At 42.2% G+C, this 72,089-nt stretch overlaps 3 protein-coding genes across 5 annotated transcripts in view; 2 read left to right on the top strand and 1 right to left on the bottom strand.

Moving 5' to 3' along the window:
• Positions 1-3,342, top strand: part of LOC105046601 (vacuole membrane protein KMS1) — a 9,448-nt gene extending 6,106 nt beyond the window's left edge. Inside the window, 6 exon segments of the mRNA XM_073259886.1 lie at positions 499-804; positions 1,524-1,681; positions 2,154-2,270; positions 2,529-2,613; positions 2,616-2,707; positions 2,919-3,342. Of these exon segments, the coding sequence (XP_073115987.1) occupies positions 499-804; positions 1,524-1,681; positions 2,154-2,270; positions 2,529-2,613; positions 2,616-2,707; positions 2,919-3,092 (932 nt within the window). The 3' untranslated portion in view covers positions 3,093-3,342.
• A 28,480-nt stretch (positions 3,343-31,822) lies between these two features.
• On the top strand, positions 31,823-38,645 carry LOC105046508 (protein TIME FOR COFFEE). The gene is given in 14 exon segments (XM_010925099.4): positions 31,823-32,248; positions 32,361-32,762; positions 32,895-33,052; positions 33,148-33,451; positions 33,526-33,925; positions 34,024-34,075; positions 34,161-34,250; positions 34,340-34,598; positions 34,718-34,793; positions 34,877-34,952; positions 35,034-35,393; positions 35,490-35,790; positions 35,793-37,970; positions 38,118-38,645. Coding segments are annotated over 14 exon segments (4,800 nt in total). The 5' UTR covers positions 31,823-32,148; the 3' UTR covers positions 38,162-38,645.
• Positions 38,646-41,126: 2,481 nt separating this feature from the next.
• Positions 41,127-48,212, bottom strand: LOC105046509 (protein TIME FOR COFFEE-like). Of its 3 annotated transcripts, none has more exons than XM_073259883.1 (13): positions 47,824-48,212; positions 47,322-47,720; positions 47,035-47,192; positions 46,639-46,939; positions 46,148-46,556; positions 46,002-46,053; positions 45,836-45,910; positions 45,467-45,737; positions 45,314-45,380; positions 45,160-45,235; positions 44,692-45,075; positions 42,124-44,590; positions 41,127-41,973 (listed from the first exon to the last, which is right to left on the bottom strand). In XM_073259883.1, exons 1-13 carry the CDS (start codon positions 47,921-47,923, stop codon positions 41,930-41,932), a joined length of 4,803 nt encoding a protein of 1,600 aa, XP_073115984.1. In that variant the 5' UTR covers positions 47,924-48,212; the 3' UTR covers positions 41,127-41,929. The 3 variants fall into 3 exon arrangements, with proteins under 3 accessions (XP_073115984.1, XP_073115985.1, XP_073115986.1); XM_073259884.1 differs by having other exon boundaries at positions 41,704-41,973; positions 47,035-47,156; positions 47,824-48,189; XM_073259885.1 differs by having other exon boundaries at positions 41,737-41,944; positions 47,824-48,189.
• Between the last annotated feature and the right edge of the window lie 23,877 nt (positions 48,213-72,089).

The following is a 72,089-nucleotide window of genomic DNA, read 5'->3' as shown; positions in this document are numbered from 1 at the left end:
GCTTTGATCAAACCATGAGAGCTTAGTTTACCCTTTTTTAATCTTTTCTATAAATCTTTACATACCTTAATGTTAGAAATTATATTCTAAAGTTTCATTCTTGAGCTGACCTACATCAGTTTTGCCAATGTCTTTAACTAGATCGAGTGCTAAGAATAATTGTGATTTAGTTTTGTATAAGTTATATATTGGCATGTCATATTGGTATTTCATATATGTGTTGGGATTTCATCTTCGGACCTTGAGATAATTTTACTTGCTTTTCTCTTTGGAACATGATGAACTAATTTTTATTCTTCTTCATATCCATATTACCATGTGCATGAAACCGAATTCATATGAATATATTGTACGCGTGCATGTGCATGCATGAGCATGGGCATGTGAGAATATGTGCTTGCAGATATGTGCATTTCTGTTTCCTTGTATGTAAGTCAATATCCCTTTTTGTGGCAGAAAATCCAAGATACTGATCTGATTATATTGCTTTATATGCAGGATCCGGTTTACACACGTTTGTGCTGTACTTAGGCCCCCATATTGCCTTATTCACGATCAAAGCCATGCAATGTGGTAGAGTTGATCTGAAAACTGCTCCATATGATACCATACAGCTGAAAAAAGAACCCTCATGGCTTGAAAAGGATTGTTTAGAATTTGGGCCTCCACTTTATCCATCATCACCTAGTTCTCTAGTTAGGGTTTCAGTGAGTAGAATACTTCCTCAGGTTCAACTAGAAGTTGTTCTTTGGGGCATAGGTACTGCACTTGGGGAGCTTCCTCCTTACTTTATCTCAAGAGCAGGTAGCTTCCTAAACTATTATCTAGCATTTAGTTTATACAATGCAAATCCTGTAGCCAATTTAATTTGTCATCATACAGAGGTAGGGATCACCTTGATATATTGCAGTCTATGCACAAGTATTCTTGGTGTTTATGAGTTGCATTTAGCAGCATTGCGCATTATCTACTACAATTCTTGAGCAGATTGTCTTAGAAGTGAAGCAATTCTTTGCTGCTTGACTTTGGACTTCTGCAAGCTTCATGTAAAAAAAATTGTCGATGGCATTGTATCTTTTAGTTTAGCAATGTTTCTTTGAATTATATCAATATGCCCTTTAAAATAATGGTCTCGGTGTGCCTTACATAGAAATTCAGATAACATGTTGGATTTTTTTTTTCATGCATATAAACTGTACCGTACACAAACCATTAGGGCCCCCACAGATGCAAACATGAAGCATAATAGGCTAGAGAGTTAAACAGCAATGTGCATTCGTTTTTCTGCAGATCTTCCATTTAATGAAAGCATTTACAACTCGATTTGGTAGAGGACATGATTCTTTGTCTTATTGTTTTTTTGGACTTCTAATTAATTTTTCCTTAGTTACCATGGTCAGATAGATAAGTAAGCACTAGATCTATTTCACATGAATAGATTTTGAGTTGTGAATGTTCTATCTGTATGCAATCCAAAGTTTTCTTGGTGGAGGTAAATATGTTAACATAAGTATGTATTGCAGCACATTTGTCAGGAAGTAGATTGGAAGCCATAGAGGAACTGGATTCTGCTTCGTCAAATGAAGATGGATTTATATCTGCATCTCTAAAGAAAATTAAATGCTGGCTTGTTTCTCGCTCCCAAAATCTTAACTTTTTGACAATTTTAGTACTTGCTTCGGTTAGTTTGCTGACTTCCCTATTCTTTCTAAAGATTTTTCTTAGTTTGTTATCTTCCCTATTTATTGGAGTAATATGAGTATGTTGTTCTTGAATAGCAGTAGTTTTTAGTCTAAAAATTTTGGATTTTCCTTGAAACTATTGCTTAAAATATCTGGTTCTAAATCTGGCAAGCTGGGGGTTTTCCAGGATTCTGACAACTGGAAACATGTGGAAAAGGGGTGGGGTGCTCTATAATGTAGCTTCTTGGTGTCTTTCAGTAATCTCATTCGTTTAGTTTACAATTTCTTGAGTAACTTGAAAAAAAAGAAGGAATTCCATGTTTTGTTCGTCAACTAAAATGGTCGAATCTGCATAACAATATTGTAAAGGTCTCACTTCATTCATGTTGGGTTTAAGATAGATTCTGTTTGACGTATTTATTGCTTTAGTAGCTGAAAGAGGGTTTCTTGCAATGGCTTCTGCATGCTTAGGTGCCAAATCCACTTTTTGATCTTGCTGGTATCATGTGTGGACAATTTGGAATCTCATTCTGGAAGTTCTTTCTTGCAACTCTGACTGGAAAGGCAATCATTAAGGCTTACATACAGGTATGCTGTCAACCTGTTACTGAGCTCTCTACATTTTTTCTGAAGTTCTTAATATACTTTATCAAAGATGCATTCTGCAAGTGCTCTGGATCTTCCCTTGTCTCAAGTACAGCGGACCCTTTTGTGGTATATTTGCAAGCATGGTTTTGTACTTGAAATTGCTGAAACAGTTTTTAACTTGGGATTAATTCTTCTAGCCCTCCAGTTTTCTCAGTATTTCTGTGTTATCGAGTTATTGTTTTTTTATTGATACTGCAGACAGTTTTTATCATCTCTATATGCAATAACCAACTTTTAGAACTGGTGGAGGACAAGTTGATTTGTGTTTTCGGTCCTACAGTCTCTGTTTACTGCCTGACATTATTGCCAAGTTGCACATGGTGAAGGATAAATACTTAGCCGGCCCAGCTCCAACTCCAGACCCCTCAGCTCCAAAGGTCAGACATCTCACTTCAATGTTGTGCACCTTCTAGGACTGAGAACTTCATTTTTTTTTCTTTTTTTTTTTTTAAATCCTGACACCAAACTTGAGGAGTCATCAACCAGATCCGCTTTAACTTAATCCATGTTGTCTAAAAGTCTGGCCTCTTTTGCCTTGCCATGTTCCCTTTGATGATCATGAGTCTGAATATCTTGTCCTTTCTTCAGGGAAAGCAGTGGAATCTGACTTTTACGACGATCTGGAATACTTTCATATGGCTTATGCTACTGAACTTCACTGTTAAGATAGTGCAATCTACTGCTCAGAAACAGCTGAAGAGACAACAAGACTCAGAGTTGACTGACAAGTTATCTCGGTCAAGAGAATCCAGTGCTGATTAAAATTGTATATCCTGGCATCAGATTTGTGACTGCTGTTTTCTTCCAAACTGATCAGCTACAATGGAGGTGACCTGACAGTTGTGTGCACAGAGAACAAGGATGGGAATATTTAAATTCATTGAGGCAGTTTTAGTTTGCCTTTTTGGGGAGGGAAATTTTATTGTGCATTGCACTGGCACCCTTTATCAATTGTTCAAACAGAATTATTTTCCTACTCAAAATTCCACAGAAGTTATTTTCGTGTGCACAATGCTCGTTGCCCATGTTATACTTAATTTTTATGAGAAATGCTTTCTTTTCACTGCTACATGCACCCTACCATGCATCATAACTCTTCAAAGCCCATTGAATGCTTGATTAGTGGAGTTAGTTGTTAAGCATAAATTAGCTATCTTTTTTTTCTTTTTCCAATACTAAAGAAAAGGAAAGAATATCAGGTGCGTTGCTAAAATTGCCTACCAAACTAATGACTTTTTGGAGAAATGTTTTGCCTTCTGCCAAATTATAACTATCAAGAAGAAATCGCCAGAGGCAACGGGTTGGAGTGGGTTTAATCTATAGGCCTGTATCAGACTCCAGAATGATCTTATGCTGGCAAGTGGTCGAGGAAGTGAGTTTGGCTTTTGATGTCCCTGTGTGGTGACAAGCCCTAGTTCTGATAACTCCGTATATGAACCATAAAACCTATTGCATTAAGAAACATTCATGACAATTAAAGAATTGGTTAGTTTAATCTGTGGACCTCCTGAGGTGTTGCATGTTCTTTGTCCTGATCCCTTAATTGGGAAAAAGAAAAAGACCTCTCTCTATGTTTTTCCCTTGCTAGTCTAGAACCTTTATTAGTTTTCCTTATCATTCGTCTTCTTTTTTTTTTCCTGGCAATACCTTATCATTTCTTACTAGGGCTAAAACATCACATACACGCGGTCCATTGAGGCTACACATCATGAGAAATTCTTTGTACACAGCCTGCAATGCAGAAAATCCGATATAGAGTGCATCGCTCCGTACTATTGAATCGTGTAGTCATTATTTTTATTATATATTTAATATTCGCAGTTTTATTTTTTATTTGAAATTTTAAATGACAAAAATATCATCTTCCCTTCGAAAAAATTATGACATCCTGATATTATGGCATCCTACGTTTAAATTATGACTTTCTGCACAACATGTTATAATTTTTTCACAGGATGTCATAAAGAGGAAAAGACATTTTCATCATTAAAAAAAATTATGACATCCTGTGAAGAAATTATGACATCCTGTGCAGAAAGTCATAATTTCAAGATAGGATGCCATATATCGGCACAGGATGTCATAATTTTTTCAGAAGGCAGGAAGCATTTTTGTCATTCAAAATTTCAAACAAAAAAGTAAAACTACGGACATTAAATGTGCATTGAAAAACAGTAGCTACGTGGTCTAATAAGACGAAGCAGTGTACTCCACATCAGATTTTCTACACCGCAGTAGCGCACAAGGAATTTCTCTACACGTCATATGGAGCCAGCCCACTAACTTGGGCCAGCTAGCCCCGTGGATTCCTGTTCACTTACTCAGAAAAGGCCCAACTAACCATTAGAGGCTTCGGCCCAACTAGCTTCTTGACCGTTATACATGTGGGCAGAGGAGAGAGATGAAACATAGCTCCTTTATTTTCCCCACCCTCTTCCCCCTTCTCCCCTCTACGTCCACTCCACTGTTCCGGTAAGCCCATCAAAACCCTCATCAGAGCTCCGAAAGAGGCGGTTTACAGAGGGAGCAGCACTGAGGACGAGAAGCTCCGAGCAATCTGAGAGTCGTTCTCCAGACCTGGCATCAGGATCGATGCCTATATAATCCTCTATCAGGATGCCCATCAGGTTAGGGTTCTCTCTTCTTCGTAAAGATCTCCAACGTGCTTTATGATTCTTGATTCCGTTTAAATGAAAACTAGATGTTATTTAATTTATTGGAGTAAGTTAGCTGACCTCCGACTCCAACTCTACATTGGTCGCACAACCATGCTATGCTGACTCATAGTCAGTCAACCGACCGACAGTCGATTATTATCGACCAACAACACACGACTTGATCAACCTCCAATCGAAGACCATCGGTAAATCAGAATTATCAGTCGATGGTCATTTAGATCTTCTACCGACTTACTGCTACTGACCAACATACAGTCGGTTTATCTATCCAACATATCCTAACCATTGTAAATTATTATCAACTATGTGTCACGATAATTAGTGGGAATTAATGATCTACTAACTCTACAATAATGGCCCGATAATTTAGTGCTATAAAAAGTGGGACTACGTGCTTGACGGTTACATCAGAATTATCTATAAATGGAGGGTAAGTGAGCAGCACCGGTCAGATAATTTGGAGCCAAAGCTCTGATACTCTAAACATTCAAATTTACTATTCACCAATTTTCTCTCTGACTTAAGCATCGGAGGATCCCTGCCGGATATAACTCCGACCTGAGAGGACGTTGTTTTGCAGGTGCTCATCATCGGTGATAGGCGACAGGGAGTTGGCCACAACAGATTGGCACACCAGGAAGGGGCAAACCATAATCAACCATGCCGAAAATAAGAGCCCAGCACTCGACTGGATCGACGAGGCACTCTTTCCATCGAGAAGATGCTCCTCTCCTACCTCCAATAGCAGAGCCTAGCTCCTCATATCTTGTGGTCACCACAGACGTGCAGATCGCTGCACTCATGCAGCAAATGAACGTTTTGACAAAGGCAGTCAAAAGCCTCTAATAACAACAAACTCAGCAGCAGCAGCTGTTGCTAGTGGAGCAACCGATGGCATAGTCGGTGCCATCCAGGCACAGCCACCATCCTTTGTGGCGATTACTTTCCTCCTCTCCGAAGCGACCGTCTCGATGCTCCCATCAAGATGGATAACCGTATTTTTGACACTCTTATCATGCCACCCATCATTCACAGCATTGCCCTCTTCTTCCCATTTACACAGTGTTAGGAAAGGAAAACGGCTGCGGACATCTTCTGTCTCTCCTTCAAACTCATCAGGGAGTTTCACCCTCGGAGTTTTTCAACAATGGCGGTTAGACGACTACGAACGCAAGTTTTGAGAGATTGACCGCCGACTTGCCCGACTTCAAGTGGAAGATCGGAAGTCTTCTAATGACTATGACTTTCACACTATACAGCCTCTCTCTCAACACATCTTGGATGAGCCGATTTCGTCTCGGTTCAAGATGCCGCAAGTGGAGCCATACGATGGCTCCACCGATCCGATCAACCACCTAGACAGCTATAAAGTTCTCATGATGATCCAGGGAGCAATCGATGCCTTTTTATGCATTGGCTTCTCGACAACTCTTCGAAAAACTGCTCGAGCCTGATATTTCGAGCTCTAATCGGAAAGTATTAATTCTTTTGAACAGCTCGAACATTCCTTCGTGGGCTACTTCAACACAAGCCGAAGGCTGCTACGAACATCCGACAGTCTCTTCTCGATCAAGCAAGGTGAGACAAAGACACTGAGAGACTTCGTGGCCCACTTCAATACAGCCACACTTGAGGTCAGGGACCTCAACGAAGATATGGCTATATCAACAATGAAAAGGAGTCTGAGGAGATCCAGATTTACTTACCCTCTTGACAAAACTCTTCCTTGGACCTATGCTGAACTTCTAGAGCGCGCGTACAACTACATTCGCACGGATGAGGCTGCTTCTGACCCACGCCAAACAGATGAAAAAGGTCAGAAGAAGAAACAAAAGAAAAGTGAAGCTTTAGCCGAATCAAGTCAGCCACCTCTTAATAAGTGAGCTTCACCCCGACGACGGAGTCTGAAGCTGAGCTATGACAGATATGACTCCTACACTCATTTTTTTGCTTCTCGTGCGTAGATACTAATGGAGATCGAAGGAGCAGAATATTTACAACACCCCCCAGCGATAAAAGCACCATCAAGGAGCTGAGACAAAAAGAAATACTATCGATTCCATCGTGATCACAGTCACGATACCGAACAGTGCATCCAGCTCAGGGACGAGATAGAAGCCCTGATCTGACGAGACTATCTCGAAAAGTTTCGAAGGGATCAACCAACTCAACCTCCTGCCGACTGACGACCTCAGCCACAAACTGAGGAGACTATTAATAATCAGCCGACTGCAGGAGTGATCAACATGATCTCCGGACAACCAAATTGAGGGGCAACTTCCCAAGGAGAGTCGATGAAGAGGCGGCGACTCGATAATGTAATAACTTTTTTGGAAGAAGATGTTCGAGAAATTCAAACTCTCCATGATAATGCTGTTGTTGTTTCGGCAACAATAGCTAATTATGATGTAAAAAAATTTTTGTAGATAATGAAAGTTCAACTGATGTTTTATTTTATTCGATTTTCTCCTGAATACGACTACCGACCGATCGACTCAGAAGAGTCTCGATGCCATTGGTCGGTTTCATTGGAAATGCTGTTACTGTGGAAGGAGAAATCTCTCTCCTTAACTGAGGGAATCGAACCTCAACAAAGTACTATTCTTCTGACGTTCATGATTGTTCGAGTTCCCTTGACTTATAATGCCATACTTAGATGACCTAGTCTTAATGCTTTGAGAGCGGTGGTCTCGACATACTATCTACTAGTTTGATTTCCGACAAGAAATGGAATCGGACAGATGCGTGGAGATCAACAGCTCATCCAACACTGCTTCTTAGTCTCCATACAAAATAATAAACCTGAAGACTCTCTGCCCATCAATAAATTAGATCAAAGAGAATGAGAAAAGGGGTGAACCAACCGAACAATTGGTTTCCATCCTGTTAAAAGAAGAAGATCCTGAGAAGATGGTCCAAATTGGATTGCAGTTATCTGATCTAGAACGACAACAATTAATAAATCTATTGAGAGCAAACGCTAATATTTTTGCTTGATCAGTTACTGACATGTCCGATATTCCTCCGGAGGTAATAACTCATCGGTTCAATATCGATCCAAAGGTCAAGTCGGTGAGACAGAAGGAAAGATCTTTTATTTTTGAAAGATAGAAAGTCATCGACGAAGAAGTCAACAAACTTCTCGCAGCTGACTTCATTAGGGAAGCTACTTATCCAGATTGGCTCGCCAAATTATAATGGTAAGAAAAGCCAATGAAAAATGGAGAATTTGCATCGACTACACAAATCTAAACGAAGCTTGTCCGAAGGATAATTTTTCTTTATCGAAGATTGATTAACTAGTTGATGCGATTTTGGATCACCAACTCTTGAGTTTCATGGACACCTTCGCAGGCTACAATCAGATTCAGATGGCACCTGAAGATGAGGAGCATACAACCTTTGTAACCGATAAAGGCATATACTGTTATAAAGTGATGCCTTTCGGTTTGAAAAATACTGGAGCCACTTACCAACGGCTTGTTAACAAAATTTTTAAATCACAGATCAAGTAGAATATGGAAGTATATATGGATGACATGCTGGTGAAAAGTTCTCGAACAACTGACCATGTTCGGGATCTAGAAGAGCTTTCAACACACTTCGATGATATCAGATGAAGTTGAACCCAACAAAGTGTGCATTCAGAGTAACTTCTGAAAAGTTCCTCTATTTTCTTGTATCATAATGAAAAATTGAGGTCAATCCTGAGTAAATAAAAGCTATCATCAATATGAAGCATCCTACTTCCAAGAAAGAGATACAGCAGCTCAATGGAAGGATCGCTGCACTCAACCAATTTATATCAAGATCGGCAGAAAGATGCTTGCCTTTCTTCAAGACCTTGAGGCAATCAAACGACTTCATATAGTCAGACGAGTGCCGACAGTCCTTCGAGGACTTGAAAAAATACTTAGCATCTCCACCTCTGCTTACAAAATCAAAGATCGAAGAAACTTTCTATCTCTACTTGACGACATCAATGGAGGCAGTGAGTTCGGTACTCATCTAAGAAGATGAAAATTGAATTCAACGATCGATCTACTATACTAGCAAGGTATTTCACAATGTCAAAGTAAGGTATTCAAGAGTGAAAAAATGATCTACGCTCTAATCATATCATCACAACGGCTTCGCTCATACTTTCAAGCACATCCTATTGTCATCTTGATAGACTAACCGTTAAAGGCAATCTTGCATCGACCTGACATATCAGATCGAATGGCAAAGTGGGCGATAAAACTCAGTGAATTTGACATACAATACCACCCGCATCCATCAATGAAAGCACAAGTTCTGACCGACTTCATCATCGAATGTACAATACCAGACAATAAACATGAAGATGAAGCTAATGACACAATAAAGCAGGCCACGACTCCTGAACCCGACTTAACATCGACTTGGGTGCAGCATATTGATGGAGTATCTAATGCATAAGGTAGTGAAGCTGGTCTCATTCTTACAAATTTCAAAGGGGTGATTACTGAATATATCCTTCGATTCAACTTCAAAGCATCAAATAATCAAGCCGAATATGAAGCGCTCTTAGCTAGCTTAAAGATTATCAAAGAGCTTGATATCAATAGCCTGAAGGTTTTCACCAACTCGCAATTGATTACTGGACAGGTCAAGGGTGAATTTGAAGTCTGAGACCCTATTATAATGAAGTATTTTTAGAAGGTAAAGGATCTTACATCAATCCTAAAATACTTTGAGATCTTTCACATCCCAAGAACTGAAAATACTCGAGCCGACATACTTTTGCGACTCGCTACTACTTCTTTCAACTCGCTGGGCCGGACATTCATCGAATACCTTGAACAATCGAGTATTGATAAAGTCGAGAAAGTGTTACGACTCACTGTTGAATCAAGTTGGATGGATCCGATCATCCAGTACTTGACTGATGGAACTCTTCCTATGGATCCCTTAGAAGCCAAGCGACTCAGATGGACGGCCTCTCAATATATTTTAATGAATTATCATCTATACAAAAGATCGTTATCTCTTCCTTTACTCAAATGTCTGAGACCGACAGATGCTGACTACGTACTCAAAGAGGTTAACGAAGAAATTTGTGAAAATCACTTGGGGGGCAAATCTCTAGCCTTCAAGATCCTACGATAATGATACTATTGGCCTACCATGAAGAAAGATGTAGCTGAACTTGTCCGAAAGTGTGAACCATGTTAGAAATATACAAATATACAACACTAACTGATCAGCCAGCTAACATCGATTATTGCACCATGGCCTTTCGCATAGTGAAGAATTAAAATACTTGGTCCTTTCTCTCTGACATCTGGTCAGAGAAAGTTCATAGTGATCATTATCGATTACTTCATCAAATGGGTGGAAGCTGAACCTCTGGCATAAATTACTAAGAGTAAGATGGAAGACTTCATTCAAAAATCAATTATATGTAGATTCAATTTACCACACACCATCATCACTGACAATGATCAGTAATTCGATAATCAAAACTTCAAAGAGTTCTGTGCGAAATTTCATATAATGCACAAACTCATATCAGTCAGCCATCCATAATTAAATGAAGAGATGGAAGTAACTAACCGAATGATTCTGCATGGACTCAAAATCAGACTGAATGAAGCTAAAGGCTTTTGGATGGAAGAACTATATCCGATCTTATGGGCATACCGAACGACTCCTCGTATTCCGATAGGAGAATTGCCATTTAACTTGGCTTACGAAACAGAAGCAATGATCTCGCTCGAGATTGAATTGCCATCAACGAAGATTGAGTAATATAGTAAACTGAGTAATTCTGAATATTAGAAAGCCGATTTAGATCTACTTTCAGAAATCCGACAGCAAGCTCAAATTCGAATAGCTGTATATCGGCAAAGGATAGCTTGATATTATAATGCAAGAGTTAAGCCAAAGATCTTCTGGCCAAAAGACTTGGTCATAAAGAAAGCAGAAATCTTAAAACCTTTGGATTAAAGAAAACTATCTTCGAATTGGGAAGGATCTTACAGAATAGCTGAAACACTCAGACCGGACGCATATCGACTAGAAACCCTTGAAGGGTCGACTATTCTCCGAACATGAAATACTGACAATTTAAAGATGTATCATCAATAAAATTATCCATGTATACATTATTCGAAATGAAATACTGAATTTCAAAATTACAAGTCTCGATCGACTACGAAATGATTTGAATCGATAAGTAAACGATCGATTTCTATCAACCATCGATCATATTTTGACTTTCACTATAAAAGCCAAACTACCGATTATATCTCAGCACAGAATTTATCTTGATTTTCTACTGTAAGAACTGACACCAATCATACTGGCTTTCACTGTAAAAGTCGTAATATCGACTATGTTTCGATATCAAACATACTTCGACTTTCCACTATAAATATTGATCATAGTCGAAAGATTATTATGCCGACTTAGTCCTAACTAAGCAGAATGTTATGCCAATATGATTAAGATCAGATTGAAATCATACCGACTTGGCTACGGCTAGTCGAAGGATATTCGACTTACCATCGATTGTCAAATGACTTGACATACAAACTCGACTAAATATCGAACGCAGGATATTCAACTTATTATCGTTTATCCTAATTCTTATAAGTACATCAAAAGAATTATGTGACAAACGGATGATTCTACAAGTCCTATCGAACATTCATTTTGCCGATTGATGTTCGGTAGCTAAGTAATTACTCTACATTGCAGACATACAAAAGAAAGAGTTTTGTACTTAGAAAAAAGTTTTTTCATTCATTGCCAAAAAGAGATTACAAAATTGAACCCAAGTCTGATTACAAATGTTTGATTACAAAAAGCAAAACAAAAAGATTACACCGATCATGATTCATTATCGTCCTTATCTCTTTGCCATGATGTAGCGTCGGAGACTTGGACAACTTCTGGCACGGTCGGTGTTTCAGCTTGGGTCGGTGCGACTTCTTCAGCAGCTTCATCTTCTGGTACTGGAGGGACGACGCTGCTCAAGTCAAAGTCCGAATATAACTTTTCGACCGCATCTTGGCCGTCTTCATACCCGATACAATAGGAGGCGAACACACCTTCGAGGATCTCCTCTTTGAATTCTTTCAAATTCTTGATGTCCTCGATTGCCCAGCTCAAGGCCTCCCTTGCTGACTCCGCTTCCACCTTCGCCAATTTAACATCGGCCCGTGTGGAAGACAACTCCTCTTCGGCCAGTGCCAACCTTTCCAGGCTGGCCCGATGTCATCCACGTTCAGCTTCAAGTTCAGCAATACATCCGTCTCTTTTCCGTCGAAGTCGGTGGATGGAGTGTTTCTTGCTCTTGATCTTTGATTCAAGAGTCAAGATGTTTTGACGAACCGACTTAAGCTCGGCTCCAGAAGACTGAAGGTCGTTAGACAAGCGAGAGACTTCCTCCTGAAGCTTCACCTCTCGCTCGACCGCCATCTGAAGTTGTTCGAGGGCAGCCACCTTCTCAGCATCGGCGGCCGCCACCTTATTCATCCATACTTGACGAAAGTCGGTAACTTTTTCGTAGCCGGCCTCCAGATCGAACATGTCATTGATCAACTACAAATTGAAGATGAGTCGGATCAGACAAAAGAGAGAGAGTAAAAGAAACTTACCCCGAGTATCGTCAGGTAAAAGGATGAGAACATCTCAGCCACTATCTGGTTTCTTCTATTCTCTCGATCGGTTGGGAGAAGAGCGGTTTGGATGAGTTGCCGGGCCAATGTCGAATTGGCCAAAGCCGACTCATCTCCAGGCACTCTGATGTCGAAGTGGGCCATGTGACCCTCCGATGCTGCATCCTCTGCTGAAGCCGCCGGTGCCTTCCCTCGGTCCTCTGTCGGCAGCCCCGCATTGGAGAATGCGTGACAACTAGAGCTTGACTACGCCTGAGAAGGCCCCACTCGGGGACCAACTGGCATAGCTGTCGACTGTTCGGATTCAACCGTGATTTCCACCTCGGCCCGAACCTCATTCGGTGGAGTTGTTAATGGTGCCGTGGCAGCTCCATCTTCACTTATCGCCCCTTCAGCTGACGGTAAGTTGGGAAGCGCTGTTGGGACTGACAGCGCCAGAACCAGCTCAGGATCCGATGCAGATGGTACATCGGGTTCCCCAGTCGGCACAGAAGTAGAAGCCCAACCCTTCTTCGGTGGTTGGGATGAAGGGAAGCTGGTGGGTGATGTGCATACATTTTTAAAATTTTTTGCAGCAGAGTATATATAGATTAAATAATTTAATCTATAATACATGCATAGATCAAATCTAAATCATCATACAGAATCTATGACATGAACTAATATACATGTATGCACATCTGAAATCTAAAATTCAACAAGTACAGGATATATCTAATCTATATTTAGATCATATCTAAATATTAATTGAATATAAAACTTCATACCTGGGTGCGGGTAGCAGATCACCATATCCAAAATTTATAGTAGATGGTTATTCTTGATGCTTGACAGCCGCACATGCGTCCAATTTCTACGGATATTCATACGAAGTCCTGGTGCTGATCGATCTCTCTGAGAGTACTAGCTCGCGAAGATACCATCTATTGACTGATTTGAGAGAAACATGATAAAATTTAAGAATAAGGAGACCCTCTCCTTTTCTTTCTGGATCTATGCATCTGATCTCTACAATAGAGATCAAGAGAAGAATCTTTTCTTCTCAATTTTTCATGCACAAGAGAGAACCTTTCTCTCTTCCTTTCACACCCTTAAGAAAATTTTTTTTCTCTAATTTTTTATGATGAAAATCAGATCTAATCTGATTTCTTATACTAAAAATCACATAAAATCTTGAGATCTAAAAAAATCCAAAAGAGGGATCCAAGAGAAGAACCGTTCTTCTCTTTTCTTCTCCCTTTTTCTTCTTGATTTAGAACTCAAGAAAGTCCCAAACGCCCAACCAGATTTTTTTATTATTTTTTCTATAAATTTTCATGTTAAAAATTAGATCTAATTTAATTTTTATCTTAAAAAAAATAAAAAAAAATTTAGAAGAAAAACTCCTTCTTCAAGGCTGCGCACAAGAAAGAAGATCTATATTTTTTCTTGATCTAAAACTTCAAAAATCCCCAAACCTAAACCAAATTTTTTTTGATATTTTTTTTCTAAATTCATATGTTAAAAATTAGATCTAATTTAATTTTTATTTTAAAAAAAAATAAAGAAAAAATCTGGAAGAAGAACTCCTTCTTCAAGGCTGCATGCAAGAAAGAAGACCCTTCTTCTTTCTTGATCTTTCTCTCCTTGAGAAGAACTTTTCTTCTCCAATTTTTTGCTGTGTAACCAATAGAAAAAGCTCTCTTGGATGTAAAAAAAAATTAGTAAAAAAAGATCAAAAAAATATACCAAGAAGAAGAGGAGAAAGTGGATGTCGCGAGAGGGATCTTGGGGCGTCCAACGCTTGGACGCCCCCTCCTTGTTTTAGGCAACAAGAAAAGAATGGGAGACGGGATGCCTCTTTGTTTTCCACAGGAGGAAGAAAGGAGGCGCGGCATCTTATGGGGCATGAAAAATTCTCACGGTGAAAAGTGGGGCATGGAGAATAAATCACATGGGGTGTTTTAGTTGGTTAAGCCCTATTCCAAATAGTATTCAAGATCTTAGTCAATTCTAACTAATTAGTGAACCCAATCCTAACCAATTTAGGAATTAGTTATAACAAACAAACTAATTGGATCCTAGCTCAATTATGAATTCAATTAGGCCCCAATCCAATTAAAAATTAGTTAGATTAAAATCTCATTGATCCAGAGAATGATTCTTGATTGTGATAGAGAAGCTATTTGATTATAGGGCTTGATCCAATCAAGCCTATTATCAAATGACATTTGATCAAATCAAAGCCTATTATCCAATAAGATTAGATCCAATCCAAGCCTATATAAAAATAATTTCATATTTATGCATTCCTAAGATCAATTGAAATAAATCCTATTATTCAATAGGGCTGCATCTAATTAATCCAAATCCAATCTAATTGAATACAATTCAATTAGAATTAATCCAATCCCCATTGCTCAATCAAATTGAGTCAATTAACAATCATAATATTAATTAATTATTTTTTTAATTTACTAATCATTAGTAAATAATTATTACAACCTTTACATAGGATTAATCATCAATCAAATTGATAATTAAATCCTTCAATGATTTATAATCGTCGATCAGCCATTTGATCAGGCATATACTTCTATATGTGTGACCCCATAGGTTCGAACCTAAGCCAGTAGTACAAGAATAATTTTTGTACTAATCGATGTAATCATCTAGCAATGGAATCCGACGTCTGGATAGGCCGAATGTATGCCTAGCAACACTCTAAAACCCATGTAGATATAGTTACTGTATAATTTATCCTTTTGACACTTGATGCTCAAGGACGACTTTGGGTTAAACTGTCAACCTAAGAAAAGTGGTCCACATTATGTCTTAACCTTAAAAATTCTGTGACTCCTTACTAGGACTACTTTGTTTAAAATTTTGCTGAATTGAAACACAATGATGCATCATCTCTAATTTTACTTGAAGCGGTCAATCCTATCTTGACCCACACTCAGACTTCACAAGTACTTGACTGTATCCAAAAATCTTCCATCATCGAATTAAAAATTCGGATAGTCCGATATCAAAGCACAGTGAGTTGCCTGCAAGTCATCGAGACAGCCTCAGGTCTGAAAGACATATATATCCATATCCCATCAGAGCAACCCTTGACAGCAGAGTATTTTGAAAGTGGTCACGCTCAATGAAATATACTCCTACATATCATCCGTATGCCATATCCGCATCACCACACTTCTTGGTTAAGAGAACAATCAACTAATATGACATACAACGACCTATACTTGATACAATTATCGTCCTTATGACAATTGTATCATTTGGTCGCGAGCAAGATTTAAGAATCACATATGAGTTCTATTTTAGAAGATATATTCTTTATGATGAATCTACCAGATAATATTTATCATTTTATAATTCATATACTTATAGAGAGCACAATCATCTATAACCTCGATAATTGATTTTAGGACATATTTTCCAACAACTCTCACTTGGACTAAAGCCAATCAAATCGGTATCAAATATCCATCTTTCATTTTAGATCATTGAATTCATTAGATCTGATTGCTCTAGTCATTAGGTCGGTCAAGTTCTCTTTTCAGTCGATCTTTCTAAGGTCTGCTTTATTTCGATCTTATTGAACAAATTGATTGCAATACAGAAAGTGTTTGATTTACAGATGGAGCATCAATTCTTCAGCTTGAGCTATAGCTCCAGTACTGCTGTCAATACAGCAAAATTAGACTATCGATGGAGGGTGCCTCTTCAAATTCATTAATTAACTTTCATAACCAAATAACTTCTTTACCAATATCAAATGCTGTAAAGAACTCCGTATCGCAAATAAAATTTACTACTGACTATTACATGAAATCTTTCCAACATGTCGCTTCCCTTTTAGGATAAAAATACAATCTGACACAACTTTATCATTTCGATCTGACTAAAAATTAGAATTAATATTTCATAGATTTGAAGTCAGACTCTCCATAAACGAGTCATTGGTCCTTAGTATTTCATAAATACTTAAGGATGGTTCTCATAACCTTCCAAACTTTTATGGAGATCAGAGATGACAACCAAGCTTTTACTCTCTGTAATATAGGGATGTCATTCTCAATTAAGAGAATTTATCTCAAACAATACAAAGAATAATTTTACAGAACTAATAGTACATTTGTACATACAGGATTCTGCTTCATTCACAATGAAACTATACGTTCAAAACGTATATTTCAACTTTGAGAAGTTTGATTCAATCCGAATGAACTTGAGGATTGCCACAAGAAAAATATTTCATCATAGTCAAGACTATAACTTTGATGAAATTCTTTGACAACCAGATAGAATTAATAGGTTTCCACCTTTCTGTCTACGCCTTTGATCCATTTGAAATTCACTTACACCCTATGGGTCTTATCCTTTCAAGTGAATCAATGAATGTCCATACATCGTCGATCTTTATGGACTTCATTTCAGATTTAATGGCTCCAAGCCACTTTTCAATATTAGATCTCTGTATTGCATATGTATGGGAGATCAAATCTTCATCTCGAATTTAGAAACCAAAGTATCTATTCAGCTGATACGGTACTCTACTATATCTATTCAAGGATGCCTTTACAACGAATTTCGAATTTGATCTAATCCACTCCGATTTTGTTGGTTTGTGTCAGAGTTGGTTCCTCTACCTATCAAGCTTTATCAAGCTTGCTCTTAACAGCCTCAGTTCCATCACCAAGAAACTTCTTTTTTAAAAGGAATACCTTTAGATTCATGAACATCTCATGTCCATCAAGAAGGTAGAAGAAATACTTTTAAATAATATTTATCATATCAAGATCCAAGCTAATCGATTTGTGAATATTTCACACAAATTCGACATCCCAAACTCTAAGGTAAGAGAGTATCGAATTACCCAAGTCCATATCTCATATGGAGTTTTGGTGATCGATTTGCTCGGAATGTTCTCGAGCACATATCAAGTAGTCTCTAAAACATAACTTCAGGTAGACCAGCAAATCCTATAGTGGATCGAACCATATCTAATAAGATTCAATTCTTCTTTTCAGATATCTTTTTAAATAGTGATACCTCAGGAGAGGTTCATTAAGAGAGAATCTAATTTTCTCCAAGACATGTCAAAACTTACTGTAAAGGTATTTACTTCATCAGTCAAACTGATGAATTCTAATACTCTTTGTAGTTCATTTTTCTACCTCATTACAAAATCATGTGAACATTTCAATTGATTTGGATTTATGCTTCATAAGCAAGACACACCCATACCAAGATAGATTATCTGAGATTTAATGTAGTAAAGCCCTATTTTGGCACTAATATTCATGAGTGTAAATACATCAATATGTACTAAACTTAGAATATCGCTGGCTCATTCATCCTTTCCAATAAAAGGTGAATAAGTCAACTATGCCAAAAGTTGGCTTTAGTAACATTATCTAATCTAGGGTGCTAGTCAGATATGTACACTACACTAACAGGCTATGATACTGGATTTATGTCATTTTTAATTGTCTACTCATTATTGTAGTATCATTCACAATGATATTACAATAATCATATTTATTGATACTATCAATAAAATTAGACAAAAATGACAATCACTTAAAAATGACATCTTTAGGGTTGAAAATAAGCTCGATGATTCCTAATGTTAAGACTGGAACAGACTTCCATATCTTGCATTCAGGAGTCTCTTGCCATTTTCAAACCTTCTACTATCTTGAAGTCTTTTGCAACTATTTGCAAATATGACTTATACTGTCAGTATCCCATATCACGATAGTAGGATTATCAATAGAAAAACTTCAAAGAATTATCATATAACTATCTTGACCAGCAATCATTTGCTGATTTCTCTTTTAAGCCTATTTGGGTTAGCCTAAGATTTCTTGATTAATTTACTCAACTATATTCAACTTCTGATACTGACTATTAAAGTTAGGTTTGATAACATTTTCACTATCTAGCAGTGAAGAGAATGCTTATTTTCCAGCCATTTCTTAAAAAAAAGAATAATTGATCTATTAGTATATAAATTATTTTAAGCCTAAAGATTTGGACTTTAGTCTAAAGGTTCTCTCACTATTTTATACGAATTAGTAGCCTCTACCTCCAATCCAAGAAATTACTTTAATTCCTTAGTGGGTGCTAGAATCCACACAGACTGCATTCAGGCCTGAGTGTGGCTCGATCAATCCAAGTGCATCCATGGGTAGGTTCACAACTAATTATTTCTCTAAATAATTTCTAGCAATCAGATTTTGCCCCAGGCATCCCTTCAGCAGGCGTGTAGCGCCTCCACTGAAAATCCTGATTTGGTCCAACCATTAACATAACAACATCAAGTACATTCAATAAAATAGATATCCAGATCCGAGCATGGCTCGACCAATCTGAGTATTGGTCTGAAGGTACAATAAGATGGTCATATAATGAATGATAATTCTAATACGTAATAGACACTAGGCATGTGGCGCCTCCAATGCCTATTTAAAATATTGGACTCATTATCACGCACCTTAATGGGAGACTATGATCTAGTCATCCCCATAACTAGCTCATTTTATAGACCTAATAATTTAGAAGATTTGGTTAATATATTTTAGAGGATATCAATTGACCTACAAGTCATAATCCTCCCACTGACTTCATTAAGTTATGAGAAGGATTAGTGACTAGTGGATCCAACGGACATGTCGTAGATCCTCCCACTGACTTTATCAAGTCATGAGAAGGATTAGAGACAAGTCAGTCCAGGACACCTAAATCAGTCATACTGATAAACCCCAACAATATGGGTCAACTCGAGTCACCTAGCGATCTAATCATCCTAATGACTCGGGCTCAACCTTTGAGCCTAAATACAGGTCCATTTAGTTTGATCAAAAATATGGACTCGATCAATTACAACTATTATTTTTGATCTCGAGTATCCTTGATCTAATTTAAATCAACTATTGATTAGATTGGATCAACTACTCTTTTTAGTCCATTAAGTCTTTGATTCTAACCTTAGGTCTAAACCAATTAAAAGGACCTGATTTGAGTTATCCCAAGTCTGATATTTTATGCAATGTCATTAGATCTTTAATCTCAATTCTAGATCTAAAATATATTTCTTAATTATTAATTAAGTATAGCATCAACATGAGTTAAGATTATGAAATAATTACTTATGTAAATCTTTTACATTAAATCATAAAATCTTTTAGATCAAATCTAAATTTTCATGATTTTCAATCAAAATAATTCTGATTAATCAAGATTAGATGTAACTAATTTCTTCGCAACTTGTATCACATACAATAACACCTAAAGTTTCAAGATCTAGAATTTTGCAAGAAAGTAAGTTTTCTCTTTTCGTTTTCTTCTTCATGGGACCTCACAGTGGTACCCCTATACGTCATGAAGAGCGCCCCATTGAATGTGAAGAGAGGATCATGTAACCCTACTTGCTCCTATGATCGGACGGCCTGGTGATTACCCAATCCGAGTACTTTGCTACTCAGAATATCTAATCTTATTCACATATCATATATGCAAAAATTTAGATCAAATCTAAATTGTATAAGATCTGATTTTATATTAGATCATATCTAAAATCAGATCATAACGCATCTCATGCATTTCTAAATTTAGATTTTAACTCTACATGCATATATGTTTATGTCATAATGAACTTGGTTCCGATACTATTTGAAGGAAATCGTGGTGGGTGATGTGTATGCATTTTTAAAAATTTTTACAGTGGAGTATATATAGATTAAATAATTTAATATATAATGCATGTATAGATCAAATCTAAATCACCATACAAGATCTATGACATGAACTAATATACATGTATGCACATCTGAAATCTAAAATTCAGTAAGTACAGGACATATCTAATCTATATTTAGATCATATCTAAATATTAATTGAATACAAAACTTCATACCTGGGTGCGGGTAGCAGATCACCGCATCCAAAATTCATGATAGATGGTTCTTCTTGATGCTTAACAGCCACACATGCGTCCGATCTCTACGGATATCCACACGAAGTTCTGATACTGATCAATCTATCCGAAAGTGCTAGCTCACGAAAATACTATCCATTGGCTGATTTGAGAGAAATATGATAAAATTTAAGAATAAGAAGACCCTCTCCTTTTCTTCTTAGATCCATGCATCTGATCTCTATAATAGAGATCAAGAGAAGAACCCTTTCTTCTCAATTTTTCATGCACAAGAGAGAACCTTTCTCTCTTCCTTTCAGCCCTTAAAAAAAAATTTTCTTCTTTAATTTTTTATAATAAAAATTAGATCTAATCTAATTTCTCATACTGAAAATTATATAAAATTTTGAGATCTAAAAAAATCCAAAAGAGGGATCTAAGAGAAGAACCGTTCTTCTCTTTTCTTCTCTCTTTTTCTTCTTGATCTAGAACTCAAAGAAGCCCCAAACGCCCAACCAAATTTTTTTGATATTTCTTCTTCAAATTCACATATTGAAAATTATATCTAATCTAATTTTTATCTTGAAAAAAAATTAAAAAAAAATCTAGAAGAAGAACTCCTTCTTCAAGGCTGCGCATAAGAAACAAGATCCATCTTCTTTTTTGATCTAAAACTTTAAGAATCTCCAAACCCAAATCAGATTTTTTTTTGGTATTTCTCTTCTAAATCCACATGTTAAAAATTGGATTAGATCTGATTTTTATCTTAAAAAAAAATAAAAAATAAAAAAAAGAAAGGATGACTCAAGAAAGACAAAAGGACTTAACCTGAAATTCAAAGAAGAAGACAAGAAGAAAAGTAGTCTTCAGACACTGGGACGATCCTTCAACAGAGTTTCTGTAGCAGAGAAGACAAAATAAAAAGTAAAGGCTAGCCGAAAGTGACCCTATATATATAGGATTCCCCAACGGCTAGGATAAAAGTGATCAAATCAGAGTCTTATCAGATGATGACATGTGGTAACATCTAGACTGACTATTGATCGAGCGGTTCGACACATCTGCTCCTGATCATGCCACATCACCATCATCCGCATGAATAGTTTTGACTCAGTGACATTCGGACACCTGGCAAAGATCTACTAGTCAGAATCATATCGTCTGACGTCAAATTATCTTCTTGAAATGATATCCGATACTGACATCCGATATCAAATTGCTCTATCAATATGACAATCTAATGATGGTTCTATAGCCACCAAAACGACAAAACAACCGACTCTCATATCGCAAAGAAACTAGCAGCCGAATTGAAGTTCGATGTGATGCAAGACAACTCCCTTTGTCCAATGTGACAGGCCATATGATGAAATACACGTCAAGCCACCTTGGACTTGAGAGGGGGGCAACTGTTGGGGTAAGTCAGTCAACCTCCGACTCCAACTCTACATCGATCACACAAGCATGCTACGTCGACTCATAGTCAGTCAACCGACTGACAGTCGGCTATTATCGACCAACAACACATGACTTGATCAACCTCTAATCAAAGAGCATCGGCATATTAGAGTTACCAGCCGATGGTCATTCGGATCTTCTACCGACTTACTACTACCGACCGACATACAGTCGGCTTATCTGTCCAATATATTCTAACCGTTGTAAACGGTTATCAACTATGTGTCAGGCTAATTAGTGAGAATTAACAACCCACTAACTCCACAATAATGACTCGATAATTTAGTGTCATAAAAAGCGGGACCATGTGCTCGACGGTTATATCAAAATTATCTATAAAAGGAGGATAAGTGAGCAGCATCGGTAAGGTAATTTGGAACCAAAGCTCTGCTACTCTAAACATTCAAATCTACTATTCACCAATTCTCTCTCTGACTTAAGCATCGGAGGGTTCCTATCGGATACAACTCCGGTCTGTGAGGATGTTGTTTTGCATATGCTCATAATCGATGACGGACGACAGAGAGTTGGCTGCAACAGAATTAATATTTAAGATATCATTCTTTGGACATTTTTCTTATAATTTGATCTTGATGGTTGTAACTCGATGCTCTTTTCTTGGTTAGTTTGTTACCTGGTGATACGATTCCCCATTTTTATGATGTTTTTGGTTTTCTTCTTTTGGGTTTGCATTATTGGTCTTTTTTTCTGTTCCCTATCAACTGTATAAGCAGCGTGAAGAACTTTTGAAGAAACTTTTAGAGCCAAAGCACTAAAGAAAGTCAAATCCAAATTCCATGTAGAGCAAAAGGAGTGTATTTTTAGTTGGAATACCGGCGGACTGAGATTGGTCAATTTAAGCATACATAACCCTAAGTGACAAGAAATTATTGATGAACAAACAAAAATAGTGTAGATTATCTAGTCCAATGCACTCAATGTTGGGTGGATGTCTAGTCAGGATACCACCTTTCAGAAACTTTTCGATACCGCATGATGCAGCAGGAAAAAAGAAGAAATAAAACAAAAAATAATCAAATACATGGATCAACAAAAAAAGAGCTCGTCTCCACGGGGCATGCAAACTTCACTATGAGAAAAAAAAATATTACAAGAGAAGATCTCATCCTCAATCCTCGTACATCCAATTTCTCCCTCACAAAAAGTTTTCCTTCACAAAAGCTCTCTCTCTAGGAAGATCCTCTGAACCCTTGAAGTGACCGCTGTCTAGAAGCCTCCTTGCTCCTTCTTCTCTCAGCATCACAAGTCTCTCTCTCTTCGTGTGGGTTTGGGGTTCTTTGCTGAAGCCCGTGCGTGCCACCAAAAATGAGCCACCACTTCTCTGTTGAGCATCGGGGCCTTTTAAAGGCCTTAAGAACCAATTAGAACGGGTTAAGGAGTCCTAATAACACCCGTATAAAATCTCTGGACCATCGGATCAACACCAGAATCAATCCATACCCTCCGATCGCACGTCGGTCTATGAAACAGTGTCGCGGACCACGAGAAATGCATGAGAAATGCTCACGCGGTCCACGCGGTGGACTGTTCACTGCTTGATCCACGGTGGATCGGGCAAACGGGCTCCCAGTGGGCGCGTTGGGCCTGGGACGCGCCCGTGCATGGGCCTGGGCCACGCCTGTGCCGCGTGCCTGGTCTTGGGCCGTGCCCCGTGCGTGGGCCTGGGCGCACCCCGTGTGCCCAGGCCTGGGCTGGCCCGTGCGCCCACACGCCTGGCCTGGGCCGCGCCCCACATGCTCGGGCCTGGGCCGGGCGCCGCACACAGGCCGTGCCAACCAAGCACTACCATGCCTAGGCCGCACGTGGCTGTGCCGTCATCGCTCCACCGACCGCCGACGGTCCTCCACCGCTTCGAATTTCGTGTCGACTTCTCTCACACATATCTCCTCCATCCGAACTTCATTTGGGGTGATCTTAATCTCGTTGGACTCCATTTTTCATCACGAACCTCATTGTGAGCTCAATAGGGATTGAATATCAAAATGTCAAATCTTAACAATCTAAATCTTGACTCGATATTCGACCTTTTCCTGACTCTGAGAGTTTTTGGATCTCCTCACCCCCATGCCTTGGAGCAATCGCCTGCTGATCATGGATGGACAAACATGAAAGTCGAACCAGGTCACTCAATCACATCTCTGTCGTATGCTGTACTCTTCCTGACCTGAGATCTGCTCAGAGCATCATCCTATGGCAATAGAAATCTCACTTTGCGATGTCGCCTCTCATCCTCTCGAATCTCCTATCTCGTGCCCGATCCACCTTCACCTCGCTCTAGACTCTACCGGCTCCTAAAGCTCCATCACGCACTGGACTCCCCATCAGTTAATAATATCTTCTCTTCCCCTTCAGAACAATCCTATTACTGTGTAGCACCTTCAGGATTCCTCCACCAGCTACCGTCCTATAGCCTCTCGAATCCAATCTACTCAGTGAGATAAGATTCTGCTTAAAATCGGATATGTATCGGACCTCTCCCAATCTCCTCACTGCACTATCATGTATCCTCCAACTGACCATCTCGATGCCTCTGATCGTACAGTTCGTTCCATTCGATAGATAAACAGTGCTCTTACTGTTGTCCAGGGAGTCAAACTGCTCTTCTCTGCAAGATACATGATGGGTGCATGCAGAATCTAATATCCACTGTTGGAAAGAAGTTGATACTTCGTCAGATATCTCAAGGACATCTCCATCTGAATCGCTACTGACCATTGCTACAGCAGCCATTGTCCGATCTTTGAGTTGAGAGCAATCTCCAGCTAAATGCCCCAACTCGTCACACCAGTAATACCTGATCTTGTTCAAGTCCCTCCTGGACTTAGACCGCCCTCGTCGCAATCTCCTATCGCTCTGTCTACCACCTCCTGCTTCTTTAGAAATCACCAAAGCTGAGCTACCGCCATCTGAGCTCAAAGCTGGGTTCTTCCTCCTGAGAAGTCCTTCTCGAGCATCACCACGGTGATCTCATCCATCTTGATGATACCTTTTTCTACTAGAAGAGCAGTCACCAAGGACTCGAACGAAGAAAAAAGTGACGCTAGCAAAACCAGTGCCCTGGTCTTCTCCTTAACATTCTCACTAACGCTGAGGAGGTCGGTGAGGATCTTTTGGAAGTGACTTAGATACTCCTGCATACTCTGTCCCTCAGCCATCCGCAGCTGGTAAAACTGTCTCCAAAGAAAAAGTATGTTGGAGAGAGACTTCGCCATGTACAACTCCTCGAGCTTCGACTACAGTACCGTCAGGGAAGTCTCGCTAAGCATATGGATCACTACCTCATCCGCTAGGTACATACGGATGGTACTCACCGTCTGTATCTGTAGCCGTCTCCAACTTGCACCTCTATGGTGGTCAGCTTCTCCTCGCACAAGAGAGCATCAATCAACCCTTGTTAGATGAGCACGTCCTTCATCCTTTCTTACCATAAGGAGAAATTACTTTTTCATCAAACTTGTTGATCTCCATCTTGATTGATCCTGTCTTCTCTATCTTCAGTCTTGCTCACCACCACCATTGCAATCGCATCCTTATGCCGCTTTGCTCTGATACCACTTGTTGGATGGATGTCTGGCCAGGACATCACCTTCCAAAAACTTTTTGATACCGCGTGATGCAGCAAGAAAAAAAAATAAATAAAAAATAATCAAATACGTAGATCAGCCAAAAAGGCTCGCCTCCACGGGCATGCAAACTTCACTATGAGAAAAAGAAATATTACAAGAGGATATCTCATCCTCAATCCTCGTATACCCAATTTTTTTCTCACAGAAAATTCTTCCTTACAAAAGCTCTCTCTTTAGGAAGATCTTCTAAACCCCTGAAGCGACCGCTGTCCAGGAGCCTCCCTGCTGCTTCTCTTAGTGTCACAGATCTCTCTCTCTTCGCATGGGTTTGGGGTTCTCTGCTGAAGCCCATGCGCATCACCAAAAATGAGCCACTACTTCTCTGTTGAGCATAAGGACCTTTTAAAGGCCTTAAGAACCAATTAGAATGAGTTAAAAAGTCCTAATAACACCCGTATGAAAGCCTTGGACCGTCGGATCAATACCAGAATCAACCCACACCCTTCGATCGCACATCGATCCATGGAACAGCACCATAAACCGTGAGAAACGCTTGAAAAATACCCACGTGGTCCACGCGGTGGACTATGCACCGTCTAATCTATGATGGACCGAGCAAACGGGCTCCCTGTGGGAGTGTTGGGCCTGGGCCGTGCCCGGCGCGCCCGGGCCTGGGCCGGCCCGCACGGCAGTGCGTGGCTAGATGCTGCATATCTGCTCCGTCCGAACTCTGTTTGGGATGATCTTGATCTCGTTGTACTCCATTTTTTATTGCGAACCTCACTGTGGGTTCAATGTAGATCGAATCTCGAGGCATCAAATCCTAATACTCAGAAACAGTTTAAATATGTCAGCTACTTATTAAAAAAAAAAACCAACTTTTCGTAGTAAAACTTTTGTTTCCAACATGAATGAGATGCATTATGACCTCCCAATTATATAATGTATACCATCATACAATTATATGATAGTTATTTTAAAATCTACGGGTGAACCATGGCATGCTGGTAAGTTTGCTCTTTTATGATCTGAGTATTATGGGTGTGCAATACGGAAATAGCCTTCTCATATCATGAGGGTAAACTTGCGCACATCCGGATAAATATTCTATAGCTAGGTCCTATATGCTGTAGTAGTTAAATATAACTTGAGTAGGTACATCAACTCCTTCAGAAAGTATTTTATTATTTAATTTTTAATTACCAAAAATTTGATTGGATGGTCCATTTTGCTTAGTTGCTTAATGAAAATTGGTCAGCATCGTAGATACGTCTCAAAATCGACCTCAGTTAACATGGCACAACCAGCCAATCAGAATCTATCACAAAATATTCACCTCGGCCAATCAATTTCTATCAGATGACATCTGGAGATACTTAAATCTTTCACCACTAGATTATAGCTAGCCCATAATGATAGAATAACCTATATAATCGGGAGATCGGCATCTCATCATATTGGATTATATCTTCTGAACAAGTGATTAGCAACTTCAATGGATAAATCAAGTTCAATCAAATATCAAGTTCTCATTGAATATAGAGAGAGGACTGTTGAGACTCCAACTCTCTCTCACTCTCCATCTTCCTCATGAACACATTGATGCAGGCTCCGAATTTTTTTCTATTTGCCTTTCACTCAAAGCCTCCATATTATCTTGCAAAAATCTTCAACAAGTTGACTTTCTCTACTTGTGGTGTTTCAAAATTGTTTTGGACATTAGAGGGAAGATTCAATCATATCAAGCACTCCAAGATTTTGAAGCCCGCTATCCAAATCTTTGGATCGCTTTCTTCAGACCTCCAACTTACCATTTAGCTCATCGGTCTTAGTGAAATTGATGTCAACAACAACAGTCATAAATGACTGCATCACTAAGGAAAAAAAATTGCAATAGTTGATCTCTACGTGGATGGGTAATACATAAATTTAACCTTATTTTTTATGAGTGCCGCTTGAGAAATCTGACATATTATTATTTTTGAATCTGCTGAAGGCCCCAGCATTTAATGTATCAATTTTGTTGAATGTTGCTACGAAGGGATGTGCAGCAACCACATTGGATAAAACCTTGTGACCCAACTTATATCCAAAGCCTCGTTCGTTGAGGGGATCATGGCCATCAATCAAATATCCTCTTCTTGATTTTGTTGTATCCATTGCATGAGAAATAGCAAGTATTTATTAGGACATTATCAATTTTTAGATAAGTTTGATTGGCCCCTGTTGAGGCATTTACTTGGAATTACGATCTCGATAGAGATCCAACCTTCCTGGTCGATTGAGGATCGACAATTGTCTACATCATCAGATCTATTTGGATTACTATTGATAATACTTGAAGACTAATTGGACAACACGATCAGCTCATAAATCGACAACTATACCAATATCAAATCAATTGTCTAAATCGGATGTTAACCAAGTATCGAACTCGGATGTCAATCGAGTATCTACTAAGAAATCGAAATCCATGATCTAAAAGATTAGAGGTCTGTGGAATGATTACAATGTACGATGAGAGCATTAATTGCTCGTAACTAAGAAATCGTGAGCCAAATTAATTGCTCACTAAATTCACATTGAATTCAGAAACTCCTACGTTCCTATATTTTAAAAGATGGAAGTTATGAAACAACGACACATCTCATCTCTATATAAAGAGAGATAAGGAGCGGATCGGAGTAAGCTTTTAGCTGGCTTAACAAACTCTTATTTTTATAGTTTCTCTATTTATTTCGTAACTTAAACATCATAGGATTCTTCACTGGATAAATTTCGATAGGAGGATTTTTTTGCAAGTGCATTCTCGATTGAGAGTAAAACGCACTTACTTGGTACCCATCTGAATAACTTTCCGGAATTTGATGGCGACAGCCCCCAATAGATTTAATGTTGCTGGTGATCAAAATTTTTTGCCTGACCAATTATCACCATTGCTTGATGGCTCTCATGAATGGCTTCGGTACAACACAAGGCCTCCTCCGAGACGATAGTTGTCTTCTATTCCAACTCTAGCTAACTTGAAGAAGATTGATTAAGCTTCCTGTAAAATATTTTGTACATTCATTATACAAGAAGAAAGAGGCCTTAATTAAATATTGGTCGACTTAAGCTTCCCAATATTTTCGGAGCAGCATGCAGTAATTCGAGTAAAATAAGTTGCAGGCAAACACAATGTAGCATCGCCGATACAACTAAGGTCACACCAGCTCTTGTTTGTCTGGTTGTATCCATCCGTGTTGGTTTTAGCCTATTGGGTATGGCATTCTTCATGATAAATTTGAACCTGTCACATAAAAAAAAAAAAAAAATCTCTCTTGTGGACTTGATTGCTGATGTGGCTCTGTGGGATTCAATCCCAAACAAATAACTTGTGCCAATCTCTATGGATTTTACTGATTCTTATGTCTCATTGGCCATAAGAGTTTGCTTGTAACTTTGTATGACTTGCTGAAGCCCTGTGGCATTTGTTGTTAAATAGCAATTCCACAGCATTGTCTCTTTCTTTACAGTCTACTTACAAATTTAATACTGCCTTCATTATAATATTCATCAAATAAATAGAAAAAAAAAAAGGGTCTGATGCGCTAATAATGTACTAATTAATTGTCCAGATCCGTCCATATCTCCACTAAATTTTTTCAGTAACCTTTGAATGGGGGAATATTTTAATCGACCGGTCATGAATTAATGAGCCTTCCCTTGGACAAATTGGTCTCCGTGGAACCCTCCACGGTGAATGCTCCCCCCACCTTCGACATTTCCCGGGCCAAAATGTGGATATTTATATCTATCTCTATACCTTAAACTAATTAGATATTACCACTACAGAATTTAATGATAAAATAATTATAATCTCAAACAAAATACTATTTTTTTTTTTAAATAGATGCACTCTCCTCGAATATTACATAAATGGAGCATCTGCAAGAAAGGGAGTGCAAGTATCAACACCACGACAAGAATAGTAATAATCAAATTCTAAACAATCTTGCCGTTGGCAATCTCGCCATCTAACCAATAAATAATGATATATTATAAGCAGTATTATGAACAAAGTCAATTAAAAAAGAAGCATCTCATTATTAAACTAGTATGCTATATAATAGCATACTCAATCAAATAAAATATCGATGTATAATATGGTAAAAGGCTTGTGCTTTTGTAACGTGGGCTTCGTGTACGACTCAGATGAAAGAGATGGGTTCCTTCCCTATAAAAACATGATCTTTATTAATTTATTACATCTTCTTAGCCCTATAAAAAAATCCCAGCATGCATGCTTTCCAATTAAGAAAACATAAAATATTAACAAGCACAACTGTTCCCCATAATTAATGGATTAACTATCTCCTCCCATTAAAGAAGGAAATTTAATACTAGGCCACACTTTTGTCCCCACCCTGCTTTCTTTGTGGTACATCTTTGGGCCCACGCCTCTCTCTCTAGGCTTTTTTATTAGAGAGAGGGTGGTACAAGGATGGAGAAAGGTGAAATGAAGGTGTCTGTTTGTGAATCACAAGGTTAATATATTATAATGCTTGTGGGATTAAAAAAAGGAGAAGCATAAGAAATGAGAAGTGGTGGTTTGTTTATTCTCTTCTTCGGCCATAATAATCACACCACTTCCTTCTACACCAAAAAAAAAAAAAAAAAAGTCACACCACTTCCTTCATTTGGGCCCTTTTCCTTTCCTTCTCTCTCCCCTCAGCGGCCGCGAGGGAGTCCACGTCGGCAATGATGACGTGGCATAATAGCACACATGGAAGACTCGCGCGCTTCTCGAGACCTATCCATCGGTTGGCGCGTGCGACAAACGCGATCGGGAGGAATCCAACTATCCGAGCGCTTCGCGGGCCCCACCAACCACGGGGCCCACGACCAAGGAATTTTGTTTTTTATTACTAAACAAATATTTAAAATTTTATTAAGTTCATTATTTAATGCCGTATTAATCTGATAACGTGATTTTGTAAGGTATTTGGTGGCAGTGGGGGCGTGGGCAAGTGGGAGCGGATGGGCAATCACCGGATCCGAGATGACCAATGAGATGCCCGCAGAGCGCCACGTGTCCATCCGGACAGACAAACTCGGTAGGACACGTGTCGGGCTGCAGGGCTCGGTGACGTTTTATCGAGAGACTGGATTTGATATTCGGAAAAGGACGGAGAGGGCGGGCGGGTTTTGCTGAACCGTCCGTAGCGGTACACGAGATGCATGTGATCTCTCCCGTCTAAAGTGGGACCTTTTCGTGCCATTTAAAGTTCGATCAACGGCTGTGATTAAATGGAGCGTCCAACAAAAGAAAAAGCAACGCAGCCTTTGGACGCTGTGGTAATTTTATTTTTTTATTTGTCATTTATTCTGGGGAGGTAGTGACGTGGTGGGACCCGATGACGTCACGGAGCGGGACGTGGGCGAGTCAGACATGGAGGGAGCGCGAGAAAATAGAAGTCATGGTCGATGGGCCTCAGCGGCGCCTAGAAAAAAATTCCGTGACTTATCTTCGCTTGGAACAGAGCAGGAAATCTCCACCGTTGGAATGATGGAGATCGACGGACGGCGTGGCTAGGTATGACCGAGGCGGGTGATCGTACCTGCCAGCAAGGCGTCGCGAAAGTTGCGTCGCCAGGCTCGGCAGTTTCAGCGAGGATGCCGCCACCTCAGCCTGGAGATCGAACGAAGATCAGCGATTCACGGGCGGAATCACGAGATCTGAGCCGTTTGTTTGCCCTCCCGTCGCTTTCCAGGTGGGCCTCGCCGTCTGGCGACCGAAAACAGAGGGCGATGAGGCCACCGGGAAGGGAAGATAGTGAGCATGACTGGGCACGCAACCCTGGGCGACGGGCTATAGCCGGTGCCGATACCGCTATACCGGACCTTCCATGATTCCCTAGGCGATATCAGGACTCCTGTCGATCGGTAGACGACAAAGCGTATAACTGATCCAAATCGAGTAATTGGTGGTGCTTGGGGGAAAAGAAACGATATTTATTACACGTGGCCACTAGGGCTGTTGTGGTCCGGCGTCTCTTTGCCCATGCGAATCAGACGGTGCAGAGTTCAGCCACGGTGGCACCGGACCAATCACAGCTGACGCGAAATGGATGCACGGGATTGAGAGACCGAGAGGGGAATCGATCTCGTCCGTCGGCTCGTGTGAGGGGGTTGGGTTGCGGGAGTGACAAAACCGAAAGGAGAGGAGACGGGCAGCAGAAAAGAAGGTAAAGAAAGCAAACAAAAGAGGAGAGAAGAGGAGAGAGCGGCAGCAAAGGACGGGGGATAAGAGAAGGCAGCGGAGAAGTAGAAGATCTGGCTCGTAAAATCCTTCCTTTTCCGGATTTCTCCCAGGATTCCGACGAGGATTGGCGATCTAATTCCTTGGAGGAGTCGGTTCTTTGCACCTTTCCGTCGAAAACCGTCGAGAAACGGCGGAGATCTACTCCGGAGATCGGTTGTCGGAGGAGTGAAGGGTTGAAAGATGAGAAAAAGCAGAGAGAGGTGAACCCATTGGATGAAAGAGATCGAAGGGAGATGGAGCGGAATCGGGAGGCGAGAAGAGGAACCGGGGCGGCGATGAATGGTGGGTTGTCGAGGAGGAGGCAGCGGAGCAGCAGCTTGAGAGACTCTCCTGGTCCGATTCCTCAGATCTGTGTTTCTGTTTTTTTGCTTCCTTTTTTTCTGTCTTTTTTGGAATTTTAATGGTTTTTTTTTTTTTTTTTGCTGAAATTTGAAAACATGTATAGAGGAAGATGGAGGGATGGAGATGGCGGAGATCACGAGGCTTCGGGATCGAGGGAGCAAGAAGCATCGAGATCGGGATAGATCAAGCCGGAGCAAGAGAAGGAGAGGCGAGAGGATACTGCACGGTAGCAACAAAGACGACGAAGGAGACGACAGCTCCGATGAGAGCGTCGACGAGGAGGAGGACGACGAGGAGGACGACGTGTCCGTGGCCGTCCGGCTGCCGCCTCCTCTGCCTCCTCCAAATCCGACCTCCTCGTCGTCTCCACTATCTCAGAGCAACCACCAGCACCACCACCACCAGCAGAACAGGAAGAGCTTGCCAATCAAGGTCACGAGGACTCCGCCAGTCTGGAAGGCAGACGAGATGATAGGATTCTCCGTACCAAGGAAAGCCCGGTCCGGTAGGTGAAGATGGGGAGAGAGAGCGTAGATATGGGAGGAGGAAAAGATTTTTTGTTTTTTGATTTTTTTTTCCTCTAATTTAGAGTTGGTTTGTTGAAGCCTTTGGTTTTATCTTGCTCTTGGTGATGCAGCATCTACGAAAAGGTCACATGAATGTTGGGTTTCAGGTGGCTCTGGAAGTGGAGAGCAGATTCCCCGGCAAGCTTCGACCTCTCCCTCGAGGCTCAGCCCTGCCTCCACCACCCAGATCTCACCTTCCTCCTCCAACGCCTCCGCTCGGAAGAAGATGGTCCGATTCCCTTCTCTTCGTCTCATCATCTTTCTCCAGTTTTAGCTCTTACCGACCCCCACACAAGCTTTTGCTCATGGCCTTGTTTGTTTCAGAAACAGATGAGTGGATCCAAGCACCGGCCGCTGAAGGTCTCCAAGTCGCCGTCTTCGGTCCAGGAGGATATCGAGATCGAGGTCGCCGAGGTTTTGTATGGGATGACCAAACAATTCCAATGCGCACCGAAGCAGGAGACCTCCAAGATTGATTCCAGGGACACAAATGGTGGGTCTGGCAATGAAGCCAAATCCAGAATTTCCTCTCCAAACTCGATCTCCCCTGCTCCTCCGGCATCTCTGCCATCATCTGTTCTTCCCCCTTCCAATCTTATCTCTAACCCCACTTCTTTGCCTACCGATGGTGCGTAGCGTCCATCAAAGATTTATTTTTTTTAATCAATTTATCATTCTGATGGTGTTATTGCCCTTCTCCAGGTCCAAAGAGGAAGAAGCCGAGGCCTCTGAAGCTTGAGGAGGAAAGACCCTCGAGTCCGGGGGGCCTACTCGCACAAGAGGCTTCTAATATGGAAGTGGAGCACCAGATGAAGGAAGAGGCTTCATCACCGAGATCAGAGAAGAACACCGCATGCCCAAGCACTGCAAACGGTGGTGGTTCAAATGATCTCTCTGTTCCTCCAGTTGCAGCAGCCCCTTTGGATGTACAGCAAGAATCATCAAAGATAGGAAACAATCCAGTTCCTGATTCGAAGCTTTCGAAGGGAGAACCAGATGGCCAAAATCAGATAGAGAACCAGGAAGAACCTACCCCACCTGAAAAGGAAACTCCCTTGGCTGCTTCGGATGTCAATCATAGTGAAGAAACCTTGGCAAAAGCGTAAGCTTTGAGATCTGACCGGTTGTCTGTCTTGCTTTATATGCTAAGATTTTCACTTGTGAGATGGATATCTGGTGTTTTTTGGGTTAATTTTGCAGAGCTCTGTCATCTGATGTCCGTCGGGAAGAGAAATTCTGCATTGATCTAATGGTGAGTGCCTCTTCGATGCATGAATATTTCTTGAGATTTTTTTGGGTAGCAATGGATATTGGAGCAATCCGGGTGTTTTTTTCAGGCTCCTCCCCTTGGGAAGTTATCTCCAGAGAGGGACAGCTTGTGTGACTTCGATGCAGATCACAAGTCTCAGGGTCTAGGGATTGAAACGGTGAGGGGACCTCAGTAAATTTACTTGTAGAAGTTATCACAATGTTAATTTCGTAGATTTTGGTCTTTATTTATTTATTTATTTGGTAGGCATTGAAAGTGGACATTGAGAAGAAAGAAGAAAAGGCAGTGGAGAAAACAGCAAAAGTAGATGAAATGGTTCTGGAGAATAAGAAGGTCGACAATTCTATGCAGGAGGAATTTGATTTAAAGAAGCAAAAGGTGAAGGAGACGACCCTTGACCTGCAAATTGATCTGGAGAAGCCAGACAAGGACAGCCATAGCAACAGCAACAGCAAACTCCAACTCCAGAAGTCACCCAAGTTTGAGCCAAAACAAGAGAAGGCTGGTAAGAATCCTTGTTGAATCATCTCTCTCTCTCTCTCTCTCTCTCTCTCTCTTGCTAGTTTTATCCTTTTTACCTTCAGAGATCCGACATTGATTTTTTGTTCCTCTAATTGGTCGTAGCTCCATCTCCATCTCCATCGCCCCCTGCTATGCCAATGACAATTGCAGGCTGGCCAGGAAGCCTTCCCCCTTTTGGGTGCGCAATTCGTTCTTGTTCTTCGTTCTAGGTTTGTTATGATAACGTTTGGAAAGAAGATTCATCTTCTTTTTCATTAATAGGTACATGGGTCAAGTTCCATCTCTGCCGGCGGTCGTTCCCATGGATGGGACGACAGGTGTTTCCAATAGCTTACAGGTCTCTTTCTGTCCACTCTCCCCTTGCTGTCCCCTTCTCTTTGTTTCTCCTTTTTACATCTGATGGATTGTTGTGTTGCAGCCTCCCAGCTTCCTCTCGCCGCAGCCTCGCCCAAAGCGCTGCGTGACGCACGGCTACATCGCACAGAATATTTATTACCACCAGAGAATTTCAAGGATGAATCCTTTCTGGCCTGCAGCAGCTGGCGCTGCTCCACTGTATGGAGCCAAGCCATGCAATCTCAGTGTCTTGCCTTCTTCCGATGGGAAGAATACGGCCTCCTCTCAAGATAACAAGGGGGCACCAGTGGTAGCAGCGTTTAAGGGACCACCCTCGAAGGAGAGGACGCCGGCAGCAAATAATCCCCCAACCGAAGCTGCCGAAAAGAAGCAGCTAGTTCTCCAGCAGATGCCCCAGTCTGGCTCAACAAGCAATATGCTGGTATGGCTTTTATCCTCCTTTTACTGTATCAATGTGAGAATGCTGATCAGAGAGAGCAACTCCTGATGCTTACCACCAAAATCTTCTTTTCTTCAGCATGGCCCGACATTCATTTTCCCTCTCAACCAGCAGCAAGCAGCTGCTGCTGCTGCTGCTGCAGTGGCTGCTGCGACTACCCGATCTGGAGCATCGAAATCTACTCCAGGGACTGGTAATGGGGCACTTTCTTCTGGTGCCTCTAGTTCTGCAATGGTGAGCACTGGAACCGGTTGTGGATCGGCAGCTACGATGAACTTGAGCTTTGCTGGCCTGCCCCCGAATGAGCCTCAATATCTTGCGATACTGCAGAACAATGCATACCCATTTCCTATCCCTGCACATGTTGCAGGACCTCCCCCTTCAGAGGAGCAAATCCCGCCCAGGCAATGCCCTTCTTCAATGGGCCTTTCTTCTCTTCTCAGATGCTTCACCCATCTCAACTCCAGCAGCAGCAGCAGCAGCAGCTGCTGGGACCGCAGCAACCTCCCCACACCCAACAACAAGGCCACCAGCACGCAAGCACATCAAGTGGATCGTCATCCTCCCAGAAGCATCCACAGCCACTGCAGGCTCCGGGAGGTGGGGCCAGCGGTGCTGGTGGAAGCAATCATGGCCTTCCGGCAGCAAACCAGCAGCAGCACTTGCTGCCCCACCAGGCACGGAGACGGGAGGGTGATAAGCCTTTGGAAGACAGCCCATCAAGCACTGATGGTAGGAATTGTCAAGCTCAGAAGAACGTCTACGCTCACAATTTTGCCATGCCGATCCATCCTCAGAATTTTACCTTGATGTCTGCCGCAGCCACAGCAGCAGCATTGGGTGGTGGTGGGGGGCATGGGGATAAGATGCATATGCAGCAGCAGCAGCCTCAACAGAACCAGAGTATGAAAGTGGAGCTCACATCATCCCAAGCTTTTGCTATGCCTTTTATCTCCTTCAATGGGGTTGCTGCTGCTCCAGGCCTTGATTTCTCTTCCATGGCGCAAAACCACGCCATCTTTCAGGCCCTCCCTGAAGCTTCCAGACATGGATACAGCCAGTTTGCTACAGCAGCTGTTGCTGCTGCTGCTACCGCCGAAGCAGCACAACAGAAGAAGACCCATCCTGAGGATGGGAAATCTTCAGGTGGTGGGGACTCAATTAGTGCAAATACTGTTGGCGAAGAGGAAAGGAGGGTGATCACAGGCAGCAAAGCTCCTGGTATTAGTCTGCAACATTCCTTTAGCTTCTCTAAACCGGATGGTGGACCTCCCTTCTCTTCCATGCTTGGCAGCGGTGTCATGGACAGCTCATCTCGGACCTTGGGTCTCATCCCAGCTCCTGCAAACCGTTCTTCTGGTCCTGCTTCCACAACCACTTCAATTGCTGAAGTGCCGGTAGTAAATATTCCCAATTCTCAGCAGCAGCAGCAGCAGCAGCAGTTTCTTCAACTTCAGAAGCATCAGCAGCAACAGATGCAGGCCCAGCTCGCATCCATGAAGTCCTCTGGCTCGAGCAACAGTGCCACCGTCTGCTCAGAGCGTCTTCCTGCAGTCTCCACTGTGACCAAGTTTCCTCAAGCCTTGGCCGGCTTTCCTCAAGCTTTCATCCAGGGTGGCAACTCCTCCCAGTCACCGCAGTGGAAGGCCTCCATTACGAGAGCAGCAACAACGCCTGCCCCTCCCCAGGCTCCTGCTCAACCGGTGGCGAAGAACAATCCTCCTGCCCAGCAGCAAGGCAGAGCACCTCAACAACAATCTTTTCCTGCTCAAAGCCACCAAACCCAGATTTCTTTCTGTATGAATACAACGAAAGCAGTGCCTGCTGGAGGGACCAGCAATCCACCATCCTCATCTGCTTCTGCCATTGCCATTGGTTCTCCCCCGAATTCGGTCTCCAAGAGCGCCAATGGGAACCCACGGGCTTCTGCGAGTGTGAAACTTGGTTCGTCGGCCGCCCCATTATCACTTCCTCAACAATCATCTACCAAGAGTTGTGTGTCGAGCTCAGGACAGAAGTCTTCTCCAGCGAGCAACAATCGAAATGTGCCCTCCTCCATACTTGGCCACCCCCACATCGCTCCTCCAAATTCAAGCACCAAACCACAACAGCAGCAAGCTCAACAATCACAGAAGCAGCAGCAACCATTCCCTCAAGCTCAATTCTTATTCTCGAATCCTTACCTGCAAGCCCAGCCCCCTCACTCCAATGCTGGTGGATATCATCAAAGACGCCTATCCGAACTACCGCCATCTCAACAGGCTCAGCAGCAGCAGTTAAACTCGACACCAGGCTCTTCCGGGATGCTGCCCCTCGGCACCTCCGCTCTAACAACCGATCCTGCAAAAGCTGTTGCAGCGGCTGCTGCTGCTGCTGCCGCTGCCGCCAACGGCATGAAAGGGATGCCTCCACCAGGCTTCCTCCATCCCGCTCATCTTGCTGCGGCTGCCCAGTCCGCCGCCTCCGGCGCTCCCCACCCTCTTATGCCCGCGTCATTTCCTTACCTGTCCTTGCCGGCTGTGTCCTTGAAGCCTGCAGCTGATCAGAAACCTGCGGCCGGTAATTCTCCCTCCCTCTTTCCATCTTCTTTAAGAAAAGAGTCGAGCATTTGTTAGTTCGAGAAGTAACTAGTGGTAAATAAATACTCATAGCCGGTAGTGGATAATGGAGGTCTCATTTGTAAAGAAAACGGTTGGTTTGTAGCAGGGAACGACAATTCGCTTGCGTGCTGGCAGCCTGAGAAGAGATAGATGATGGTCGAATTGCCGCCGCCAAATGGACTCCGGCCAAGTTCATCCATTTTTGTTTCTCCTGAGGGTGTCGGTGATTTGAGAGGACCCGGCCGGCACGATGCTCCATTCCCATCTTCATCTTCTGCTGTTGCTGATGCTCGGCACTTCCGGTTCCGGGTCGAGGAGGCATCGAGGAAGGAAAGATGGTGGTCGACCACAATTGGCTCGAAGTATTGACTAGCTTTACCTTTTCTTTTGCTTTGGAATTCGGGTAATGCTTTGATTCCCCCCCTCCTCCCTTTTCTTTCCTTCCCCTTATCCTAAAACTAGGATCAGGGAGAGGTGGAGAAAAGACTGGACAGAGACCAATTTGAAGAGGAAATGGACTCATGGATGTATAGCTTTGTGTGCGGCGGTCAAATGCCCACCACGACTTCTAATTTCTTATATTTTTTTTCTCTAAAGAAGATAGAGTGAAGATGATTAATTTAGCTTCTTCTAACTCTCGCTCTTATCGTTTTCTATCCACCGCTTGTTTTGGTCATGTCTCATTGTGCTTGCTCGCATGTGGTGGGGACTACAATTTGAAAGCCCTTTGTTTTAATGGTTTCCACTCGGTTCCACGTTCGTTTTGTTGAATGAAGGCGTGTGTGTTCTCTATTGGCGCCATACTTCCACGTGGCCTATATCGTCCGTGACTCCTTTGTCTCCTTGTCTTGTCCTTTACGTAATAATATAATATTGATATCATTAAAATAATAATTAAAAAAATGAACAGTCCTGTAATGGTGGTGGTATTTGGAGTAGGCCGTATGCGGCCTTTTATTTTCTTCTCCCCGATTTGGAATTTGCGTGTCCCCAGTGGAGCCGACGGACGGGGGAGGTGACGGGGACCTTCCCCTCCCCAAGAGCTCTGGAAATATATCTTTTTTTATTCATGATGGAATGGGGCCACTTTTTTATTTTTTTTTATGATGTCTGTGTGATGCCCCGGTTCCGCACATGAGAGAAAGGGAAAGGGGGAAGGCCCTGCTTTGGTTTAGCCGTCCACGTCACGGGAATCCCAACGCCGGTCCCACCAAAGCTGGGGTATAAAGTGGGTCCCGCTCCAAGAAAGCAGCTCTCGCCCACACGTCTCCTTGCTGTCTTATCTAAAGCAAGGGTCGTGATGGTCCCATTCCTGTTACATGGACGGCTTGGATGGAAGTGGGGTGTCAGGATAAGGTACTGGGTTTTCTCCGGTGTCTGGTCCACGTGTGCACCGCTGTTCGGGGCTGCCAAAAGGGCCGGACAGCTCTGGGGGAAATGGGTCCCACGTTATGGCACGATGCCACTGGACCCACGCATAAGGGAGGTAGGTAGAAAGAAAAGCGAACTTTGACTGCGACGCGTGGATCAAACAAAAGAAGAGGTGAATGAGAGGGAGAAGGGGCCCCGCCTGCCGTATAGATTTGGGTGCTTTAATTGCTGCAGAGTGCTTGGATCACGGTAATAAAATATCTGATAGCAAAGTTAGAGGAAAGGAGGAGGAAAGGGGTGGTAGTAGGGTGATAGTAATAAATGGAAAGGATCCAATTTAGAAGGGATTGGTGGATCTCAGAATCGTACAGCAGTGAGTGCTGTCTTGGTTCAGGGAAGGTAATCCATTGGTTATCTGGGTGGTCGGGCACTGTTAGGCAGCTGACACGTCAGAGACTGCAGTGGCTTTCTGGGCCCACATTGACCAGCCATGTGTCTGTTAGGAGGATGCCATGTTGGACCCTGTGCGTCGCAGAAAGCTGGCTCTTTGGAGCTTACGTTATTAGGTGCTATCGGATTAGGAATTGAGCTAATCAATCTGGCTGAGTTATTATAATGACCTACTAGAATTAGTTTTAATATAATTTTGAATAATTAATTTTTTTTTTTTGCCCCACTCACAAGATTTAATTTAAGGAGGAAACGTATTGATACTCATGTACTCTTCTTTTGAACTTGGAACTGAGTTAAACAAAACTCGAGATTTCCTTAACTATTTTTAGAGTGATAGATGAAGTCATACAAGAGATTTCTTGTGGAAGTCTATCTGTTCTTTGGAAAGGAAGATTTGGTGAGAATTCGGACTCGTTCAATTGAATTAAGGTATATACTATAATTTTACTGCCAAATCTTCTGTAGCCAGAGAGATGTCGAACCAAAAGATCATGAAACAGAGAGCACGTGAGACCCCTTAGATTTCTTCACAACCTAACTCCATCCTATTTCATTATTTCACTTTCATCAATTAATATTTTGTCTTCACTTTCGGTCAACAATTAATATTATTCTTTCCTCAAGAAAATGTGAAAACATCAAAATAAGAGTCCCGCAGCATTGGTTTCCTAACCATCACGGCCTACTCCCTTGTTGTTGCGCCCAAGCAAAGTGGTGACATTTCGGCTGGAGAAGTGCATGGCGGGACCAAATAGAAAAGCTCTCCGCACTCCTTGCAAGCAATACACAAAAACTTTCTACCACCTAATAAAGAATGCAACTAGAATTATCTTTTTTGATGCAAAACTAGAATTATCTAATCCAAATCTAAACAGACGGTAAAGCAACAAGTTCCATTGAATAAAACAGATCACTATGGATAAAGGAGAAGGGTCATATGTGCTAACTACTTGAGCAATCTATGTAAAAGCCTCGAGGCTCATAGATTGATCAGAAAGACCACAACATGAAAACTTCTACATAATTCATGGTTATAGAATTGAATTCTGCTGACCAAAAAGAAGATAAATCTCCTTCGCTCACCCCTGAAGCAGGACAAAAGGCAGCAAGACGACAACTTAGGATGGTTTGCAGCTAGGAAGGGGTAGCGGCCACTGGGATCCTAGGAAGTAGAGCATAGCAGTAAGGGGCAATGTCAGATAAACTTTGGGAAAATCCAAATCATATACCTCGCTGAGCAACAAAGTCGCTAGATTTTCTATACGATGGAAAATATACTGATACACATAAATTAACATAAACTGATATCCATCACTGGATTCTCCTTTCTCTTAACAATGAAAATATACCAATATCCACGAATTAACATAAACTACCATCCATATCCAAGTCTAGAAAACATCAGAGAGCAATCCATAGATGCATATTCTCATTCAGATTACAAAACCTCACAAACAAATGTCCATATATTTCCACGCTTAGTTCCAGCCCCGCTATCACACAGTTTTCCATGTCGAGAAAACCTTGGCCCTCACAGGAGCGCCGGCCACTTGAAATCCAATCCTGCACCGAACTTGATCTTCATAAAAGGTTAAACCAAATGTTTGGAAGCACCTGCTCCTGCTCAGAGTCTTGAGACCATCTTCAAATGGAAAACAGATACTACTCGGAAGAATTATCCACAAGAAAATAATCTAAATTAGGCATGTCATTCTTTCCACTTTGACATGAAGTTAGAATAAATTTTGAAAGGAAAGGCGTCCATCAGGGTAGAAGGCATCAGACCACCGATTACAAAATTGAGACAGGAGGAAATTGTATACAATGCCGTTGTTTCTATACAAGAAGCCGGCAACCGATCCCGCATCTCCCTTCCTTTTCCTCCTCTGCTTACCCTTCAGTTCAAACTCTTCACCTGTGTAAACCCCCAGGCTCAGCTGTAACAGCCTCTTTCATCTTTAGAGAATCATGGATGGAGAAGTCTATCCTCTGGTATCGCTGCTGGCCGCAAACAAGAGAGAAGATGGCCTCCGATAGCATGCCTGGGAATTGGTGGTCCATTTGGCCTCAGCAGCAGCAGCATCTCCATCCTCATCATCTCTTCTCAGGCTGCCAGCATGCATGCAAATTGTCATTCCCTGGGCAAACCAACCGTCCCTTTAAAAATGAGACTTCCATAACTATCAACAAACTAGCAAATCTGACCACAAGCACCACTACTACCACCAACAAAATAATGAACCATTTTCAGCAAGAGGAATGGAGAAGATAGGAGAAAGGCTAATTACCAGCTGCAGGCTTATGATCAGCAGCAGGCTTCATGGAGACAGGCGGCATCATATAAGGGAATGAGCCAGGGATAAGATGGTGGGGAGCGCCAGCGAGATGCGCAGCATGCATAAGGCTTGGAGAGGCCAGTCCCTTCATGCTGTTAGCAGCGGCAGCCGCAGCTGCCACAGCCTTTGTAGGGTCATTTGTCACGGATGCACCAGCTAGCATTAGAGCAGAAGGGGGAAGGGCAAGCATCCCGGTGGAGCCTGGTGTCGGACTTGGCTGGTGTTGCTGCTGGTGTGGCAGGTGTTCAGATGGGCGTCTTTGATGATAGTCAGCAGCGGCCATAGCTGCAGCGGCATTAGATTGAGGAGGCTGGGCTTGAAGTAATGGGCAGGCATTTGGGAACATTAGCTGAGCATTAGGGAATGGATATGGTCTAGGAAGCTGCGGAGGCTGTTGCAGTGGCTGTTGGTGTTTAGAACCAGAGCTGGGGGCAGCAGTGATGTGGGGATGTCCCAGAATGGATGGAACATTCTGAGTGAGTGATGACTTGCAGCTTGAACCGGACACAGAACTCTTGACAGATGATTGCTGGGGAAGAGGAACCGCGGTTGCCAGCTGACCAGGTTTTGCACTTGCTGAAGCCCGTGGGCTGCCACCAGCACTCTTAGAAGCTGAATTCGAGGGGGAGCCCACAGCAACGGCTGCGGAACCAGATGGAGATGGATTGCTAGATGCCCCAGAGTGATGCTGTCCTCCAGTGGAAACCGTTTTCATCGAATTCATACTAAAAGATATCTGAGTTTGGTGGCCTGGGGTGGGGAGAGGCTGCTGGGAGGCTCTGCCTGGCTGCTGCGGGAGATGATGGTTCTTCGCTAGTGACTGAGCAGAGGATGGGGCAGGGGAAGGTGTGGCAGCTCTTGCAGTGGAGGCCTTCCATTGGGGCGACTGGGTGGGGCTGCCACCTTGGACAAGAGACTGAGGGAAAGTGGAAAGAGTTTGGGGGTACTTGGCTGCGGTGGAGCCTCCAGGCAGACGCTCGGAGTAAACACTTGCACTATTGCTTGATGTAGAGGACTTTGAGTGGGTTGATTTAAGATGTTGCTGGTGCTGAAGGTGCAGATTCTGAAGCTGAATTAGCTGCTGCTCTTGTTGTTGCTGCAGCTGCTGCGGTTGGGAATTCAAAAGGTTGACGGTGGTCGTGACAGCCGATGTGGCCAAGGGAGTGGAACCACCGGATCGGTTCATAGTTTGACCAGCATTTGAAGCAGCTGGAATGAGATTCAATGTTCGAGGTGAGATGTCGATGACACTGTTGCCGATGATGGAAGAGATGGGAGGCTCAGGGTCTGGTTTCGAGAAGTTCAGAGAACGCTGCGAACCATTAGCCGGAGCTTTGCTGCCTGCCATCATCTTCCTCTCCGCCTCAGCCAGAACAGTTGCATTCATCAAGTCGCCGGTAGCAGCCTTCCCATCTTCCATCGCCTTCTTCTGCTGCACTGCTTGGGGAGGAGCAGCAGCTGTGGTGAAGTGGTGGTATCCATGTCTCGCTGCCTCAGGGAAGCCCTGGAAAAGGGCATGATTTTGAGCCATGGAAGAGAAGTCGAGGCCAGGTGCAGCTGCTCCAGCACCACTAAATGCAAAGGGCATTGCAAAAGCTTGGGACGATGTGAGTTCCATTTTCACCGCCTGGTTCCGTAGCGGTTGCTGCTGTTGATGATGCAAAGGTTGCTTGTCACTCTGACCCCCACCACTGCCCGATGGTGCGGCGGCAGTGGCATTAGACATCAAGGTAAAATTGTGGGAATACAGCGGAACCGCAAAGTTGTTGCCATACATGTTCTTCTGTGCTTGAGAAGCCCTACTATCAGCAGTGGAGGGGCTGTCTTCCAAGCCCTTGTCAGACTCGAGCTGCCGAGGCTGGTGGTGGTGGGGGAGCAGGAGCTGCCTCTGATTTGTAGCCGGAAAGGAGGCAAGTGAATTCCCACCACTACCGGCTCCACCTCCCAAAGCCCGCTGTGATTGCTGCAGGTGCTTCTGGGAGGACGATGATCCACTCGATGAGCTTGGCTTCTGGTGGCCTTGTCGGGCATGGGGAGGTGGTTGTGGCCCCGGCAGCTGCTGTTGGAGTTGCGGTGGGTGGAGCATCTGGGAAGGGTAGAAGAAGGGCATTGGTTGGCCAGGACCTGCTCCTCTGAAAGGTGGAGCTCCAGCAACATGAGCAGGAATAGGAAAAGGGTACGCACTGTTCTGTAGTATAGCCAGGTACTGAGCTTCACTTGGGGGCAAACCGGCAAAGCTTAAGTTCACGGGAGCTGCCTGTCCCGAGCTCATCGCCACGGAAGCAGAGGCGCCGGAAGATGGTGCCCCATTGCTGAGCCCTGGAGTAGATTTTGCCGCACTGGATAGGGTGGCAGCAGCGGCCATGGCAGCTGCAGCAGCCTGCTGCTGGTTGAGAGGAAATATGAATGCCGGCACAGGCTGAAAACAAGAAGCAGGAGGAAAAAGAAAAGAATGATTAGTACTTCTCGATAAAACATACTTTAAAGTAAGATAGAAAGAAATGAGGATAGAAGACTCACAAGAGCATTGGCTGCTGACCCAGGCTGGGGTGGCTGTTGGTGGGCTAGCTGCTTCCTCTGCGCAGCATCCATAGTAGTATTATTGGTCGACGGCATCCTCTCCTTAGAGGGAGGTCCAGTGAGTGGAGACACTGTTGCGGACCCCTTGCTCTCCTGTAAGGAGCCCATGTTCCTCCCTGGGAAGCCGCCTGCGAATCCATCTGAAGGTGGCACGGCATTGAGATTGCATGGCTTGGCCCCCTGTACTGATGGCGCGGTGCCGCCTCCTGCAGGCCAGAAAGGATTCATTCTTGCAAGTCGCTGGTGGTAGTATATGTTCTGTGCAATGTAGCAGTGTGTCCCACAGCGCTTTGGGCGGGGCTGCGGAGAAAGGAAGCTAGGAGGCTGCAATATCACAAACAATTAGAGTGGAAATTTAGACGGAAAGCAGCAAGCAGATAGCAGCGTGAGGGAAGGCAGAAAGAAGACCTGTAAGATACTTGAAGACCCAGGTCTTCCATCCATGGGAATAATTGCTTGCAGAGGTGGTCCTTGACCCATATATCTGTTAAAGGAAAAGAAGGTAAATCACCCGAAATCTCAACAGCGACACTGGAAAAAGGAAAAAGATTAAATTGCTCACCCAAATGGAGGAAAACTTCCAGGCCAGCCAGCAACAGACATCGGCGTAGGCAGGGAAGTAGATGTTGCTGCAAGCAATTACGGAGGAACGGAATAAAAATCATAGTCAAGATAACAAAGATAATAACATGGATATCTAAACGAAGGTGATTACCAGGCTTGTCTGGTTTAGGCTCCGATTTAGGTACTTTTGGTTGCTGCTTCTGGAATGGCAGCCTGCCGTCATCGAGGCTGTCTTTATCTGGTTTCTCCAAATCAATTTGCAGGTCAATGGTCCTCTCTTTACCCATTTGCTTCCTTGAACTGGATCCCTCCTTAGTAGAATTCTCAACCTTCTGGTCCTCAACAAGAGTTTCATCTGCTTGTGTTGTTCTCTCCACTGCCTTTTCTTCTTCCTTCTTCTCAATGTTCTTCACTTGTGACGCCTAAAAGAGAAATAAAACTGAATCAAGGGAACCAAAACTAGAACACTGAAAACTTTCAAAAAAAAAAAAAAAAAAAAAATTGCTGACAGATCACCCACCATGTCAATCTCTGAAACCTGCGACTTGTGATCTGTATCGAAATCGCCCAATTGTTCCCTCTCTGGAGGAGGAACCTGAGAAAATAAGCAAATTTCTTAATTTCTTCAATATCTGATGCTGCCCAAATAGTTTTTAGGAACTTTGGAGAATCAGACAGGCACCCACCATAAGATCAATGTTCAACGTCTCTTCACGGGCGACATCACCCACTGGATCTCTGCAAAATTGAACCAAAAAACCATTGAGGATCCCTCCGAAAACCTAAAGTACAATAGATATCGATGGCAACCCATCAGATCTCAAAAGCTTACGCCTTTTTTGCAGTTTCTTCACTACGATTGACACAGGAAGTTTCCTTTGCAGGCGAAGCAGCTTCCTTTTGGCTCTCAATCCGATTTTGGCCATCCAGTTCTCCCTGCAAAAGCTTGGGATGCAGGACTGAATTGTTCTCCATCCTTGCTGAATATTGCTGTACATCCGAGGCGGCGGCCACCGCCACCTGAGCAACAGAGGCATCAACTGAACCGCCACCATCTTCAGTTGCAGGAGAAGCAGTGTTCTTCTCTGATCTTGGCGATGAAACCTCTGTCTTCATTGGTTGCTCAGACTCCAACTTAGCTGAAGGAGACACAGACGTGCTCGGAAGAGCCACTAAGCCAACCGGACTGGTGGGGCTTTCGTTCTCAAATTTAATAGGCCTTGGCTTTTTCCTTTTCGGAGCTGCAAAATGGCCGCCACGCCATTAGTCACCTAGAGTGAGAAATTAGAAGGAAAAGGTAAGCATTTGGCGCACCCTGCTTACCAATAGCGGACAAGGAAGTGGGATTAGAACTGTAATTGGAGGGGGGGAGAACAGATGTCTGGGGTGCTGGAGGAGGAGAGGAGATCGCGCTTGGTGAGGAGACTCTAGACTTAGCATCATTGCCTGAACCGCCATTCATGTCCTTGGAATCAAGCTTCTGGCTCTCCTGCTTCGGTGGGCATTGAAATTGCCTGGTCATCCCAAACAAAACCTCGGCGACCTCGATCTCGATGTCCTCCTGGATCGAAGATGGTGACTTGGAGACCTTGGCCGGGCGGTGCTTGGATCCACTCATTGGTTTCTGAAACAAACGAGGCCATGAGTGAAACCTTGCATAAGGGTCGGTCAGGGCTAAAACTGGAGAAAGATGATGAGACGACGAGAAGGGAACCGGACCATCTTCTTCCGAGCGGAGGCGTTGGAGGAGGAAGGTGAGATCTGGGTGGTGGAAGCAGGGCTGAGCCTCGAGGGAGAGGTCGAAGCTTGCCGGGGAATCTGCTCTCCACTTCCAGAGCCACCTGAAACCCAACAGTCATGTGACCTTTTCGTAGATGCTGCAACACCAAACAAGAGAAAGAAAGATAAAACCAAAGGCTTCAACAAACAGGCTTCAAAATTGGAAAGAAAAATCAAAAACAATTCTTTTCTCCTCCCATATCTACTCCCCCTCACTCTTTCCCTACCTGAACGGGCTTTCCTTGGTACCGAGAATCCGATCATCTCGTCCGCCTTCCAGGCCGGCGGAGTCCTCGTGAGCTTGGTCGGGAAGCTCTTACGGTTCAGCTGCTGCTGCAGCTGGTGGTTGCTCTGAGGCAGCGAAGAGGACGAGGACACCGGATTTGGAGGCGGCGGCGGCGGCGGCGGCAACCGGACGGCCGCGGACACGTCGTCCTCCTCGTCCTCTTCCTCCTCCTCGACACTTTCCTCGGAGCTGTCGTCTCCTTCGTCTCTGTTGCTCCCGTGCAGCATCCGCTCGCCTCGCCTCCGCTTGCTCCGGCTTGATCTATCCCGATCTCGATCCTTCTTGCTACCTCGATCCCGAAGCCTCGTGGTCTCCGCCATCTCCATCCCTCCATCATCCTCTGTCAATATTTTCAGTAATAAAACCATTAAAATCCAAAACAAAAAAGGAAAAGGAAAAAAAAAGGAAGCAAATAACCGAGAAACGGATCTGAGGAATCGGACCCGGAGAGTCTCTCAAGCTGTTGCTCCTCTGCCTCCTCCTCGACAATCCACCGTTCACAGCCGGCACGGTTCCTCTCCTCGCTTCCCGATTCCTCTCCATCCCCCTTCGGTCTCCTTCATCCAATCAGTTCTCCTCTCTCAGCTTCTTCTCATCTTCCCACCCTCCTCTCCTCCGACAACCGATATCCAGAGTAGATCTCCGGTGCTTCTCGACCGATTTTCGCCGGAAAGGTACAGAAAACCGACTCCTCCGAGGAATTAGATCGGCAATCCTCGTCGGAATCCTTAAAGAATTCGAAAAAGGAGGGTTTTTCCGGCCAGATCTTCTTCTCCTCCTCCTCCACTGTCCTACCTTCTTCGCCTCCTCTCCTATCTCTCTCTTCTTCTCTCCCCTCCGGTTCGCTTTCCCCTCCTTTTTCTGCTGCTCACCTCATCTCCCTTCGGTTTTTGTCAGTCCCAGAGCCCCACTCCGTGCGCGGGCCGACGGACGGGATCGCCGCTCCATGCCCGCACTTCAATCCGGTGCGTCCGATCCCTCACCTTATCCGACGGATGCGCTTGTGCGGTGCCACCGTGGCAAAATTCTCCGCCGTGTGATTCGTCGGGGGCTCGGGTGGAACGGAACCGCCACGTGTCGCAATAAATATCGCTTTCCTTCTACCACAAGATTAATCGTCGCCCGGTGGGGGCAAAACGCGAAAGGTTAGTTATCGGCTTCGTTACCGGCTACAGCCCGTGGCCAAGGGCCGGTCAAGCTAATGATTTCCCCTTCCCGTCGGTCGCTGCCTAGCCTACCCTACCCCTCCCCGCCCACTTGACCGCGGGGCCCGCGACGACAGAGGGGAGGAGGAGATCAACGGTCGAGCTCTCGTGATTCCGTCCGACAGATAATTGAAACCGTTCGATCTCGAGGATGATGTGGCGAGGGTGCCGTACGGGCAGAGAGTTTGTCGAGTCAGGGCTTGCACGTAGGCCTAGCTGGCAGCCACGGACGTGGAGAAGCAGCGGCATCCGTCCGATTCATTTGATCCGACGGTGATGGTGATCCGTTCGCTGCCCCGAGGCGGACGTCACGGAAGTCGCGACGGGCTGGTGGGGCCCGCCAGGACTGCTGCCGATCGGGGTACAATTTCCTCACGGGGGCCTTTTGTCGTGGTCGCCCACGTGGCGTTCTGGTGACGTCACCCGGTCCCACTTCCCACCACCACCCCACTGCCTGTTCAAAAGTCAAAAAAATAAATAAATAAAAAACTATAAACGATCGCTGTTGATTTGCTGAAAGTTTAAGAGGACTTTGGATCCCTCTCGGTGCGACGGCTTCAGAGTTCCAATCCAAAAGGCCACATGTAGCTGGCAGTTATTTAGAGCGTCACGTAATTAAATAGAAAAACAGCAACTATAAGATGCCATGGGCCACTTATCATTGTCTTCCATTGCATCTGACCTATGGTCCCATCGTTTGAGAATAAAAAATTTATCTAAAAATTTATATTTTTAAAATAAATATTTTTAAAAAAATATTTAAATAAAAAATAATTTATTTATATTATTTTATTTATTAAAAAATAATTTAAAAAATTATTATTCATATTCTTTTACATTATTAATTTTTCAAATAAATTATCAAAATATATTCATATTTTTCATAACATTCTTTCTTATATAAATATTATTATGTATAATATAATAGTACAATATATTATATCTTATATATTATAATATATAATTTATATAATATATATTCATAAATATAGATAATATATTATATATAATTATATTATATTATATTATATATATTATTATATTATATTATATTATTAATCGAAGACTCGTACATTGCACGGAGTTGGATATATGAAAATAATTTTTCTTCTAAATTTGATCAGATTGAAAATATATATATATAAATAATAAATAATATTCATTCAAATACTTAAAATCATTTCATATTCTCAACTACTTATATAAATAGATTTTAATTATAAAAATATAATAATACTATATATTAATAACATAAGTTAATATGAAGAGGTGTTAGGCTTTAATTGTAAGAATATCATAATACTATATATTAATAATATAATTTAATGTGAAGAGGTATTTTTTTCAAATGGTATAATAAAATTTATTTGAGAAGCTGAATTAGCAATACTCCAATACTCTTTCACAAAGTATTGTTATATATATATATATATATATGATTATAATAATATGAGCTATTGATATTATATTATAATAATAAAATAAGATATTATACTGTAAGATTTATTATTATTATATATTATATTAAAATAATAAAATATTATTATTAATAAAAAATATTAGATTATATATAAGATAGTACTATATTATTATTATAGGATTAGAGATATATTAGCAATGAAATAAAATTATTATTTTTTCAGTTGATGAAAAAAATGACTTATCCATCTTCTAAATGGATAAGGCTTTTCTTCATTTTATAAATAAATATTATTTATAAAAAAAATAATTTATCTATCAAAAGAAGTATGAGAATATGTATGAGTTGATCAATAAAAAAATTAATCAATTTTTTATAATATTTATTGATAAAAAAAAAACTTATAAAATTAGATAAAATAAGAAGATACCCATCCTACCGGGCACCGGCCACCATCAAATTTTAGTTTGAATGAAATATCCCTTATAATTTGAGAAATGGGGATTTAGTTTCGAAGAGCCCAACCCCCTGTTCGAATACAGCAAAATTCTTTGTGCACTATTTGAGATGTAAAAAATCTGATGTGGAGCGCACCGCTTCATCCTATTAGACCACATGGTCAGTGCTTTTCAACGTATTTAATATCTATAATTCTACTTTTTCATTTAAAATTTTGAATGACGAAAATGTCCCTTCTTTCTTTATGATATCTTGAAAAAAATTATGACATAATGTGCAGAAAGTCATAACTTTAACGCAGAATACCACAATAGATGTAATAATTTTTTTGAAAAAAAAAATATTTTTTTATTTAAAAATTTAAATAAAAAAATATAACTGCGGGTATCTAATACGCATTAGAAAGCGATGGCTATGTAATCCAATTAGATGAAACAGTATGTTCTACATCATATTTTTCATGTCACGGATGGTGCATAAAGAATTTCTCTTCGAATATATACTCATTATTTGTTGTTCGATGCCATGAACATGGCCTCGAAATACTTGGTGACGTCGGTGGTTCTGTATCGAAGAAATTAAAAAACATTACAATCAACTGTTCAGCAATGTGTTAAATATATTACTAAATCAAAATATTATTTAAAAAATAAGTCTTTAGATTATAACTTTATTATTTGAAGGCATGATAACTTGGATGGATAATTACGGTTTATTTATTTAAAAATGGATAATTCCAAAGCCAACAAATGCATCATTTGACTCTTCCAACCAAATATATGCTCTTCTTTTTTTGATCAATGAGCTACTTTGTCTCTTTAGAAAGTGCAGATATGTATAAATGAACGGAACATAGGGTTCGGGGTTGGTTTACGGACATGCACGCATGCATGTTAATGGGTACAACACAGATCTCAAAGCGCTCGGAACCCCATCGCTTGCACGTGGGTCCCTCGATACGGTTGCCATATCAGCTGGTGGTTTCCAATCCGTTGCAGAATTGGGTACACGTTTCACTGTCATTGGGCGCCACGTTCACAAACACGAAAGCACTGTCGCAGTGCCATGTGGCGGAACCGACGCAAGATTCCCTCGTCGTTTCGTGACACGTAGCAAGCCAACGCGACGTCGCTCGTCGTTTACATGTGGTGGGTCCCGGAGCTCCATGGGACCCACCCTTCCCGAAGTCGGATCCCTTTCGCTCGTGCTTGTCGCGTGCAACGCGCCGTTCCGCTGCTCACCATCGGAGGAGAGTTGAGTCTTGACAAGTGCCCACGTCCCCGTCTACTTATCTGCCACGTCACCCAGGGCCGGTCCTGACATTCTTTAGGCCTGGGGTCAAATAAAAAAATAAAACTTCTCTATTAAAAATTAATATATTTTAAATATTAATTATTATTAAAAAATTAATCTACGTGCATTTTGTAATGCAAAATTTTTTATAATTTTTTTGTAATCAATATTTGACAATAATTTTTCTTCAATAGACAGTATAGCTAAACCATTTAATCTTTCTTGTAACATCGTTGATCGTAAATATGATTTTAATAATTTTAATTTTGAGAAACTTCTTTCAGTAGAGGCAACGGTGACAGGTATGATCAATAATATTCTATATGCAATTGATACATTTGGATAACAATTCATTTCATTAATATAATTAAATATACTCATAGCAGTATTTTTTTCTTTTGGCATAATTATTTTTAGAACTTTTAATTCTGAAAATAAATCAATCCCATCAAGATCATAACGATTATCACTTGTTAAAATACTTTGAAGATTAAGATAAAAATTTTTCAGACTTTCTTCATCCAATGAAATTAATATTTTGAAATCAAACAAAAATTCAAAATTATTTTCATATAATTGAAATTGTTCAAACCTATGTTTCAATGAAAAGATAGCTTGATCTACTAAATATAAAAAATAATTAACTCTAAATGATTCTTCTGGTGATTGTTCAATATCCACATTAACATCTTCATCAAATTAATTTTTCTTTTTATTTGATATTTTATACGAAATATAGAATCAAGGGAGGTGTTGCGAGGGGATGAAAATTGAGAAATTACGAGAGAAATCGAGATGACGAGAGCTAAAAAGCTCTTGCTAGGAGCCGTTGGGGAGTCGAGACTCCGGAGAGGAAGAATGACGTTTGGTTTACCCAAAAAAAGAACAGGGAGAAAGGCGTTGTGAGGTGATGAGAAATTACGGGAGAAATCGAGATGACGAGAGCTAAAAAGCTCTTGCTGGGGCTTGGGAGCCATTGGGAGTCGGGATTCGGGAGAGGAAGAATGGCATTTTGTTTGGGGAGTCGGGACTCCAGAGAGGAAGAATGACGTTTGGTTTACCCAAAAAAAGAACAGGAGAAAGACATTGCGAGGTGATGAGAAATTACGAGAGAAATCGAGATAACGAGAGCTAAAAAGCTCTTGCTGGGGCTTGGAGCCGTTGGGAGTCAGGACTCGGGAAAGGAAGAATGGCATTTCATTTACCCAAAAAAAAAAAAAATTGGGGCCTGGGGCGGTCGCCCAATTTGACCCGTCCCAGGGCCGGCACTGATAATTATGGCTCATTTTTGCAAATATAAGAATATAGTAAACTAAGTTTACATAATCATCCAACCCTACCATATTAATTAATCAATAGCTTCATGCATCCGTTTTTGATAAATTTAGACAAACATGATAAGAGCTGATGGTTTGATGCTCCTACTTACTACATTAACAGCAAAAACATATAGGACCCATCTACCATATGATTGGAATGGATGTAATGGGATTTGCGTGAGGTAAAATTTTTAGTTGAATTAAATCTATCATTAAATTGATAGATCAATTCAACCACCACGAACTAATATTATATATATATATATATATATATATATATATATATATATATATATATATATATATATATATATATATATATATATATATATATATATATATATATATATTATTTTTATTTTTTATTTATTTATTTTTATACATATTAATTTATAGTTGGGGTTGAACCAATCCACCACTAAGAAAGTGAATTTAATCTAATAAATAATTTTTCAATTTTACACATAATATTTATGTTCCATATTTGACATTGACAGCCATAAAGGGCTTTGGAAGCCTCCCATCGTGTCTATATACAGGCATTAATAATGGATATTTTAATGGTTCATTATTATTATTTTTTTATTATACAATAAAAAGATTTGATCATTTTTAAAATTATTATTGCCTATCAAAATAAATGATATTTTCAAAACTGAATTTCTTATATCAGATAAAAATAATTTTATAATTAGCAAATAATAATTTTCACCAATAAAAAACATATATTCTTCTATATTTTTATTATGTTTATTAAAATAAACTTGATAAAATAAAAATACATAAAGAGTGACTGTTGGTTTCATTGTACTGGTACTATTAAAATCTATATACAAAAGAAAAATTATTAGATGGAATAGATTTACCATGAATCTAAGATGAAAGCATTTTATTATTAATTTTTTAATATGTAATTGCAATATAATTCAGAACGGTTTTATTTTAGATCCACGAATATACTGTGGATGTGGGGCCCGGCCTACTGCCCTCGTTACCCCCACTACAACCTTGAGGAATTTTTGGGAATTTATGGTACACGTGGTGAGACAGAGAGAGCAGCGATCAAATGGCAGGTTCCAAATTGGTGCCCACTGTCACATCGTGCTTATGGGCCCGGTCCAACGTGCTTGCTGATCGTGCGCCAGTAAACCTCAATATAGCACTCAGCAACCCCAGAAAAAAAGAAAACAAAATCAGGGCCGTCCCGTGATGTGATGCACGTACTTCACACACGCTAAATAATTTTTTTTTTTTTAAAAAAAGAGCATATTTTCTCTATATAACTATTTTGAAATATATCATTTTTGTTGGGACCTAGCCAACTTCCGTCTGCTTTCCCCACCTGATGCCTCCCCTTTTGACCGTTTTCAAGCATCCAAGTTCCAACCTACCGGCTACCGAATGAATGGGCGACTTCACAACCGCACTCGGCAACACGACCGACTGGGTCCCACAAAAATGTCCGGACCAAACATGCGAGTTATGCGGGTGGTCCGTGAGGTCTTCGGTCTTCTCACCACCGCGTGCTGCTTCCGGCATGGGCCTCAACCGGTCAGGAGTTCGACGCGGGGAACAAAAATGATATGGGGTGAGTATTGGAGAAAATTATGAAGCGGTCTTCATAATTTATTATTAATTTTAAAAAATAAATTAAAAAATTATTAATTTTTTAAAATTAATAGAATCATCAATTTTATGATTAAAAAATATAATATTTTTTTAATTTCAATATATATTTTTATCGATATATATTAGATGATCATATGATACATACTAAATATATTAATCATTAAGTTAATATGTATTTTCAAATAAATTGATATAAAATTTTTATAATAGAGAGTTCACTGATATATAATATATGATCAGATGATATATATTTAATAAATTAATTATCTAGCAATCTAATACATATCTTCAAATAAATTATGATATACAGTTTCTGAAATATTACGTTCACAAGTACATACTAAATGGTCTGCTAACATACATTTATTGACTTCTTAATATATATACTACAAGTTTATATATATATATATATATATATATATATATATATATTCAATATTATTAAAAACTTATCTCTAGATAAAAAATATATTTTAAAAATTATATATCAATTTATTTAGAGATATATATTGGATCATTAATAAGTATATGTATCAAAAAAGTTTATAGTATGTATCAGGAAGTCAATAGATATATATCACTATACTATGTAGTTTGTATTGGTGAAAATAATATTTTGAAAACTATATATCAATTTGCTTAGAGATATATATTGAGTTGTTCTATATGACTAATTTGTTAAGTATATATCATCTGACAGTATACTGTATACTGATGAATTTTATATTTCAAAAAATATATATTAATTTACTTGAAGATGTGTATTAACTTGATGATCAATTTATTTATCGTATATCATTTGATTATATAGTACGTATCGATAAAAAATATATTATGAAAATGAAGAAGAAAAAAAATATCATATTTTTATTTTTATTTGTGAGACCAACGACTTGAGTTTTTAACCTATAAGTTTCTTCTTTAAGATTGGTATCAGTAGAAATATGGCAAAATCAGAAATTCATCTTATAATTTTTTCTCTGGTGCCCGTCTCATATGATTTTTGTTCCATTGTGCTGGGATTTGCCCTTATGGCCCAGTGGACACCTAGGGCTTACGAGGAAAGGAAAATCCCACCATCCATCACATCACAATTGAACACAACCAAAATATTTCCCCAATTTACACAATGTACTTTAGAAAAATGATCATAAACTCTAGTTTACCTTGAAGAAATCAGGCAAAGATAGAAGATTATAACTTTGTTGTTTTTGGATTGTTCGGAACGAGTGTGATCATGCTTGCACCATATTCTAGTTGCATGCCTGATTCTGCATGCCATGGAGGGTACCATAGGTTCCAAGGGTTGGGTTTCAGCTTTCAACTGAGATGCAAGAGTCAAATGGTAGAGCCAATGATTTGCAATGCAATGTTTCTAAATGATCAATAGAGTTGGAAAATAAGAACTAATGGTTGGATAATCTAAATGAGATTGAAGCATCCTAATGGTTGGAGAGGTCTAGTCCGATCACCCATCAATGGTTCATAAATAAATTTTAAAAAAAATCCACCATGTACTCCATAATGGTAGGTGATTCGAGGAAGCAAGACATGCTTATATTTGCACTAGACATTACATAACGGTAAGTAATACATTGCATCGATATTAGGCGACCTGAATTAGATCTTTCAGTTCAAACACAATTGAAGAAAATCCACACTCAGTTTAAAGAATGAAACATGCAATAATTATATAATAAATTGGCTAGGTTCTACTTTACTAGCTGTTGCGGCCAATTCTCAAGTACGCCTGAGTCCGATGAAGAACGATCTACAAAACAAGTCCATTGATTGAAATTTTATCTGGTGAAGACCCTCCGATGTCTAAATTAGTGAGGAGTGGTGAATAGAAGATTTAGGATGGAATTTAACAGAATTTTAGTCCAGAAAAAATTTCTTACCATTGATGTTCCCTTACCTCTCCTTTATAGGTAATTCGAGTGTAACCATTGAACACGAAGAGTCTCACATTTTATGATACTAAAAGATGGTCAACTCCTATTATCGGACCATAATCATGGAGTTAGTGGGTAGTTTACGCTCACTAACGTTCGTGGCATGTAGTTATTACCCATGATTATGGTATCGTGGTCGACTCCGATATACCGACTGATAATCGGTGATTTTAATATACCGATTATATATCGATGCTTCTAATATACCGACTAACCATCGGCTGTACAGTCAATCGAATCGTTGAGATTGGTTGCCATCTGAGGTGATTCAGAATTATCGATAGGCAACCGGCTTATCGATAGACAGTCGGCCATTCAAGTTTCAGAATGTCGATAAAATATCGGATGACGGATCCTGTAGATACTATAGTCGAATAGGTAACTCCTTTGGCAGTCTTGTTTTGACGGTCCATCATCTGTTGCTGATACATAGTCGGGGCCCAACCCTAAATCAGGGGGGGTGGAGTAGATCCGATTGTCTCAACAGTTGCCCCCCACTTCCAAATCTAAGGTGGCTTAACGCATTGGATGACGGGAGTCAACATATCTTTTGCCATCTCCATTCTGCGGTCATTTCGACTACATGTATTAATGATCCTCTCAAAAATTGAAAATTTCCAGCTATTTTGTCGTTTCGAGGATCATGCGACATCATTGGGATATCGAATCGAAAAGATGGTTATTTAATATTGCAGTTAGTCGGACGGCGGGATAATCCAGTTGATTTGATTTTGACCAATCGGGTGCCACTATGCGTCCGATGATTATTAGCTATTGACGATCCACGCTGATAATGCCGACGTGTCTTAATCGGCGGTAGGTGCATCGAAAGGTTCAAATGATGTTCGGCCCTAGTATTGCCAAATGTTAGGATCTAAGTGTTTTTTGATTTGAATGAATCTATCTCGGCCGTCAGTGGGTTCTATATAAAAGAAGCTTTCCTCCATTTGGATCTTCTGCTGCAACTCTGAAAGCTTGAGAGTTTTTCTGCGGGTATCAAGAGCTATAGGGAATCATCTTCCTCTCCTTCGTGTCTTCATGATCTTCAGGATTTTCCTTTGCCTTCGGGTTGGCTTTTTCTCCTCCCCTCCTTCCCTTCTTTGCATCTTTGTCGATCTTTTCCGCCGTCATTAATGGCCGGTAGTAGTAGAAAAGGTAAGGCTAAGATTAGAAAAAAATGAAGATAGGCCTATAGATAGGGTCCCCTGCCTAGAACCTTCTCAGGGTAGTTGACCGGCTAGTCCGATTGATGACTCCCTTTTGGGTCTGACCGTAGAAGTTTCTTTTATGATCAAATCTGAAGTCTTTCAGTTTTGAGAACGATATCGTATCCCAAAGCAATTTTGGCTTTATGCACCTGGTCCAAATGATCAGATGATTTCTCTTCCTTCACACCAAGTAGCTTTTTATGTTGAAAACCTTCAGGCTGGCCTTCGATTTTCGATTTCGAACTTCGTTCGGAATATTTTTAATTATTATAGGATCTGTCGAGGTCAACTTACTCCAAATGTCATTTGGCTTCTCATAAGTTTTGCTCTGTTATGTCATATGATTCTGACCAACCTTAGAGTGTCCCTTTTTCGAGCTTTCTTCGTACTCCATCCACATCCTAAGGTCAAGGGTTGATGGTTCTTCGGTCCGAGAAATGGTCTGTCTTTTTTTATCGGGTTTTCTTCTTCCATCCATGGATCGAAGAATTAATTCTTTTTTGTTTCTTCTTCTTTGGCCTAGGCTTTCCTTCTACTTGGGAGAATCCAAAGGTGAGCCCGAATGACAATAGCAAAGTTGACGCCACTGATCGAGAAGACTTCTTGTATTGGAAAGACATGAAAGTTCCTCCACAACGAAAGCTACTAACGGAGAAGAGCTAGTATGACATCGGACTTAGTTCGATGCCCGTCATAGGTATAGCATAGTGCATGTCGCTTTTTTTACTTTTTATTTAGCCTCAAATTTGTAGTTAAGTCATTGATATTTTCTACCTGCAGGCATGAGACCATCAACAGAAGAGATTTGGTAGAATGCCATTAGGAAGAGGCCCACTGCTGGTGCGGGTCCATCTCGAGGTCCGAAGAAGACCAAATCTGACACCCTATCGGTGGCTATTTTTTAGGCCTGCACCAAACCTGTCATCGTATTGTCTGCCCTGGGGGTCCTTCCGACATCCGAAGTTCCTTCGCAAACCGAGCAACCAAGCGATCATGACGACGTCGTGATTGTTGATCCAATATCAGCCAGCATGGCATCGATGGTGTCTCGAGCACCCCCTACACCCGAATGGATGGTGGTGCCAGTCGATCAACCATTCGCTTAGGATCATGGAAAGGTGCCGCAAGTTTCGACTGTCGGTGAGGCTTCGGAGGACTTGACAGAGCACTTTGACATCCGAATCCCCATTGGAGAGTTGGCCCTGGGGAACGCGAAGCTGGCCAAGCAATTCCCTGAGGCTACATTTCTCTCGACGGAATAGGAGAATAGGAAGGATCGGACTATACTCGATATCTTCTCATCTTTTTACCACGTAATCCTCAGCATAAGTCTGTATTTCTTTGTTTGCTTGCTTTTGTCGGTATTTTTCTCGTTACTCTTTTGTTTACTTACTTTTTTGTTTACTGTTGTCTTTTTCAGTTGGTGCATGATATGTCAGTAGTAGAAGCCAGATTCCAAGGATTGATGGAACTTGGTCGGACATGGGCCGATTGAGTTGCAAGTATAGAAGCTGACAAGAAAGTCACCGATGAACTTCTTCAAGTGGCAGAAGATTGGAAGAAAAAGTACAAGAAAGAGATCTCCTAATTAAAGGCCGAATTATCATCGGCACAACAGACTATCAGTTCCCATTATACTTAGATTCAGTAAAAGAAGAATATAATCAGGCAACTTCGAGGGGAATGCGATGACTACTTTCGGGAGTTGAAGAATGAGCAAAAAAGATATCGGGCCATCGAAGCAAAGTTGGTGTTGGCTGATACAAAGTCAGTGTCCGCAAAAGAAGCGGCAAAGACTGCTAAAGAGCCCCTCAATCGAGCTCAAGAGGCCCTTAGATGGGCCATCGAGGACTACAAAAAGTTTGAAGATTTCAAAAATGAAGTCCTCGAAGATAGTGATGAAGCCTACTGGATCGGATACGAAAATGGTAGAGATATTATTGCAAAATTTTATCTAAATCTGAATCTGAATAGCATCATCATTCCAACTCTGGAGGCAAGGACGACCGAAGCAGCACCAATTGCTGGAGGAACTACTTCGACTGAAGAAACTGCACCGACATCGATCGAAGTAGAACCGACTACTGTTGAAGTTCGAAAAATCAAAGTAGTAGCAGCGATCGAAGTGGCAGCATCGAAAGTTGCTGGTGAAGCCGAAATGCAGTCGGTGTAGTTTTTCTCTTTTTTTTTGTTATCAAACTTTGATCTGATTTTTGTAGCTGACAATGAAGTTTCTTCTCTTTTGTCATTGGAGCTTAGTCCGATTTTGTAGTCTTCAACTAATAATGAAAGAATTTTTTTTTAAGTGTCGAATTTCTTGGACTATGATCATCATTTGTCGTAGTGTTGCTAATTTAGATGTATAACAATCTATAATTCATCAACCGATGTTGCAATGTTTGTCTTTTAGTTGGGTATTAACCAACTATTTGGGTATAATTTTTGAAATAATTTGATATACAGAAGTTTGCCGAATATCCTTCGACTGATCGGAGTCGAGTTGATATATCCTTCCGATCGATCGAAGTCGAGTCGACATATTCTTTCGATCGATCGAAGTCGAGGTGACATGTTCTTTCAACCGATCGAAGTCGAGTCTGCATGTTCTTTCGATCGATCGAAGTCGAGTCGGTATGTAGATTAATCGTTGGATCGTCAGTCGATATTATATTTGTAGATAGCCGAACATGTCATTTTGAATATATTATAAGGATAAATTTTATTGATAATATATTCGTGGATTGTCAGCATTACATGTCCAGAGGATAGTCATTCCATCGAAGGTCTCAAGTCGATATGCATCTGAACAAAGGATTTTGGTCACATTATATGGGCCTTCCAAGTTAGGATATAGTTTTTCTTGTTCCAAAGGTTTTGAAACTTTTGCTTTTCTTAAAATCAAGTCTCCAAGATGAAAGATCTTCGGTTTAACTCTTACGTTGTATTACCGGACCACACTTTGTCGATATGCAGGCATTCTTATTTTAGCTTGCAACTGAACTTCTGGGAGTAAGTCCAAGTCAGCTCTTCGATGGTCGAAATTACTTGGCTCTGTATAATATTTGACCCTTATTGATGGTAGTCCGATCTCTAATGAGATCACTGCTTCCATTCCATATGCCAGATTGAATGGTGACTTTTCCATTAGGATACGAGGAATCGTCCGATAAGTCCATAAGATTGGATATAATTTTTCTACCCATAAACCCTTGACTTCATTCAATTTAGTTTTGAAGCCATGCAAAATAGTTCGATTTGTCACTTTTACTTCTCCGTTTGACTGTGGATGGCCGACAAAGGTGAGTCCGTGGGTGATATGGAGTTTTACATAAAATTTTTTGAACTTCTAATCATCAAATTATCTACCATTATCGATAATAATAGTGTATGGCAATCTGAATTAGCATATAATAGATTTCTAAATAAAGTCATTTATTTTGCCTTCAATGATTTGCACTAGAGGTTCGGCTGTCACCCATTTGATGAAATAATCTATGGCAACAATCCAAAACTTTCTCTGACCAGTCATCGGTGGGAAAGAACCAAATATGTCGATTTCTCATTTTGCGAAGGACCACAGTACAATGATCGATGTCAACTAGCTGACCAGTTGATGCTGAATGTTAGCATACTTTTAACATACTTCGTACCTCCGAACAAATTCGATAGCATCTTTCTTCATGGTGGGCCAGTAGAACCCCTATCGTAAGACTTTACAAGCCAACGATTTGCCCCCCAGATGATTTTTATAAATTTCTTCATGGACTTCTTGGAGAGCATAATAAGCTTTGACTGGTCTTAAGCACTTGAGCAATGAAAGAGAGAATGACCTTTTGTACAGTTATCTTTCCATCAGCACATACTGTGAAGCCATCCATCTTCACCATTTGGCTTTCAATGAATTTTCTGATAAAGTTTTCTCAGTTAAATACTAAATGATCGGATTCATCCAGCTTGGTTCATCATTTACTTGCTGCACTTCGTCGACTTTATCGATACTCAGTTGTTCGAAATATTCGATAAATGTTCGATCAAAAAAATTGAAAGTAGTAGTCACCAGTCAAAAAAGTACATTGATGCATACATTCTCTGTTCTGAGGATGTAAGAGATTTCAAAATAGTTAAAAGTTTCAGTAAAATCTCTCACTTTTTGAAGGTACTTCATCATGATCAAATTTCGGATCACAAATTCTCTTTTAGTTTGTCTGGTGATTAATTGTGAATCGATGAAGACCTTCAATTTATTCACGTCAATCTCTTTTGTAATCTTTAAGCCAGCTAACAAGGCTCAATATTTGGCTTGGTTATTTAAAATTTTAAAGTTGAACCGGAGAGCATATTCAGTAACTATCTCTTTGGAGTTAGTAAGTATGAGGCCAGCCCCACTTTCTTGAGCGTTGGATGCTCCATCAACATGTAATATCCAAACAAACTCTGGTTTAGTTTCTGAGCTCTCATTTTACTTAGACTTGTCATCAGATTTATCATCAAATATGGTGCACTTGACGACGAAGTCGACCAAGATTTAAGCTTTCATTGATGGTCATGGACGAGACTGTATATCAAATTTACTGAGTTTAATTATCCATTTCACCATCCGACCGAAAGTATCAGGTCGCTGTAAAATTACCCTCAAGAGTTGGTCTGTTAAAATGACCATAGAGTGTGCTTGAAAGTATGGTCGAAGTCGCTGGATCGATGTAATAAGAACATAGACCATCTTTTCTACTTTTGAATATCTACTCTAAGCATAGTGGAGAACTTTGCTAGTGTAGTAAATAGGCCTTTGAATTTGATTTTCATCTTCTCTGATGAGAACCGAACTAATCGCTTTGGATGATGTAGTCAGGTAGAGATACAACGTTTCTCCCTCCTTTGGTTTTGTTAGTTGAGGAGGAGATGTCAAGTATCTTTTTAGGTCTTCAAAAGTTTGTCGGCATTCATCCGACCATGTGAAGTTATTTGTTTGCTGCAAAGTCTTGAAGAAGACTTTCTATCGATTTCAAAATGAATCGGCTTAGTGTGACGATTCTTCCATTCAACTGTTGTATTTTTTTTAGAGTTGGAATGCTTTTTATCGAGAATGACCTTTATCTTCTAGGGGTTAGCTTCGATTCTCCGTTGCGACATGAGAAATTCAAAAAAAAATTTGGCTGTTATGCCGAATGCATACTTAGTTGGATTCAACTTCATCCGATATCGTCGAAGTATATCAAAAGCTTTCTTCAAATCACAGACACGATCATGTATTTCGACACACAAGCATATCGTCGACATAAACTTTCATGTTTCATTCAATTTGTTCCTTGAATATTTTATTGACCAACCATTGATAGGTCGCTCCGGCATTCTTCAAGCCAAATAGCATCAATTTATACCAGTAGATACCTTTATCGATCATGAAGGTCGTATTCTCTTCATCTTCAGGTGCCATTTGGATCTAGTTGTATCTCGAGAAGACATCCATAAAGCTCAAGAGCCTATGAACTGATATTGCATCAACTAGTTGATCAATCTTCGGTAGAAAAAAAGTATCCTTCGGACATGCTTTATTTATGTTGGTATAGTTGATGCAGATTCATCATTTTTCATTGATCTTATTCACCATCACAATGTTGGCTAGCCAATCCAGATAGTTAGCTTCCCGAATAAAGTCTATCGCAAGAAGCTTGTCAACTTCTTCGTCGATGATTTTTTACCTTTCGGAGGCAAAACTTCTTTTTTTCTGTCTCACCGATTTAAATTTTGAATCAATATTTAACCGGTGAGTTGTTACATTTGATGAAATTTCAAGCATGTCGGCTATAGACCAAGCAAAGATATCGATATTTATTCTCAGCATATCTATTAAATGCTTTTGCTCTAACTCAGGTAGAAGTGACCCAATTTGGATAGTTCTAGTTGGATCATTTTCTCTCAATGGGATCAAGATCAGTTGTTCAACTGGCTCACCCCTTTCTTCATTATCCCCCTGGTCTAGTTTGTCAACCGACAAAGGGTGTTTAGGTTTGCTACCATCGACAAAGATCATGAAGCAATGTCGGATCAGTTGTTGATTCCCTCGCATCTCTCTGACTCTATTCCTTGTTGGAAATCGAACAGTGGTATATCAAAACAACCACTCTAAACGTATTTAATCTCGATCATCCGAGTATGGCATTGTAAGCAGAAGGCACTTGGACAATGAAAAATATTAAGAAGACGGCACTTTGTCGTAGTTAGTTCCAGTGGTCAAAAGGAGAGTAATTTTCTCCTCTACACTAACTGCATCTCCTGTGAAACAGATAAAAGGGGTTGAAAGTTTATTGAATCGATCAATAGGTAGTCACATTTGAGAGAAGATGGAGTAAAATAAAACACTCGTAGAACTTTCATTATCCACAAAGATTTTTTTTATATTATAATTAGCTATTGTCGTCAAGACGACGACAGCATCATCATGAGAAGTTTGCACTCCTCGAGCATCATTATCCAAAAAAAAAATTACATTGTCTTATCTTTGCTTTTTGGATGATTCTTCTTTGAAACTTGCCCTCCAGTCTCTCGGTCGCTCTGAGATCATGTTGATAACTCCCATGGTTGGTTGATTATTGTTAACTTCCTCAGATTGAATCTAATGTTGTTGGTCGGCAGGAAGCTGACTCGAGCGGTCGCATCAATATTTTTTGAGATAGCCCCATCGGATCAAAGCTTCTATTTTATCCTTGAGTTAAATATATTGTTTGGTGTCATGATCGTGATCACAATAAAATCGATAATACTTTCTTTTCTCGTGGCTCCTCCGTGATGCTTTCATCAGTGGGGGGCGACGAATATATTCTTCTCTCTTAATCTTCTTTAGGATCTATGCACGAGGAGCAGAGAGAGAAGTATAGGAGTCATATCTGTAACTGAAGTTATTCGATTTTGAACTCCATCATGGAGCGAGGTTCCTTTATTAGCCGATACCCAACTTGGTCCAACCAAAGCCTTGTTCTTCTGCTTCTTTTTCTTCTGACCTTTTCCTTTCGATTGGCACCAGCTAGTAGTACCCTCATCCGTATGGATATATTTACACGTGCGCTTAAGAAGTTCTGCATACATCTGAGGGAGCGTCTTATCGAGGGAGTAAGAAAATCTGAAACTTCTAAGCCCCCTCTTTATAGTCGAGATGACCATATCCTTATTGAAGTCTCAAACTTCAAGTGTGACAGTATTGAAATATGCCACGAAGCTTCTCAAAGTCTCTTCTTCATTCTGCTTGATGGAGAAGAGACTGTTAGACATTCGCGGTATTCTTCTATTGGTACTGAAGTGAGCCACAAATGATTGCTCCAGCTGTTCAAATGAGTGAATGCTTCCTGTCTGGAGTCTGAAATATCAGGCTCAAGCAGCTTTCTGGATGGTAGTCAAAAAATCTAAACATAAGAGAACGTCGTTTACTCCATGAATTATCATGAAAGTCTTATAGTTATCCAAGTGATTAACAGGATTGATGGAGCCGTTGTAAGGCTCCATTTGCAGCATCTTAAATTGAGTCGGGATCAATTCGTTCAAGATACGTTGGGAGAAGGGTGGAGTAGTGTAGATACCAAAGTCAGTGGAGGAACCTCGATTTTCCACTTTGAGTTGGGCAAGTCAGCAGTGAAGTTCTTTCAACTTGCGCTTATAGTAGTTGAGCCGTCGTTGCTATGAGAATTCAGAGGTAAAATCACTCAAAGAACTTGAAGATGAAAGACTTAAAAGCGAGCGTGGCCTCTTCCCCTTCTTGCTACTATGACGGCAAGGAAAAGAAGACTATCGCTGCTGATGGGTGGCACAGTGGGAGTACCGAGATGGTAGTGGCTCGACATGGTGAGAATGTCAAGCAGGTCATCACTTCGGAGATAGAGAAGGAGATCATCGTGGGGTGCGGTGACTGTGCCTAGATGGCACTATACGCGGCACCGACTTCTCCTTTATCGATTGTTGTTGTTATTGTTGTTGCTGTGTCTGCTGGAGGCTGTGAACTACCTCCATCAGCGTCTTTACCTGCTACATTAGGGTAGCGAATTGTTGAGCATCCACAGTGATAATCGAATGTGAAGAACTGGGCTCTATCGGTGGAGGTGGAAGATCTTTCCGATGGGAAGGTTGCTTGGTGGAGTTGATGGAAGCATTCTGTGCTCTCATTTTTGGCATGATTGAATTCTCTTCCCTTCTTGGCATGCTAATCTGTTGTGGTCAATCTCTAAATGCACTTGAGTCCGATGAAGAGCAGCCTACAAAACAAGCTTATTGACTAAAATTTTGTCCGATGAGGATCCTTCAATGCCTAAATCAGTGGAGAGTGGCAAACAAGAGATTTAGTGTAGAATTCGATAGAGTTTTAGTTCAAAAAAAACCTCTTACCATTGCTGTTGGGTATAAAATGCCCACAGTCAAAATCCTCGACGGAATCGACTCCTACGGGAGCCGGGCTCCATCGCCGACAGCATCGCAGCTCCACCCGGACTCCTACGGGAGCCAGACTCCTCCGCCGATAGCAGCGTAGCTCCGCCCGGACTCCTACGGGAGCCGGGTTCCACCGCCGACGGCAGCGCGACTCCGCCCGGACTCCTACGGGAGCCGGGCTCCTCCGCCGACGGCAGCGCGGCTCCGTCCGGACTCCTACGGGAGCCGGGCTCCACCGCCGACAGCAGCGCAGCTCCGCCCGGACTCCTACGGGAGCCGGGCTCCACCGCCGACGGCAGCGCAGCTCCACCCGGACTCCTACGGGAGCCGGGCTCCACCGCCGACGGCAGCGCAGCTCCGCCCGGACTCCTACGGGAGCCGGGCTCCACCGCCGACAGTGGCACAGCTCCGCCCGGACTCCTACGGGAGCCGGGCTCCGCTCTCAGTATCAACTGCTGGCAGGCTCCATCCGGACTCCTACGAGAGCCGAACCTCGCCTTTAATTTTAAATTGCAGGAGGACCCCTCCCGAACTCCGACCACTGCCGAGCCTCGATCAGCAGATCCGCACCCCCTGGCAGATCTCAATAACCACCATGACCCTGTTCCACTTCCTGTAGCGGATTCTGCGCTGCTCCATCACCCCCTACGGCGGACCCATTACTCTCTAACAGGCTGTGTCAACGGCCACGATTCTGCAGCAGGTGCTGCACGATCCCACTACTCGCTGGCAACTAGCGGCAACGGACGCCGCTCCACTACCTGCAACGGGCCGTACGTGGCGGGCCACGGTGATGGCCACGTGTCTGCTCCACCATCTTCCGCAATCAATTTCCCCTGACCATGGGCGGCCCACTACCAGGCGGTTACAAACGTCGCCATCAATCAGTTACCTCCTCCGCCTATAAAAGGGAGACCCAGATACGTTATTCTTTAAGCTCATTTTCCTTATCTCAAAACTCTGCTAAATTCTCCGTTCGAGCACTCTATTCTTGTTGAGGCAGAGAACTGACTTGAGCGTCGGAGGGTCTTGCCGGAGCAACCCCACCTCCGGTTTAGACTTCCCTTGCAGGTCCCGGCGGCGACCGCGGCTTCCCCGACTCCAGCTTCTCCGGCGCAAGCGGATTTTTGCACCAACAGGATTGGCGCTAGAGGAAGGGGTGTGTCTTCGCAGCACCCTTGTTCTTGAAGGAGCGCTCAACGGACCCGCTTCCGACCATCTTTTCCGGCATTCAATCCTCTTTTCCCCATCCGATGCCCTTTCGCGAAGTTTCTGCACAACTACCTCCGGCTATGGTCGCCGATAAAGAGTGGCCGGGTGACCAGTCTCCACCGGATTCCGTCAATGTCATCTCGAGGGAATCCCGACAGGGGGCAATCAGCACATCAGCTGCATCCCTCAAGCGGCAAAAAGTTGAAGAACCCATAGCCTTCACTGAAGAAGACGCCCAGGGAGTCCAATTCCCTCATAACGACACGGTCGTAATTTTCTTGAACATAGCAAATTATGACGTCCATCGCATTCTCGTCGACAACGAAAGTTCGGCCGACATCTTGTTCTACAATGCCTATTTAAGAATGGCCACTCTTGGCGGTCATCTAAGGCCGATTTGCTCCCCCTTAATAGGGTTTACTGGTGACGCTGTTCCGACGGAAGGAATGATAGCTCTAACTGTGACCGCGGGTCAGCATCCAAAGCAGTCCAGAGCCCTGGTGGATTTCCTGGTGGTAAAGGCGCCATCTGCCTACAATGCAATTCTTGGCCGACCCGGCCTCAATGCCCTCAGAGCCGTTGTTTCGACCTACCATTTGAAATTGAAGTTCCCCACCAACGAGGGGATCGGAGAAGTCCGGGGAGACCAAGCGCTGGCCAGGCACTGCTCCAACATTGTCCTACAAAGAAACGATCAAGCGGACCTCTGTCCGGTCGACGGATTGGACGCGCGTGATGACCTCACTGAAGAGAGGGGCAGTCCAATCGAGGACCTAATACCAGTTCCTTTGAATGATGGGAATGCGGAGCATGTAGTGTTAATTGGCTCCAACCTGGAGGAGGAGGTGCGGACGCGTCTCGTGGATTTTCTCCGAAGGAATGCGGACGTTTTTGCATGGGTCCCGACGGATATGTCGGGGATCGACACAGATGTCATGGAACATCATCTGGCGGTCGACCCTAAACATCGGCCGACAAAAAAAAAAATCCGGAGTCATGCCCCGGAGAGGCAGAAGGCAATAGCCGAGGAAGTGGATAAACTTCTCAAGGCCGAATTTATCAAGGAAGTCAATTATCCTGAGTGGATCTCCAATGTTGTCTTGATCAAGAAAGCAAACGGCAAGTGGAGGATGTGTATCGACTTCAAAAAGCTGAATAAGGCTTGCCCAAAGGACAGCTACCCCCTTTCCAGGGTCGACCAACTGGTGGACGCTACCTCAGGCCATGAGCTTCTCACTTTTATGGACGCGTTCTCCGGCTATAACCAGATTAGAATGGCATTGGAAGATGAAGAAAAGACAGCTTTTATCACTAATCGCGGCCTTTACTGCTACAGGGTTATGCCGTTCGGCCTCAAGAACGCGGGCGCAACCTATCAGCGACTGGTGAACAAAATCTTCAAAGAGCAGATCGGCCGAAACATGGAGGTTTACATGGACGATATGCTAGTGAAAAGCAGGTCTTCCGAAAATCATATCGCCGACCTCGAGGAAACCTTTGGCGCTCTTCGAAAGTATAGAATGAAGCTGAACCCGACCAAATGCGCCTTTGGGGTAACCTCAGGAAAGTTCCTGGGCTTCATGGTATCAGGGCGCGGGATCGAGGCCAATCCGGAGAAAATTCATGCCATCCAAAATATGACCGCCCCAAGGTCGATCAAGAAGGTTCAGTGCCTCACGGAAAGAGTCGCGGCTCTTAATCGCTTTGTCGCGAGGTCGGCCGAACGATGTTTGCCCTTCTTTCAAACCCTCAAGCAGTCGAAGAACTTCTGTTGGACCTCTGAATGCCAACAGGCATTCGAAGAATTAAAAAGCTACCTTAGCTCGCCCCCACTGCTGGCGAAGCCCGAGCCTAAAGAGGAACTATTTTTGTACCTGGCAGTCTCTCCCACAGCCCTTGCAGCTGTCCTTGTCAAAGAGAAAATGAAAGTCCAGCGACCGGTCTACTACATTAGTCGCGTGTTGAGGGACGCCGAGACCAGGTATACTAAATTAGAAAAACTGACCTACGCCTTGTTGATTGCAGCTCGGAGACTCCGGCCTTACTTTCAAGGGCACACGGTGACGTTACTCACCGACCAACCGATCAAGGCGGTTTTGCACCGAGCTGATACCTCTGGGAGAATGGCGAAATGGGCAATCGAGCTCACAGAATTCGACATCAACTACAAACCTAGACCGACAATAAAGGCCCAAATATTGGCAGATTTCATAGTAGAATGCACCATCCCCGAGGAAGCCGAACCCGAGCAAAGCAAAATTGACGACCTGAAGACTCAACCGAACTCCCCCGACGAAGAAGCCAGTTCCTCCGATCGCTTTTGGACCCTCCATGTGGACGGATCTTCCAACATGGCGGGCGCAGGTGCAGGCCTGATCTTGACCAGCCCGAAGGGAGTCGTCGCGGAGTACGCTCTGCGTTTCGAATTCTCCGCAACAAACAAGGGAGCGGAATATGAAGCTCTGATCGCAGGATTGAGGATCGCCAGGGAGCTTGGAATAGGTCAACTCCGAGTGCACAGCGATTCCCAACTTGTGGTGGGGCAAGTCAGCGGGAGCTTTGAAGCGCGGGAGGACAGTATGGCCAGATATCTTGAGAAGGTGAAGGAGTTCACCCCTGCCTTCGGCAATTTCGACATCAGGCAAATTCCAAGATCGGAGAATACCAGAGCCGATCTTCTCTCCAAACTGGCAACATCGGCTCCGGCCGAATTGCCCAAAGGCGTCCTCTTTGAAGTTTTAAAACATCCGAGTACGGAAGAACCGCGACTCATAATGGAGATCGACCACGAGCCCAGCTGGGTCGACCCGCTGATAACCTATCTTAGAGATGGGATTCTCCCTCAGGATGCGAAAGAGGCCCGAAAACTCCGAAATCAAACCTCCTGGTACATCCTTTATGAGGGCAAATTGTACAAAAGATCGTACTCCTTGCCCCTCTTGAGGTGCCTCCGGCCCTCAGAAGCTGACTACGCTTTATGGGAAGTACACGAGGGAGCTTGCGGAAGCCATTTGGGTGCCAGGTCTCTATCCCACAAGCTACTCCGCCAAGGGTATTACTGGCCAACAATGCATCATGATTCAATCGAATATGTCAAAAAGTGTGATCGATGCCAGAGATACGCCAACGTCCAGAGACAACCTGCTACCGAACTCACACCCTTGAGTGCCCCATGGCCTTTTGCACAATGGGGGATGGATATCCTTGGCCCCTTTCCCATGGCGTCCGGGCAAAAAAAATTCCTCCTTGTAGCAATCGACTACTTCACCAAATGGGTCGAGGCCGAGCCACTAGCAAAAATCACAGAAGCAAAAGTGCAGAATTTCGTCTGGAAATCGATCGTGTGCAGGTTCGGTTTGCCTAGAACCCTAATCACTGATAATGGACGGCAATTCGCGGGAGCCAGATTTGCTGAATTCTGTGAAGATCTAAACATCTTCCACAACTTCACATCAGTGGCCCATCCTCAGGCGAACGGCGAAGCTGAGGTAACTAACAGAACCCTTTTGCAGGGGATTAAGACAAGGCTCGAAAAAGCAAAAGGAACCTGGACGGACGAACTTTATCATGTGCTATGGGCGTATCGAACCACCCAGAGGTTGCCTACAGGGGAGACTCCCTTTGCTTTAGCCTTTGGTACGGAAGCCGTCATCCCGATCGAGCTTAAACTCCCGTCGGCACGAGTCGTGGTATTCGACGAACCCCAAAACGCACAAAGTCTCAGAGCCAACCTCAACCTGCTGGAAGAAAGGCGGGAGATTGCTCGGGTTTGAATGGCAGCCTACAGACAGAAAGTTGCCCGATATTACAACGCCCGAGTCAAGAACAAGGCATTTAAAGCAGGAGATCTAGTGCTCTGACGAGCTGCTGTCTCGCAACCACAGGGCCAGGGGAAGCTTGCCCCAAACTGGGAGGGACCTTACGAGGTCAAGGAAGTAGTCCGACCTGGAACTTATTATCTTAAGGAGCTCGGAGGAGCCGACCTCCCGCGACCATGGAGCTCAAAAACTTACGGATGTACTACCAATAATTTCGTCCTAATCAAAAAATGCGTGCCCATTTGTCTTGGGACAATTCAAGCAAACTGTATCAAAAACAAGAGGGCAACCTTATAAAAGTCGAAGGCCCGGTTCTTTTAGACCGGATGGGGGGAGAGGCCTCGCAACGCCCATATGTGCCCCCACAACCCTGTTAGGGACAGGAGGAGAACCTCGCCCTAACTCGAGCAAAGTCAAAGGCCCGATTCTTTTAGACCGGATGGGGGGAGAGGCCTCGCAACGCCCATATGTGCCCCCACAGCCCTGTTAGGGACAGGAGGAGAACCTCGCCCTAACTTGAGCAAAGTCGAAGGCCCGGTTCTTTTAGACCGGATGGGGGGAGAGGCTTCGCAACGCCCATATGTGCCCCTACAGCCCTGTTAGGGACAGGAGGAGAACTTCACCCTAACTTGAGCAAAGTCGAAGGCCCGGTTCTTTTAGACCGGATGGGGGGAGAGGCCTCGCAACGCCCATATGTGCCCCCACAGCCCTGTTAGGGACAGGAGGAGAACCTCGCCCTAACTTGAGCAAAGTCGAAGGCCCGGACTCCTACGGGAGCC

This window comes from Elaeis guineensis, chromosome 6, assembly GCF_000442705.2.
Source record: "Elaeis guineensis isolate ETL-2024a chromosome 6, EG11, whole genome shotgun sequence".
In the NCBI taxonomy this organism is placed as follows: Eukaryota; Viridiplantae; Streptophyta; class Magnoliopsida; order Arecales; family Arecaceae; genus Elaeis; species Elaeis guineensis.
Note: the sequence above shows the minus strand (reverse complement) of the source record. Positions and strands in the feature narration are given on the sequence as shown.

What these genes read in the sequence shown, in the direction of transcription:
- LOC105046509 (XM_073259883.1), bottom strand. Translation starts at nt 47,923, where the DNA reads ATGGAGAGGAATCGGGAAGCGAGGAGAGGAACCGTGCCGGCTGTGAAC. An exon ending in CACTTCCTTGTCCGCTATTG is followed by an intron (nt 46,557 to 46,638) that starts GTAAGCAGGGTG and finishes GCCATTTTGCAG; the next exon opens with CTCCGAAAAGGAAAAAGCCA. An exon ending in CGTTGAACATTGATCTTATG is followed by an intron (nt 45,911 to 46,001) that starts GTGGGTGCCTGT and finishes TTATTTTCTCAG; the next exon opens with GTTCCTCCTCCAGAGAGGGA.